Below are 72,089 nucleotides of genomic sequence, written 5' to 3' on the forward strand. Positions count from 1 at the left end.
CTAGTATAATGGGCACGCGCGATGCGCCCGTTCGTTCCATAAGTGCGGCACTTTTCTTGCCTTTTTGTTTCGGTACTCTCATTATCTGAACACGCTGAGTTATGGCAGGGTTCTTGCCTCTTTCTTTCTCAATATCAACTGATTCACCCAGCTCAAGCTGCTCAATAATTCTGGGACTTCGGCGGGGAATGTATATTGCATTGCCCCTAACTACTGTGTTACCGTGAGGATTTATGGCAGTAGATTCTTCGTTTGCTGCATAAGAAAGAAAATTATCAAGCAAAGTTATAATTAGATGCACTGAAACAGTAAACTCCTATAGCAAGAAAACATTTTCCGCTGATTAGGGTAATGCAAACATTTAACAGGGAAAATGCGCAGAACAGAATTAGTTCCAAGCAGTAGCTCATTAGTGAAAATATGACATTCTGCACCATTCAATACCACCAATAAAACACTTCAAATAACACTGTTCAAGATCAATCAATCTATGAATATGATCTTGATAAGTAAATGACTCCCATAACGAAAAAAAAAATTTAAAATCAAAATTAATTGCAGAAAATCCAAATAGAGAATTTCTGACTCCTCATAGTGGGTAATTAAGTCTAATTCTATGTTCAGTAGTTTCTGTTAAAAGATTGTAACTTTGTTTTATTATTATTTATTTATTTTTGTGCGAATGAAGGTATCATTTTGGAGGATTAGTATCTTAAGGTGTCAATTCTAGAAAGAAGGCTAACTTTCTGTTTTATGTAATCCTAGTTTTTCCGTAAGAAATGAATACAGAACAGGCTTCCGATGGACCTAGATTTAGTGGAGAAATCCATCAATGTCTTGGAACAGATAGATGTCTATTAATATTCAGAGCAATCTCACCAGTTTTGTTGTGAGGAGGTAAAAAGTAGACAACTTTGTCAAATAGGATTATATCAGAAGTAGAAAAAAGTCTAAATATATTTCCAGTCAAATACCTGAACCTCTCACGACTGCCAAAGCTGGTGTCAATGTAGAATGCAAACCTGTGAAGTCATCAAGCCCGGATTTACTTATGAAAACTCTGTCATCAAGTCGATAAAGTCCCCTACGTTGATAAGGATACCAAGTTATATATGTCTCCAAACTCATGTCAGGATTTACTACTGGGTATACATGAAACACATCATCAACATTCAAGATAAAACACATTAACGTGCATGACTACTCAATTTTTTTCCATAGTCAGTTTAAATTTGCATTTTCATAGTCAGTTTACATATGCCTCATAATATGCTTAAAGAAGCTCATATTTACAATTATGTACATTTTCCAAAAAATCATAACACAGTTAATAAGGCAGATAAAAACAGTTGCATAATTCGTGTTGGTGCAGTAAATATACGAAGGCAATAAGTAAAAAAGTAGCTTCTTGGTTACAACCTGAGACCATAATCCAAAAATGCACCTTTTGAAAAATCTGCATCTTAATTAACATCTTGTTTTATGATGAGGTGGAAAGAACCTGTAGACTAAGTAATATTCCTAATTAGCTAACTTCCTCATTGGTATCCATGAACGACAACTGCATAAAAGTCCATTCATTAAAATGACTAGGGCTGCACAACGGGTAGAGTGGGTAGGATATGGCATATACCCGCCACCCTACCCGTTTACTGGCGGGTAAGAAAATTTTTACCCGCCACCCTACCCGCCATTAAACGGGTAAGATTCTACCCAACCCATTCTCTGGCGGGTCGGGTAGGGTAGGGTGGCGGGTATAACCGTCTATATCACCTGCAATACACAGCAACAGAACCTGCTCCTGCCATCTCAACAGAGCCTCAACCACAAGTATAAACATGTAAAGAAGACCATGAACACTACTACGAAGTAAGCAAAATCTTCCGTACGATCATCATTCAATTCAATCATAGGACGATCACTACGACACTGTCGAGTATATACTTCGAGCATAGTACGACTCCAGTAAGGCTTTTACAACATAGTACGACTCCAGTAAGGCACATACCAATACAAGGAACCATTTGTTTGAACATTAATTCCATGTCCATCGAGTGGAATCAGTGGTACCTTATCAATAGTTCTCCATGTATCGTCTCGTGGTGTTAACGACTGTAACTGGGCGCCTGTCTTGAAATAAGTCCGCTGTCAACAAAACCAATTCATATTGACCAAAAGCTCTTCATATTGACCTTCTTCTTCAATCATCATCTACGATGATGGAATAAGTACTAAGATCACCAAATAAATCTGCATACAAGTTATCTCTTGTTAGATTCAGTCATAATAGTGAACGATTTGATTCAAAGTTCAGTCATAATACCAACATCAAGTAAGAGATATCACAACATCCTACTATGGAATACAATATCACAACAAGTTCAGACTTTTGGTTCAGTCACAATATCAAGTAATATCACAATATCAAGTGTTGTTTTAAAGATATTTATAAGTATACACATGCATAAGTTTTCCAAATTTTAGTGAAATATCACATTGCTGCTCTCGACAATTTCTGATATCATAAAATCTAAAATTTAGGTACTCATTCAACATATATAATCACTAATCAGGTTGCCAGATGTGAGTAACAATACTAATCTGGAGCTGGCAAAATTAGACTTCAACACATGCCAAGAACAGCATCAGCTCGAGTGGCTCAACGTACAAAAGTAAGCAACTAAAGTTGTGACAAATTATCAACTGAGCACGGTAGCGTGTTTCCGTTTAACATGCAAGTTCCTTGACTAGAAATGGAAAGTTCTAAACAACATTCAAACTTCCACCAGTACTTCCCATAAAGAAGCACAAATGGATACAGACAGATAAAGAAAATGCCAACTAAGTCGTTTCGCAAACATAGTGAAGACAGATTAAGAAAAGCAAACAAAAGAGTAAGGAAACCCAAATGTAGGAATGTTGTATACCTGATTCTAAGACGTCATCCTCCTTCTCTTCAGCTCCAAATGTAGATGGATCCATATCAATCGGTGTCCTTAACCAGTTTTGTAGGAGAATCAATGCTTCCACAGTTTGGGGTTTTAAAGAACTTCGGAAATGACCAAGTATTCGCTTTCCAGTACTGAAAGCAGATTCACTTGCAACTGAAGAGACGGGAATAGCAAGTATATCTCTTGTTATAAGTGATAGAATATCAAATCTTGCAGCATTGATTTTCCACCAAGTGAGTATATCAAACTTCGAACCATTTTTGTTGTCTTTTGTTGGTGAGTAAATCTGTTCCGATAAGTATCTGTCCACCTCTGATTTGTCAACATCCTCCGTTATAGATAACTGTGTTTTACGTTCTTCTCTATGGGCCTTATGTCTTCTCTTTCTATGTGACGTAGAACTACAACTCTCTTGACTAGGACTACCACCAGTATCACCTACAGACTCCGACGAGGCTAACACACTTCCTACACCTATATATTCTGCCTTATAAGCTGTGAATAATTCATTAAAATCCTTTTTCACTTCATCTAACCAATTGTTTACCAATCTTTGTTCGTCCAAGGAATATCATGCACAATCAGGTCTTCTAGTATTACTTGCAGTCCACGTTCTTTTTCTCTTGGGTCAAGAAGCACAGCAATAAACAATAAAGGATTCATGTTCTTATGCTCACCCCAATACTTGTTGTATTTAAGTAACATCTTCTCACCCATATGGCTTAAGTGAGGATCATGATGAGAATTTTGCCATTCTTTTAACTCTCCACGTACATCACAAATTTCCCCCAAAAATGTATGCGAAGTGACATACGTAGAACCAGAAAACTCAACAGTGGCTTCAAAAAATACCTGTAGAAACAGTTTTAATTGTTATTGAAACTTCATATACAGATCATATTAACTCGTAAGCAAAGACCAAAACATCTAGACAACCACATATTATTGCAAGACCAAGAAAAGCAGTTCATCCGAGTGAAAGAATTACCAAGAACATAAACAGCAATGAGTACATATTATTGCAAGACCAAGAAAAGCAGTTGATATAACAGCCTTCTTTACACTATAGAACAAAAGAATCGCCCAAAAAAACTCATGAAGAAGAAACCTATGCGTGTTACTTAGCTGTAGAATACATGAGCACGAAACAAAAACGAATTTGAGATCACTCTGCCTGTAATGACATCTAGTTATTATAAACCCCTTCCATTTGTAACTAACCAAAATAGAGAAAATAGTCCAACCAATACTGTGAACTATAACCTTGTTTCTGTTTTTTAAATGTTTCTGAAGCCAAACTAATTTTATCATGCCAAACTCCATGCATCCATTTTTTGTAAAGGTTTGTGTCATTTGATATCCAAGAACTAAAACATAAACCTAACAAACATAACAGCGTCCAATGTTTGTTCTTACAGTCTATATCAGCAAGGTAAAATTGTAAATAAATTTTTGCTCAGATATTCTTATGGATCATTGAGACCTGACATCTGGCAAATACTTACTCCTCATTGCAACAAATCCGTAGAATTAATGGCAAATAGACATCACAGATATGAAACGAAATAATTGAATTCCAGCAAAGAAATTTTAAGGCATTCTTAGAATGAATAAAATTGGGGTGTCGGAACGATTCATATAGAGGAGATGATAGAAATGCTCCACAATCTTCATCACATCAGTTGTTAGAGGTTTCGAGAGGAGCTCAAAATCTAAACCATATGATTGATTCATGGTCAAATGGGAGCATTATGAATGGGCAGCATTCATATGATATTGCAAGAGAAGCTTCGAAATATAAACTACTGATAAACTAACCAAAGAACGAAATATAAACTACTGATAAAATCTTTAAAATACCTGTAGAAACTGAACTAGGACTCGAGCATTAGCCCAGTCATACTTTTCAGGAGCATGCACGCGAGGCTTTTTCTTCTTGGCTTTTCTTCGACCAGATAAGGGAACTTCATCAGCATCAGAATCAGAAGAACTGGATTCATCAAGAAAATCAGTACTGTCAATATCATCAACATTAACACCCATTACTGATTCATCGGGAATATCGAAGATAAACCTCTCATAAAATGATTTATCAGATCGTCCTAGCCTTATAAAGACTTTTTCGTATTTTTCTGCTGCATCCAACATCAAGCAAATGGAGTTCCATCTTGTTTTCACGTCTAACACTAATCCCTTTTTGTATTCCATTCTTTCAATAAATAAGGCATCTAAGAATTTCTTCATTCTAGCAGGAGAGGCCGTGACGTATTTAACCACCGACATGATTCTGCTCACTGAAGTATGATATTTCTTCAACCCATCCTTAACAACTAAAGCTAATGCGTGGGCAGCACACCTTACATGTAAATGTTTACCTCCTACAATTGACGATCCCCAACTTACAACTTTCTCTTGGACATATTCAATTGCTTTTTTATTTGCAGATGCATTATCGAGCGTGATGGTGAACACTCTCTCAAGACCCCACTCTATCAAACATTTCTCCAATGCTCTTCCAATATGCTCACCTCCATGACTAGTAATTTGACAGAAACATATTATTCTTTTGTGTAACTTCCAGTGGTCATCGATGAAGTGGGAAGTAACCACCATGTAGTTGTAGTTCTGAATGGATGTCCATGTATCGGTTGTGAGACAAACTCTAACCTTGTTCGACTTGAAATAGTTCACCAAATTGGCTTTTTCACTCAAAAACAGTCCACAGATATCACGATAGATGGTCATCCGCGATGGAAGTTTGAACCTCGGCTCAAGATATCTACAAAATGCTATAAATCCTTCTCCTTCAACCATTCGGAAAGACTGTTCATCTGTGATGATGAACTTTATCAAGGCTCTCCTACATCCATCTTGACAGAACGTAACCCCAACTGTTTGTTGCTGATCTCCTAGATTGCTAGGCTGACCGAGAGAGTCCAACTGCGCAGCTTCTAGTGACTCCAAATACTTCCGACACTTGGTCAAATGCCAGTTCAAATTTGATGTGCCATACTTCTTACCACCAGTCCTATATTTACCACCTTCACAGTAGTTACATTTCCCCCATTTAATACCAGCTTCATCAACACTCTTTTGGAAATGCTCCCACACCGAAGATGTTCTTTTCCGCTTCATACTTTCCCTGACCTCAGGTTGAGAAGATGGTGGAGGTGGAGGTGGCGGAGATATAACAACCCTGACCCTTTGTTGCACGGATTGAGATGCATCTTGAGAGGGAATAGGAGGTCTCGTTGACATCAATTCTGTAATCTCAACCATGCTTCCTCACTAGAAAGAACAAGTGATATGAATAGAAAGCAAAAAAAGTTAACAGGCTTCAAAGGGTCCTAATAACAGCACTGAAATCTAGAGAACAACACTGAAATCTAGAATTAGACAGTAGTTATATCCGTCTGTTGGTTAAGATACCCTTGGAGAATTAGAGGGTTCTATTGGTATCGATGATAGTGCTATTCTGCGTTGTATTGACTTGGAATAAGGAATTTGAGACTCATGTATAGATATTTATTGGGAAAGTGGCATTCGAGATATTCTGCAGACATACAAGCATTGTGGAGACAAGTTATTTGCGAGAAAACATATATACTGGACTCCAGTGTCAACTGTCTATTTAAACTACAAAACAAATCTCTCCTTTTCTCACCCACCTAGCAAAGGTCTTAAATGTACTCACTCACCTGACATGATGCTAATGTTCAATCAAACCAATGATTTTCATTAATACTACTATTACTGTGAGCGGAATCTAAAGCTAATTCAATTACTTTAGATAAACCTTTAAAGACATGGGTGTCACATAATCAAAATCTCACTGAAATTGTTTGAAATATTGATAATCTAAACATTTAAAGACATGGGTTTTAGATAGAAATCATGAAGAGAAAATTTATCAATCAGTTTACATATGAGTTTAGATAGCAATACAACATATAAAAGAAAAACCCATTCAAATTATTAAAAAAATTATTCAAATTTTCACCTGAAAATTAGTTTGGATTTCAAATTAGGAGGAAGAACCACTCTCTAAACCCTTCATTAGCTTTCCAAACTCAGATTCCTCATATCCAGCAACATGCATGAAACATTGAAACCTTATGATTTTTGAATCAATTTAACACAAAAAAAATGAAACAAAATGAACTTTGAAGTTAGATCTTACCTTGAATCAACCTATTAAAAGGTTCTAAACGAGATCTGATAACAGATTTGAAGTTCTAAACGAGATGTGAGAGGTACTGGTAAACGAGATTTGAAGTTCTAAACGAGAGTTTCTCTGCAGAGATAAAACGAAAACTGAATCCAGTTTTTAGTTTTTTAGTTTTTAGTGTTGTAGGAAAATATAAAGCAACGGCAGAGATCAATAGTTGAAAGATCAACGGCAGAGATTAAACGAGAACCAACGGCAGAGATCAATAGTATAAACAGGCGGGTAGGGTAGGATAATTTCGAGCTTTACCCGCCACCCTACCCATCTAGCGGCGGTTAAGAAATTTTTTACCCGCCACCCTACCCGCCAAATAGTGGATAGGGTAGGATACGGTTAAAAAACTGACGGGTAGGGTATGATTGGCGGGTATGAGTAGGGTATGTGCACCCCTAAAAATGACGATTTGTGCTGCTATGGTGCGCCATGTGAAACATTGTTCCCAATAGGAGGCCTAAGGAGGGTGAGGGATGCTACACTCCAAATCACCAACTAACGTAGTGAAAATTGATATAAGAGCACTACAACTTAAGAAAGTAAAAAACAGCTTTCATTTCTACTTTGGTTCACCTGGTTATCTGTTGTAAAGCTGATCGCAAGAAACAACCTATGCAATAAAATTCTCATTTATCAGGAATGAAAATGCAAACAACTCAAGAAAACTGAGTAAAAACAGAAGCGATTCATGAAAACTCAGTAAACAACTAAGAAATCTTCATGGGAATTTCACGTATTGCAAAGGGCAAAAGGAACAAAAATGATGGGTTACTGATAGGCACATTTTTGTGTCTTATATAATCTCAATTGTATATATTATTAGTGCTCGATTTTATATTTATTATGACTTTTTATGTCCCTGTAGGTATTTTTGGAGAAATAAGCTTTTACGGCGAAATTGGCTAAAAAAGTGGTTTTTGCGCTCGTGAGAGAAAATTACTATACGGACTCTCACTTTGGATAAGGGGTAACCTAATTACTAAGGAGTGACCCATTTCCAGGCATCTGCTAAAGGGAGACCAGCCACAGATAAGGGGGAGGTCACTTTCTTCCCAAATTCAAATAAAAAAATTGGCGGGAAAATTTTGTTCACGTCTGCATGATTTTTGGGTGATGACTCGATCGAGTTCCAGAGCGATTAAATGGCTGAAATTGATTGGGTTTACTCCCTAGGCCTAAAAAGGCCTGGTGAAGTCTTTTGTTTAAACCCAAATTGGCTAGAATAACCGGAAAAAGAAATAGAAGTCAAGTTATACACGGTTTGCTGTTGGACTTATTTTTGGAATTCCAGGAAGACTAAAGGCAAGAAACTCTTCCCAAAGATACATATCTATCTAAGGAAGAGTTTGAGATAAGTTGGAAAGCTCAGAAACACGTGAAACAATTTTGGGAAGAGATTATTGTCGTAACTGCCAAGGAAGGAAAGAAGATATTTCGAAGAGTTTGGGGGAGATTAAATCGCTCTGTTGGCTATATATAAGTTGTTGGGAGGTCAATGAAGGGTTTCGAACAGTTTGGGGAAAGTTTAGAACACCACAGAGTCGAGAAATCGAAGTTGCAGGAAGTCGAGTTCTGCTGCTACTGAAGAACACGAAGAACATTAGACCCTTCAGAGCAGTCTTTTATTTAACAACATATATTTTCTATCGTTCCTGTAACAGTCTGCAACAATTATTACTGTTAGTATTTCTCTGTAACAGTTCTTTCTGTGACAGTGCGTTTTGTAACAATTACAACTGTTACAAACACGCTGCTTCATACGTTTTTCATCTTTTAATCAACTTTTGAACCATAAACAAATATTTTGAGCAAGTGATTAATATGAGGAGCTAAACCCCATTGCTGACGCGATAGAGGAAGCTATTTTTCCAACAAGAAGTGGTATATTCTATTTTATTTATTTATTTGCAATTATTTTATGATTATTTGCTTGGTTGAAAATTGTTTGAATGATTCTTGTTAAGCAATTGTTATTTCTTTTGATAGAGCATACTTAGACCCAGGTTTTTGATGTTCTATGCTTCGGATTTAGACTTGTTATTTTGAGAATCTACTTGTTGCAATAGTTAGAATCAAATTAAACGAGAAAATTGCATAAATATAAATGTTGGGATTAAATCACTTTGAACTTGGAAAATAGTGGAATCTTAGCCTCAGTGTTCTTTTAATATTGATATCATCTTTGGTTGAGTTTGTGACAATTTTTAGTTTGTTTCTATTTTAGTTTTAGAATTTAAGTCTATATCTTATCCTTCGCAAGTCTGAGAATCGAACCACTTTTACCACTATCTACAAATTACATCAGTTACCTCAACACCCAAATCTGATAACTGTGGTACTTTGAATGCTCTCTGCAACCAATAAGTTCAAATGGTTAATTAGAATTTCGGAAACACTCAATGAATACATCAACTAAAACAACAACGGCATAAATCAAAATTTTCTGGAGTACACAAAAAAAAATCAAAGAAGATCATTACTGAATAAATAACAAAACCCACACAAAAACACCTAATCTTTTTACAGGGAAGTGACTTGATGAAGAGATTGGTTTATCAAATCAGGAAAAATTATATGAAACCATAAACCCTAATTTCACATACAAAAAATATAATAAATTGGGGGATTTATAATTAAAATCATACCCTTTAAAAAATCAAAAGCAGTCTTCATTTTGAATCGATATTCATGCGTCTCACTTCATCTTGTTCTTCGAGAAACCAAAAATTTAAAACCTAGGCTTTTTTCAAGTTGCAGGAGAACATTTGTATATGGTTTTTTCAAGCTGCAGAGAATAAAGAGAGTTCTTTGATCACAAATCACAATTTTTCTTACTATCGCCTCTTTTAGAATTTAAGTTTTGGTTTTCCATTAATTTTTACGGAGAACAACATGAACGAAATGGAGAAATTGGAAACTAAATTCGAAGGAGAGAAAAGAAAAAAAAAAAGAAATGTGAAATCGCACAATTGAGTGCAGTGAGGTTTGACCCTGGATTCTGTAGTTGCTATTTTACAGATATAGCCTTCCTAACTTCTACGTGCCAGTATACTTATTCGAGGGATAATTTGGATATTTCCATGGTGTGACACCAAAACACCCAAAAATATCTCTTTTCTTTATATTAGTATAAGATAATACAGTAGAAGAATAAATATTGATTTGCATTGCATTATAAAACAAAACTGGAAGAATAAATGACGTGCCACTGAATATTCAAGGCGCTGCGAGTGGTATGAATTAACTACCTTTTCCACATCTTCTTCCAAAGGCTCGAATGCTTGATCAGTTCGAGTTAGTACTTGCTTGCGAATTAAATTTGACGCCAGTTGCGAGCAAAAGAAGTGCTGATCCACGAATTTCACCAACATATCCACTAAGCACAGTTGAATAATTCCCTTTCCATCGTTGCGTCCTCACGTCCCATTGAAATACATTCAGTTCAGACACATTAAAAGATTCCCTCTACAATTCAAGTTAATAATAGATTAAGTATATGAACTGAGTCAATCGAAATGTAATCGGCAATTTTCAGTATATAAATGAGTTTAAATGCCTCTCTTTTCATCAGAAGTTCTGCAAACAACAACTTGTTAGATATTTTTAGTTTCTTCCTTGCCTCCATTGTTCATCATGGCACGACTCTCGGTCTCTCTAGCTTATGCTTTAGCCTTCGTTTTTGTAATCAATGTTGCATTGGCTGAGTACGAGCCATATACTTCCAATTACAAAGAAACTTCCTACGAGAAACCAATTGCAAATGCCAATGTATATCATCCTAAACCAGCTTACGTCACTCCCCCATATGTAGCTCCAAAAGTCTACCCATCACCAGCTTACGTTGTTCCAAAAGTTTATCCATCACCAGCTTATGTAGCTCCCAAATATGTTGCTCCCAAAGTCTACCCATCACCGGCTTACGTTGCTCCCAAAGTCTACCCATCACCGGCTTACGTTGCTCCAAAATATGTTGCTCCCAAAGTTTATCCATCACCAGCTTACGTCTCTCCCAAATACGTTGCTCCCAAAGTTTACCCATCACCAGCTTACGTCGCTCCCAAAGTTTACCCATCACCAGCTTACGTTGTTCCCAAAGTGTACCCATCTCCAGCTTATGTAGCTCCTAAATATGTATACCCACCACCACCACCACCTTATGTCGCTCCAAAATATGTTGCTCCCAAAGTTTATCCAGCACCAGCTTACGTCTCTCCCAAATACGTCGCTCCCAAAGTTTACCCATCACCAGCTTATGTCACTCCCAAAGTGTACCCATCTCCATCTTACATAGCTCCCAAATATGCGTACTCATTACCATCACCACCAGTGTACGTACCTCCTAAATATGTATACCCATCACCACCACCACCCGTTTACGTCGCTCCCAAAGTTTATCCATCACCAGCTTACGTCGCTCCCAAAGTTTATCCATCACCAGCTTACGTCGCTCCCAAATATGTGTACTCATCACCGCCGCCACCAGTTTATGTTGCTCCCAAAGATGTCGCTCCAAAAGTATACCCATCATCAGCTTATGTCGCTCACAAAGTATACCCATCACCAGCTTACGTAGCTCCCAAATATGTGTACCCATCACCACCACCACCGGCCTACGTTGCTCCCAAATATGTTGCTCCCACGGTTTACCCATCACCCGCTTACATTACTCCTAAAGTATACCCATCACCGGCTTACATCATTCCTAAAGTCTACCCATCACCGGCTTATATAGCTCCCAAATATGTTTATCCATCACCACCACCACCTGTTTACGTAGCTCCAAAATACGTATACCCAGAACTACCACCAACTACTTACGTCGCACCCAAATATGTCTATCCATCTCCACCACCACCAGCATACTACTACAAGTCTCCCAAACCATCAAAATATACTCCATCAGCACATTACCATAGACCCCTACCAGCACCTGCAGCTAAACCCCGTTACCCCAAGTACAACTACTAATCTCCACCACCGCAGCATTTTACCAAATACCTCCATTGTCACCTCCTTCACGTGCCCAGCCAGCAGATGTTCTCAAGGACGCAAATGCACCTACTGGTCTCCACCAACAATTACCTTTTCTAACTAGCAGCTCATTCTGTTACATCTTGTGTAACATGCATTTACCACTTTCCCCATTCACCGTTTGTTTTTAAAGTTTTGTTGCAGTTTTTATGTTTTACGGGAGTCACATTTCCAACTTCTAAAGTGAAGGTTGATTGGTTGTAGATCAACAGTCAGGGGATTAATTCCTTTTGATTTGTATTTGCTCTATGTACTAGAAATCCAACGTATATGTGTCATGACTCATGAGATTGGTTCATATATACGAGTGAATGATTTCTTGGGCGTAATAAATTTGTTATCACATTTTTCATTTCATCTATATATCTCTGCTTAATTCTTACAAGTTCTTTTTATCACCTCTGTTTTCTTGTATCATAGAATTTCCTTTCTTGGGATTTACTTTGACTCTCAAGTCTCAGCTGAGCCACCTGAAATTACTAAACCAGCGAAACCTATAGTTGAACTTGCAAGTATTTCTATAAGCAAGCCAACGGATCTGGATTCTTCAATGTTAGTCCAAGGCTATATAGTTCAGCCCATAATGTCATTTAAAATTTAGGAAACCAGATTTTTTCCGAGATATATGGAGAAAAGGAAAAGATGCAAAACTATAAATACACACTGTCTGTTTCCATTGCTGTATCAAATTCTACTTCTTTCTTCTCTCTACTCTACATACATTCCAATTCTACCACGAACCCTGTTTCTCATCAAACCTTCAGATAAATTTTGCCGCACTTGATCATCACGTCTTCGTTTGATAATGGAAAGAGAGTTTGTTGACAGAGCTTTTCAGGAATGTGGTAATGATTTGGATACGTTAATCAACAGGATAACACAACTAGACATCGGATCATCACAATCCGTTGTTCCCCAGCTACCATCATCATCATCTCAACAAGTAGCTATTTCATCTTCTCAAGATTCTATGCACCCTCCTCATCCAAGAACCGGCTCAGAATGGGTTGAACTATTTGTGCGTGAGATAACGACCGCTTCTTGCATGAATGAAGCTAAAGAACGTACCTCCAGGTTGCTGGAGGTTCTTGAAAAATCCATGAACGGGAGCGAGGCAGTAAAGATTCTTGAGAAAGAGAATTTGAAGTTGAAATATGACTTGGAGAAAGCGACTGGTACTAATATTATCTTGAAGAGGGTCGTGCTTACATTACTTGAACAACGCGGTGGCGTGAACAAAGAGTTGGAGAAATTGAGACAACTTGTGGCTCAGCAGGAGCAGAAGTCGAACGAGCTCGAGAAGAATAACTACGTGCTTAAGATGCATCTTAACCAGGCAATGATGGCGGCACAAAGCAAAAACATCCCAAGTAACTACCGCCCTGATTTGTATTAAACCCTAGCTAGGTCCGGAATGTAAATTTAATAAGAAATTCAACTGTTTTTCTTAATAGAACAAATTTGATTGTTTTTCATATCTGATCAAAGCACAACTCCTGCTGCAGACTGCAGCCTAGTTAGTAAGTTCGCGCGAATTTATCCGTATCACGAATTTTACCGTCTTATTCGCGTACGTTTGCAACTCCGAACCCAAATCGTGTATTATGTGGCATTCCCGGATTATTCGCGAATCGTTCACGAATTTTACGTATCCCGAATGATACGTCCGCTTAATTCGCCATAAATTCTTTAGCTTTTACTTTTCAAAGACTCCATTTTTTGGGCTTTACTGCCTCCCGAACATACACGACCGAATATTAGACGTGTTGTAATTTTTATGAAACAAAAACGACTGAAGAGATTTGAAGGTGAAGGTGAGAGAGATCTCAAACTCACTAACCAAGCATCTAAACCACCATACGACGTCCTCTTGGATAACTAATGTTGTATATATTATTAATATTATCATATTGAGTTTATTTTTTCCTTAAATAACTCACACATATGCATAAAAATTGGTATATGACCTTATAAATACAAATTATTTGTTATATATAGATACCGAATTTTCAGAGCCGAACTCACATTTATAAATCGAATTATACCGTACGTATGTCGTTCCGAATTAATGACGAATCACGTCCCGTTGACCGAATTTTGGACCGAATCTGGATTTTACAAAACCGTATAATACTCGTACGTTTGTCGTTCCGTACGTTTGCCGAATCCCGAATTGCTAACTAGGGACTGCAGTAGTAGTAAAAGAACGATTTTTTGGGGACCATGGTTTTTTTGGGAACCATGGTCCTATTAGGCCACCTACCCTATAATTATAAAGGGTATCCTAAAGCATTGAAATGACTAATCTACCCTTAATCTAATTTAATTTACAACCAAACCAATAACCACATATATATATATATAACCACCACCACCTCCCACCATCGCCGATTACCACCACCACCTCCTCCGATTATCACCACCACCAACCACCGATTACCACCACCACCACCGCCCACCACCGCCGATTACCACCACCACCACCTCCGATTATCACCACCACAAACCACTGATTACCGTACCACCTCCGATTACCACCACCACCACCACTATATATATATAGCTTAATTTAAAACATTAACAAAGATATTCTCACAAACCCATTACTTGTCATTCGTTTTTGGTTGAATAAATGAGAAGTTGAAAATGGAAGTTGCAGAGAGGTTTAATGGAGGGTTTTTTACAGAGAAAAGTTCGGTTATCAAGAATTAATTTTTTCTTAACCGAACTCAGAGTCCGATTGATATGCAAAAAAATACTTTTAACCAAACTCCTTGTATTAGAACAACACAAGTCCATAAGTTCGGTTCCTTCGCAAAATAAGGATATCACCGAACTTTAGTTTACGAAAATAATGAGAAGTCCACAAGTTCGGTTTGTTCGCAAAAATATTAAGTTTTCTTTATAACCGAACTCTACCTTTGAAACTTCGTAACCGAAGTCTACCTAATTCGCCAAGAAATAAATTTCGTAGTAACCGAACGTTTGCCTAATTGCATATACGCATATATAAGCCCAGTTCGGTTGATTCGCAAAATGCGTTGAAGTTTGCGAACCAACCGAACTTCTAACACCAGGTTACTTTTAACCTGCAGTTCGGTTGGGAATTTGGTTGCGTTGAAGTTTGCGAACTAACAGAACACACAAGATGTACCCAAATAAATTGTTAAGTTCAAAGTTCGGTTACCTACCATTTTATCCTAGGTAACCGAACATTACACTTTACGACCAAAACCTCCATCAACGAGCGAGTTCGGTAACCTGCGTGTTTGGAAAACGTAACCGAACTACACTTTCAGTTGTGTTCGGTTACATGTTCTTGACATATGGTAACTGACCTGGCCCAAATCTACATAAAAATTTTCATTTTTTTTGAAAGTTTGAAGCAATTCAACCAACATTATCTAAGTTTGAAGCCTACCTGGGTACCCAAATACCCTTCCTCCGGTTGTGGTTGGTAAAATCCATCGTTTTTCATGTTTTCCTTCTTCATCTTCTCTAACTTTACTCTCTCAATAATTCTACTTCTTTAAACAAAAAATCATCTGATATTTTAATCTCACTAATTATCTTTAACTTAATCATCTCACTAATCATTACACTAACTATTATTAACACTAACTAATCATCACCCAAAATTAATCAGGAGGGTAATTTAGGTATTAATATAAATATCTAGATAAGAGGTGACCTAGATTTACTTCTAATGTCTTTACCCAAAATAAAACCATGGTCCCCAAAATATCTTTCTAGTAAAATATTCTATTCATCTCTGTAAAAGCCCAAGTTTCTGTACACACAGGATCCAATTCCTGTAAAAAGTTAAGCCCCAAAAAGCCAAAATTCCTAAAACAAATAGAGAGAAATACTTCTGAAAAGATAACTGAGCCTTTTATGATGAGTAGGGTTTTAACAGGAAAAGGATTTTAGATGTGTTTTCAAGGCATTACCGAAGGAACTTTCACTGTTCAATTTTTTTTTTCCCGGCAATAGATTGTTTGTACTCTAACAAAACATGGATGAGTAACTGAAATTGATCCTAAAAAGAAGTATGTGCAAAATGATTTCAAAAGGACTCCAAACTTCTTACCTAATATGGAATACTTGAGATATTGCATCAGTAAGAAGGATTGCCGCTTCTTTTGTCTGGCCTGTTTTCCAGACCCTAAAATCAGATCCAAACCAACCCCTGCTTTTCCACCCTTTGAGCAAACTCATTGAGAACGGTCCTTGAACTTTATCAGCTTGGTCTATATAATACCATATCGAACTTTCAGGGTTATCAAGTATTAGGTTTCCACAAGCATCGCCGTCGTCGTCGTCATCATCTAAATCAATCACCACAATATTTCCTTTCTTATCCTGATTTTTGTTGTTTGTTTCATTGTTACACTGCTTGTCATCCTCTATTGACGCTTGTTGTTTCGCATTGCCACCGGAATGAAGTTGATTCTTCTCTTCCTTAACAACGAAGATTTCCTCATCAGAAACATATGCTGCAGCTATCATCACAAACAAAGAAGAAGAAAAGAAACCATTAGTTAAATCCTGTCAATAACTCCAAGCAGACATAATCCTGTCAATATCTCCAAGCAGACATAGGCGTCAAAAAGCAAATAAGAAAATGAATCAATCCAAGTCTTGTGTTTCAAAATAGAGCGTCATTTTCGAGATCCTTTCTGATTCATTTCCAGGAGACGTTCACTTCTAACTTGTCATCTGGTAGAATCTAACATAGAATCTCTCATTCAAATGGAAATCAATGTGGATGATTTAAATAAAGGTTTACAAATAAGTCGGCTACGCAATAAATTCACTAACCTTCTACGTTCTCAGAGGATCCGCCATTAACAATTTCCCGGTTTCTATCTCTATTCCCCGTGTTTAGTTGAGCCACAGCATAGGCAGCACTGCTACTTATGCCATCTCGACCTAAAAGATGAGAATGGCATATAAATATAAATAAAGATATACACGAAAATACTATAGAAGCCCATGTTGCAACTGATATTGACCTTCCTGCTCAAAAGAAATCGACAGTTGACCAAAGTTTGCACACAAGTTGAATGTCAAATGTAGTTAGATCAAATTCATTACCTTGTAAATTATTAGACACTCCAGCAGCAACATTTCCCCCATTTGGAACTTCATTCGTAATTAGATCTGATTGAGCAACTGCATAAGCAACACCATTGCTTTTGCAATTGGGACCTGGATCAAGAAAAGAACGACAAAATAGTAAGCAAGAGTAAGTGTGAAAATACTGATGGTACAATATTTCTAGTAATGGAGTTGTCTGACTTGCAAAATTACAGTCTCCATGTTGAAGACATTAATGGTAATAAAACAGGAAGACGGCCTTTCAATCTATAATAAATTTCTCAATAGCAGCTTCCACATCAAGAAAGAAATTTAATCATAGCAGAAACTTGCCCTAGATGCACATCTGTAGCTGACTTTAGCTCTGATATGTTTTGTGTTCAATATAAAACAAAGCTAAGTTTCCAACATAAGCATTTATGTGCATATCAACAAGTATTCAAGATCTCATCACTAGAGAAAGTGCTGATGTAGCATTAACAAAATCGTGTGGTGGTGATTTTAAAAAAAAAGTACGGTTACAAAACTCTACTTCACTAGTCTGGCATGTATAGGTGACTATATGTAAAGAATGTCCATATGTATTGTCTGTGAATTCCCAAGGTTTACTCATTAAGAAAAATGAGATGGAAGAATCACTTCTTTGTAGGACCGAACAGGATAATACCTTTATTAAATTAAGTAATAGAGACAAACATCCAGACCTTCTAAAACTACAAGAAAATAAAATGACAAATAGCTAAGCAATCATATACCTGCATGCAAACTTTCTCCATCTTTGGGACTAGATGAGGTTTCTTTTTTGGACTCGTCTTCAGGAGATCTTGAATCCCTATAAGTGATTGATCTAGGTGAATATTTGGTTTTAAAGTTTTCATCTCCAGGCAACTCAGCAGGAGGCTCGGCCTCAATTTCGTCAGCAATTACTAGTGGAACTTCTTGTATCAATTTCTCCTTTTCAGATGATGACTCAAGTAACACCCTCCTCTCAAGGTACTCAAAACGCGTAGGATCCCCAGCAAGTCAAGGGTAACGTTACAAGAATACTTGAAAAGAAAATCACAAAAATTATAAAATGCTGCCCAGCTAAAAAGATGACAGTCAGCGAGGAAAATACTAATGGGTGAGAGATGAGGGATCTCTCTCATGAATAGACATGAATAGGTATATAAGCTATAATGGTGGAAGAACCTTATTAAGTGCCCTGAAAAAGGAGGGAAGGGGAGTAAGAGCACAATTGTAGTCATGCTGTGGTAAGCTTTTACAATTTCATGTATTATTAAAGAAAGACTGTCATGAAGGATATTCTCTTTGCCATCCCTTCTCACTTGCTCGGTCAATCAGATTTTGTAACAGGGCAAGCTCTCTTTCAATCCACTGAAAACAATTTGTAAATTAAGATAGGCAACAACCAGAATAGCATAAGCAATACAAAATAAAAGTTTCAAGAAAATGTTAAAATCTACAATGCGCGGCTATATATGAGAAATTTAAAAGTGGATACTGCCACAAACGGATTTTATTCATCAACAGTTAAAGACCTCTTACAAAACCTTTTTGAATTTAAAATGATACTCCTGTCCAGCAGGTTTTTCTTTTGCGTTTTTTATTTGGATTCTGCCGTTCATTTTAGGAATCCTCTAGTATACTACTGTCATATCATATAATCAAGAAAAAGGAAACCTCACACAATTGAGTCCTGAAACCAAAATGGAGAAAGTTACCACCATACTTCAAAATTTTTACCAAGGTTCAAGAAGCTTACATGACATGTGATATCCTGGTGCAGAACTCTGGCCTTCCCTTCAACATACAACTGCCGAAAGGCAAATAGGGAGAAAACTGTAAGTATCTGATCAACAGACATTTAACAGAATACATGAAAACGAAAAGTTTTGTGATATCCCAAGTCAGTTAGCAGTTTCACGACGAGCACTATTTTTATACCACAGAATTATATGGCTCATGTATTACATAATAGCAATCCGATGAAAATAGTTGGGATATAATCTAGCCAAGGACGAGAATTTTCTAAGGTAATCAATGGAGTTTCACACAACTGGTTTACTATTGTTTAGTTGCAACAATAACAGAGACAATATACTAATATGATTACTTCGTTAGGATCTGTTTAAGAAACCGTGACTTCATGATTAGGAGATTAGAATGATGAATTACTATTTTGGAATTTCATATAACATTTGCAAGTAACTATAACAGGAGACAAGGAAAGTTAAAACTTACAGTAGTGAGCCTCTTCATCTGACCGTCTTTCACACGCTGGCGTAGGTCCTCACACTCTTCCTGCAAACAACACAAAAGCAGGTTGACATAACAATTCAGATTATTATTGATGGGATCCCTAGGAACTAGAAATCTAGAACTTGCATCAGCTCAATTCAATAATCAATAAGATCGAACGAGAAATAATCTCTTCATGAGGCGAGAAAAACATCCAAGGGCATCTCACACGCTATCTTTTTGGATCATTATATTACCTTGAGTTTTTCTTTTCTTGGTCCAACTTGATAAGTCCATAAGCAGGGTTTCTCTGAGAACATTAATTAGGGATAACTCTAAGTCGACCAAAATTCTAAATAATTCTGTATGACTCTGGACAGTAAAATTCTATATACTGAAAAGTTAAGCAATCTCTTGGATAATAGGTCTACAATCAGTAAAACATGAGCTTCAACCAACCTGAAATCTAACAACAATGTAAATGACATAAACACAGCATTTGTTCTGTACTGTCATCTGGCTCAGCAGAGTCAGTACAGTTGTTAACTTAATGTGGAAGAAAAAGCAGTTATACCTCAGTAAAATCATCATCTGACAGCATGCGTATCTGGACACCGTCACTCATATTTGAGAGTTGCAATATAATTCCTGTACAGCTGTCACCCGCCTCTGAATCCTTCTGTATCCCTGAGGTACAGCAAATAATATATCAACATTATATATCCCTGAGGTACAGCAAATAATATATCAACATTATCATATGCATGGGCACATATGCAGATTTGTTCACCATGGAATGTATAATTCCAAGAGGGGGTTGTTGTCTAGCAGTTGAAAGTTTAATCCAGTCATCCAGCAGAACATCTACTTAATTACATTGTAATACTGCCTAACCATTATGTCACTACTGGAACAACCTTCGGATTTCCATAAAGCATCTCAGGTGTACCCACAGTATGTCCCATATTTGAAACTTACTGTGTGACCAAAATATCGGGAAGGGCACCCTAACCTCTCACCTGTTCTTTACAAAATCATGACATTTACTGAATACACAGTGTGGAGATATCATGCGCTGATGAGATTTAATATGTGCCACAGTGGTGGCAGAATTTAACTTCATTTAACATAGAACATACCCTTCATATTTGAGATGCAATTGGTGTGGGCATAATGTCAGCAGAAGAAGAGTGAACGAATTTATAGATAAAATCATTCTAATCAACAAATACATCAACCTACCAGTAACTTGCAGAAGCTGGTGCGAAATTTTCTGGAGATAGTCATTAGGGTCACTTTTGACCCTCACAAAGCTCCCAACTACTTTGTCATCAAAGGTATCAAGATCTTCTGACAGCTTCTGAACCAAGCTCCTTTTCAAGTAAACCAACTTGATGTTTTGAGTTACTACAGAAGCAAAACAGCTACGTGGAGCCACCTTAATTCCCATTGTCCCATTTGTCTTGTCCAGTCCCCTCCTTCTTTTTCTTTTGCGAGAATTTGAAGCACCTTCACTCTCTTCCGAGTTATCGCTCAGCTCATCCTCTGATGACGAATCTTGCGAAGCAAGTAAATGAGGTTCCAACAAGTCATGAATTTTATTCTTGTGCACTATCCTCTTCCCTAAAAGAGAATAAAGTCTTTCATCACATGTAACCCTCTTCTTTTTTTCTCGACCAATGAGATTGTTTCTGGTTATATATTCGCTGATGATGCTGTTCAAATCATATATATCACGAGCCTGGCTTGGATCCTTGCCAATGGATATAAGAAATTCTATGAGAGATGCTGACCCCCACCCAATAAACTCCCTATTATTTCTTATTGTTCTTTTCATAGACGTCAGTGCAGGATGTGGAACCCCATTGCATAGATCCATTGACGGTGATGGTAGATCCCCCATATATCTTCAAATCTGGATACAAAATGTTCATCCACTTCAAAAAGTTTGTCTGAATCAAACGTTTTCCATAGCCCTCTTTTTTATTGCTGTTGTAGCCAACTTTTTGATTGCCAACTTGCTCCTTGTCTGTAAAATGGAGATCTTGTAAAGTAACGCCTTCCACGTCCTTTATTAGATCCCGGTAGTCCTTAAACAGTCTCTCGTATGTTTCCCTGTCCTTAAAATTTATCTTGCCCTGCAAGATAATAATTAATGATACCTGCGGATAAGGTGATACAGGGTACAGAAGTCAGTATACTGAGAGATATTACAGTTTTGTCTAAATATGATCAAAGCACGCTTAGGAAACAACCATACCCCATCAGAGTCAAATCAACATTTTTATTAATATAAGAAGCTTTAAGCATTGACCACAGAAGCTCTGTTTCTCTCTGAACTTCACAAACTCCGCACACTTAACACAACGTTTGCATACAGCTTTTCCGACAGCCAACAGAATGAAATTCTGGACCTCCACCACAATTGAAGCAGCAATGCGACTCTACCAGATTTAAATCGACACTTTAGAATAACGCGAAGTATGAAACATGAAAAAGTTGTGGTGTTACTTATTAGGTAGGCAGGAAAACCATCTGAGTTTTTGTGTATGACAGTACAAACAGAACTAACTTAGCATAGATGATATTCTAGATACAGATTAGATCAACCTTCTAAATTTATATAGGTCTACCAACAAATCCTAGCATTGACTTATCTCGCTGTTTTAAAATATTATATTTCTTACAACTGCCAAGAGGAATTACACATCTGCATCTTTTGGAAACATAAAATGGATATTTTCAGGATCCCATCATCGATGAGACCCAGAAAATGACAACCTTGGAGAATCCGGGTTACATATTTATACAATACAATATGTTGAATGCTTGTGTACATAAAACATAAATACTGTAAGTACCATGCTACATGTCTGTATGTGTATGTACAGAACATGAACAAAAACATAACAGAAGAGAGGTGGTGATATGCTTACTACAAATCCAGGGCTCCACAGTTCGCAAATTGAGGAACCTTTCCAACACAATCAGGGTGATAAAGCTTTACGACAGTCCCTGTAAAACAGTCACAAAGGAACTAAGTCAGGTATAAGTATCAGTTGCTAACTATAACATACTACTTTGTACATGAGAAATATTTGATGCCTATATTTAGTCATTCAGCTTAGTTTGGGATTTCTAGCTTTTTACACAGGGTGCTTGATACACTATGGCTTCTAACCACACTAATATAACATAACAAAGATCTCTACATTCCAATAATGAAATAGAAACAGCACTTTTAACATAGCTTTCAAAGACTACATAAAAGTAATCTTTTATGCTCGTAATCCTTCTAGTAGCAAACTTTAACACAAAACTTAATCTATTTGAGTTCATTCATGATAACTGAACCCAAACTGGAAAATACAAACTGACAGTAACACCAGTATATCAACAACAACACCAGCATTTTGAAAAACCCATTTCTTTAACAGTAAATCACACAAACACCTATTGCGCAACTCAACCAAAAACACCAAAACAACATACCCATTAAAAAAACTTAAGCTCATTCAACAACAAATATAACAGGAAAATTCTTAGCCTTCAAATGTTTACAAAAAAAAATTAAATTGAAACAAAATTCTACCTTTTTAAGAGACAAAAGAAGAAAATCTTCCTCCTGACAACTCAGCGAATCCCTATAAATACTAACACTAAAATCTATATGATCACTATAAAAAAATGCAGCATCACACACTAATAAAAATTAGGTTTTTAGGGTTTTGGAAGAATAATTTTCGTCCGAAATATCACACAGAGTCAGAGCAATTGTTTGCTCCGTGTGTGTTATGTTTATGGGAAAATATAATTTATTGGCATTAACCAAAAATATTCTTCGTCGTTTCAGGAAGGAATTAATATAATAACAAAAATACCCCTTCTGGAAGATGTACAAATTTTGAGACCTGAATGCCCTTTTGACCATTTAGCATGTAGACGAAATTCGATGGTTGTGATTTTGATCGATGATTTTGTTGACTCATTTCTTTAGGTGAGTTGGGAAAAAAACATAATCTCAGCTATTAGGATTTATTCAGTCAAAGAGGGAGAATCGTTGATGTGCATTTGGTTGATTTCCACCTCTTATCAGGTGGGTTAGATTGCTCTTTCACCGTAAAAGCACTTTGTAACAAACATTCAAAATTTGCTTTCCCCATGGATTTGATTATTTTTCATAATAAATAAGTGGGTCCACTCATAAGTTACGTTAGGCATGGGTGAAAGACGCTCTTTAGACAGCACCAAGCCACCCACTACTTTGAAAATATCCTAGTTGGAAAATGAATTTCGTCCTTTTAAATTTTTGGGTTGAATTTATAATTACGTAGTTCTAGTATTTAAAAATCAAATATTTTTAAAAGCAAATTGTCTAAATGCACAATTTTCCTGAAATTTTATTCAAAAACCAGAATCCATATATGTGCACCCGCGTTTAATCGGAGTGCGCGTTCCTTCCCTTCTAATTAGCTGAAAAATTTATAATGTTATCTATTATTTTTTTATTTTTATAATTTTATTTTCTTTAACAAATTAGGAAACATGTATATATGGAATTATCAATCTCATAACTACGCACATCTCTCTAGAAGGCAACTCTATTAACTTCAGTAATTGGAGGATCTGAAGATTCTGTTTCATTTATACATGTTCAACAAAAATGAAGATGAGAGTTTAGTAGTTGATGCCTCTGCAACTGCGAAGACAAAAGCTCTTGAAGTTGTTTCATTAACTCTTGTACTGCAGTCTATCTGCTTTGTCTTCAAGTTGAAACAACAATCAGTGCAAGTTAAGGGTCTGAATTACAAACAAAACTTTGCTAAGAAAAGTATAAGGTAGGGTGTCAACGGGTCCGGGTCCTCCCGGGTATCACTAGACCCGGACCCTACTTATAAAGGTCGGGTCCGATTCCTAAATTTGTGGACCCAGAACCGGACCCGTTTAAATATCCGGGTACCCGTCGGTTCCGGGTACCCATTGGGTCTAAAGAAAACTATTTAAAAAATCTCAAAAACTTAATATATTTCTCTTTTTAGCTTGGATTTAAGTAATTTTTATAAAAAATTATTATTATTTCTTATGAATGTACTAAATAAAGATTAAATATAAGAGAAAAAATTTAAATGAGTAAAATATCAAAGCTAAAAGTAGAAAAAATACTTATAATTTTGCTAAAAACATGAATAAAAGAATGAATAAACGGGTACCCGATACCCGCGGGTACCCAATGGGTATTACCCGTTTGGACCCGTTTAAATTCGGGTCCACTCGGGTAATTACCCGTCGGGTCCTAAGTAGCTAATGGGTCCAACTTTAGGACCCGGTACCGGACCCTAATATACCGGGTCCGGTTCCGGATCCGGGTAATGGGTACCCATTGACAGCCCTAATATAAGGTGAAACTGAAATATTCCTACAAATTTTGAGCCACACATGAATTACAAAAGACTAAAATAAGAAAGCAAATAGTCGCGAGCAGAAAAAAGAAGAAACACGATTGGAACCCTCTAACTATTATCAATCATATCTTGTATGCCTTCCTGTTTCTTTTTCTCGTCTTCCTGTTTCCTTTTCTTGTGATTTCGCGTGTCGTGACCTTCTCTTTGGCATGTTCTGCAGATTTTAGATTTTTGTTTTGCCGTAAAGACTTATGCACCAACATTGTAAAGATAACTGTGTGCACCAACGACCATAGAATTTTGTAAGCATGTTGTCTATTCATAGTTCATAGCAACAGTGACAGTTAGCTACATTTTAGTATAGTCACAACCTACATATGGTTCATTTCTAATTTATGCAAGTTGATATAGACCTGCAGAGTCAAAAGAGAGTCATTTTGTGGTAGTGCCCTTTGTTGTGCCAACACAAAATTATATATTGGATCACTACAGACTGGTGGGGGATAAACGACTTGTGGATACGTCGACTGCAACTGTTTTACAGCATTACATGAGTGTAGCATGGATTTTTCTTATGAATAATATGTAGAAAATATTGAAACTAAAAATTATGTATAACCTGTACTGGTTGGTGTATACTTGACGTTCCTGTTTCAGTCACGGTGATCACTTGTTTGTTTGTTTGTTTGCAGCTGACTCGGCGTTTGAATCTGAGTCAACCCCTGACTCGGACCGAGTCAACAGTCAGACCGTTTGTTTTCCATTTTGAGTCAGATCTGACTCGACCTATGACTCAGACATAACCCCTGACTCGGATTCATTTGAGTCAGGTAACAAAATACCCCTGAGTCATGGGACCAAACCACTAACTCACTTATTTCCGAATCAGATGAGTCAGATCTGACTCAAAACAAACATATTGACTCAGATCCAGATGAGTCAGGTGATTTCACTCAGATCCAGATGATTCAGATCCAGACGACTCAGATGAGTCAGGAGTAAACAAACGTGGTGTTAGTTTGCATTACCACCTGAAATCAAAAGTATGATAATATTAATGTTCCAGAAAAAACAAGGATAGATATATCACATTCAAAGTATGTACGAGAGATGGACTAACCTTTTTTATCCGAACTTTTAGATGATATGTCCAGCGAGCACTTTAACCTTTTGCTCGACTGGCGGCGAGAATCTCTTTTTTGTGGGTCTCGCAATACTACCTCTTCAGTCACAGTAGGTACCATGTTTGAATTTGTGGTAGATGTACTTTTGTGAACCATGTATTCTTGTTCTTCCACTGAACGAATATATGTCTCCATATCTTGCTCCGTTTTTAACATTAGTGACTTGGTCAGAGCAAACAACTAATTTGATTTTGAACAACACTTGGTCACAATCTTTTGCGAAATATGTGACAATTCACTGTAGCATTCTGTAGCGGATGGATCCGTCATCAGGGATTAAATCGCCACGAAAGTCGAAAACAACTTCATTTGTAGCTTCTCTAGACCATCTCTTTAAATAGTACCTAGACGGTAAATTCTTGTACTGTAAATCATGAAATACTTTAAGCACACGGTCGTAAAGAATTCAACTAAATTCAAACTTCCTACAAGAGCATGAAACTGAATTCTCTGTACTATTAAGTGTAAGTGTTCGAGTCATTCTGAAGACACCTATATCTTTTTCCTTGTATATACGAATCACTCTGTCTTCTCTTTCAGTTTCCAGTAACATCCCAATAGTTAACTGAAGCTCTTCTTGTTAAACATTAAAAATCTTTCTAGTGTAGAATTTTGCTGCTTCACATTCTACATACCACGGAGAAATCAGATTAGGAAATGTTTACTGTATACCAATTTCTTCTGCTATTTCACTTTCACGTCGATCAGTCATGGCCATAGAGTATTGATCAACAAATTTTCGAAAGAAGAATTTTACCATCGCTAAAATAGCCTTTTAGAAACTTATTAATGATCTCACTCCTTTGTGTTGTGGTTATGCCAGCACAAAAATACGAACGACTATAAGCCTGAGCCCACTTCTCTCACAAATCATATATTCCCTGTAACCACTAATTTTTTGTAAGCTTATATTATACAAGCAACTTTTTCCAACTTTTTTCAAACTCTTCAATTGTTTCTGGATTATATATGCAGGACTTGAGATCTGGTGCGAAAGATTTAAAGTTGGTAAATATCTTACTTAAGTGCTTAGCCGCGTTTTGATATGTATGCCATAAGCATAATCCATGGTGAGTATCTGGAAATACTTCTTCCACAGCTTTTAGAATTACTTTAGCTTGATCTGTAAAGATACTTGTAGGCCTCTATCCTCCCATGCCCTCCAAAAAAATATTAAACAACCATTGAGCTGCATCAGCTGATTCATCATCTATTAATCCACATCAAAAAAGGGTTGTTTGCCCATGGTTATTTATTCCAACAATAGGTGCACAAAGCATGTTGTAATTGTTTGTCTTGAAGGTTGTGTTGAAACATACTGCATCTCCAAATAATGCATAATCTCTTCGCGACTTTGCGTCACAAAAAAAAAAACACCATGTATCACTCCATTTGTATTGGTTCGAAAAGAGTAAAAGAAATGTTTGTTTTCTTGTTTCTTTTGCTTGATATAGTCAAGAAGACATTGTGCATCAACCTTCTTAAAGAACTCAGCTCGTTTCTTCTGTATCAAATTGTCAGAATCCTTTTTTGTAAAGTTAAGGCTTTTGGCTCCTACAGAATTTTCACGCATGTAAGAATAAATTTGTGATGGTTTTATTCCTGACAAATACATAATATCAATAATTTCTTCTTGAACATACTCAATTTTCCTTTAGGACTTCAATCGATGTGAACCCCATTGTGGAACTAGTTTGTGTGTATGATCCGCACGAAAGGCTATTACTATATATGTATCAACATAATTAAGTTTATATTCAAGCAACGCTTCACATCCAAATCTCCTTTCAGCTCTTTTCTTTATCAGTGTCCTAACTTTTCTATACCAACCTTGGCATGCACAAACTAGTTGTTGTCGATTAACTTTACTAGAATCATCCATGTTCTTATTTTTTTTCTCTGAATCCATACACTAAATCCTATATTTCTTGCGTAGCTATTATAAAAATCATAAGCTTTCTGTGTTGTTTCAAATATCATTCCAACCTTTGGTTCTCCTTCATTCCAAAATTCAGTTATCTTACAAAAAATTATTTCTCCCGACTCGGGATTTTCTGCATTATCACAACATTGATCATCTATTTCACAATTTTCTTCATCACTTGCAGAACCCAAACTATGAACTACAGAATCTTTATAACAATAATCTTCAATGGGATCTTCGTGCTCAACAATATTTTTAGAGCACTGCTCGGTCGAACTCGCAAGCGTTTCTATCTCAAGCTTGTTTGTCAATGTTAGTGATCAAAACTATAAGTCTTGATTTCTAGTCTACTTATAGTGATGTCTCGGACTATGATAGTTGTGTAGTTAAGCACTAGACTTCACGGCGTTCATCAAATGAAAAACGAAGAACTATTAAGGAGAGTTAGTGGAACTTCATCAACAAAAGGTATGTGGAGACTAAAACTCATCTATCACTTGGAAAGTCTATTTATACCCTATCTCCTATATTGAGACATAAGTCGTATTACAATATAGTTGTCGATTATACACATTTGAGATTTCGAGCTGAGATTAACTCGCTTACATATTTCTCGAAATATGTGTTGTTAAGCTTTCGCTTAAACCAAGTTCATCATATATTCTTGACGAAAGTCAAAAGATGATCATGTGAAAATCACCGAGTAACATCTTACATGGTTTGTGTGATACAATCATTTGGTGTAGACTTGGAATGTTTCGTTATGATTATTTCAATAACTTGAAAATTTCTTTGATGCTAATAGTGTGTGAAAACGGCTATTGTCATCCTCTAAGAAAGTTTCAATGATTGAAATAAGAGTTTAGAACACTTAACCAACATTGGATTATAAACATGTTGTGCACTCTTGCATATATGTGATCCATGTCCATGAACCATAGTATGCATACCCGTATGCGTACCTGTTGGTTTGAGAAGTCAGGGAACCTAAATGCGCGTACGCGTACGCATGCTGGCGTAGGTTTGTGACTGGAATTTTCTGCTGTTGTTGATGGTGGTTTTTAGTTCAGGGTTAAAATTGTAAAAACTCGTGCCGTCATTCTGCAAAGAAACTGAGCCATGAAAAGTGATGAGTGTCCAACCTCTTCACTGGTGCATTTATTGAGCAATTCAATATATTTACATGAAATTTATCCATAATGGTGCATGTAGCAACAATCCCAAATATTCTGTAAATTTCGGCACCCTGCCTATATTATTCAATTAATATAAGTTTCTTTGAAATGCTTTCTGTGCTATGTTCCCCCGGCTGAACCCTTAATGTTGATATGACATGACAATTTGAGTTCACTCGCAACAGAGTAGCATGAATTTCCAAGTATCAAGGTTAAGGTCCTTGCATAAAAGTACTCAATCGGAAAGCATACTGCTCTATGACAATAAAACTTAAAGAACTCTTTGTCAACACATATAATTCAATCAATTTTGTGATAATTCACAAGATTCAGATATTACCCTGACTAATTTGCAAAAATTAGGGTTTTGCGCCCTGCGCAGTATATTAGACCTCGCCTGTCGAAATTAAGCCTAGAAGAACTAGGAAATTAATCCGCCATGGATTAATTAGTAGGTGCAAAATCCTACCCACAATCAGAAAACAAGGAATAAAAGGAGTCGTGGAATAGGAGCAGCAACAAAGGGAGGAGTGGCCACGCCATAGGCCAGCCGGCGCCACTTGCAAGTGGCCACACCCCATGCTGCTCGACCGACCCCAATTTTACGTCGACCAATCAGGTCGCCTTAAACCCGCCACACGCACATGAGTTGTGGATGGGCCCATACTTGCCGGCCCTATTTCCCATCGACCAATCAGGTCGTTTTAAATCCGCCACACACACTGGAAGTGTGGCCACGCCCATGCTTGGCCGGCCCCTCTTTTTAATCTACCAATCAGATCGCTCTAAACCTGCCACGGTATTAAAAGAGGCAAAGTTGCGCCAGATGGTCACAATGCCAAATTGGCTTTACAAAAGCCGCGCCAACATGCTAATTGGCATGCCAAACGTGCCATTCCACTCCGGCATGCTAGTGACGTGATGAACATGTCGTGCCGCGCCAATACACTAAATGGCATGTAAAACATGCCAAACGTGCCACTTTGCCGCAGTAGCATGTCGAACATGCCAAACATGCCAAACGTGCCACTTTGCCACAGTAGCATGCCGATCGTGTCAACATGCCATAAATAGCGTGCCAAATGCCATAACATATTTCAATTAGGGTATTCTAAATGGCTCTGCCTTAGTGGCATTAGTCGAAACCCTAATTTCCAGTCATGGCCCAATTACGCTATTTTGGCCCTACAACATGCCACGAGCCATGTGGGACCCGCCAAACCCTAAAACCGATGTTATTCTATAATCACCCGAGGCCATCCTTGCGCCTGTGGTTATTCTCATATTATGGCCTACCATAGGTCCTTTAATGTGGACATGGCACCGATTGCATAAGGCGCCACCGTGTCGCGGCCATGTCGTACGCGCTAATTAGGGCTTCGATAAGCCAAACCCTAATTTAGCTAAAGTTGTCATGCCAACTAAGTCAAGTAATTCTCCTAAGGCCTTAAGTTTGTTATAGCAACAGGGCCAATGTGGCCAGAGCCATATTTGGGTCTAATACCAATATGCAAAAATAGCTGCCATGGCTACGCCAGGCACCACTATGTCGTTGGCATGCCGCTATATGCCACAACACCATTGGTATGTTCCAATGACTCCACTGTGCTACCATCAGGCGCCAACAGAAATATGGTCATAATCAATGGCCACCCTTTCTCATGAGTTACGATCTCACCCTTCCAAATTCTCCACAGAATTGACAGGCCTGTGGCAAGTTTTGGGCGACCAACTAAGACAAGCCAAATAGCATCACGTGCTATTCTCCTGTGGCAAGTCTCCTGACTTTGACTTGCCACACATAGCAACCTGCTACATGTTTTCCATGAAAAAATCGAGACATCAAACATGTCACAAACTGGGGGATGCTCATCAGGGTATTGGTCTGGCGGTTTACAACGTGCGGCGTGCAACACGCTCATTATAAGAAAGTGTCAGAAAGCAGGGCAGTTACTGGCGGTAAGAAGTAGTGGGTGTAAACTAACCAGTTTCCTCCATGGTGGGAACGTGGTCTCTGCCATTTACACATAATCCCACTTCTCCATTACTCAATCACTCCCACTTTCTACGAGATCAGGGTGCGTTCAATATGACTTGTATAAATAGGTTTTACCTATTTCGACCAAACAACAGGTTTTGGTTAGAACGACAACACATTATCCAGAAAAATACCAAAGAACTGATAACTTTCATTCCGCAAGCCAGTTCCAAATTCTGATACAAGTCATAAAATAGCCACACCTTCAGAATTAACCATTCTGGTCTCAAAACCTTCTTCGCTTCCCTCTCTAAGACCAACCCTTCTCCTTCACTTTGTGACCGAAGCAAGATTGGAACGACCATTTCTTGGTTTAGGCCCGGATTGTACAGATTGATCTCTCGAATCTAAAGTACTCCCGTGCAGTGCATTTGTTTTAGGTTTAGATTTATTTCTCATCCACACACCCAAATTTACCAAAACCAACAGAAACAGTTTTTACCCATAAACAATTGGCGATCACAGTGGGAGATTAATCTCTCGGTTGCAAAATCAATTTTCAATTTCATTTTTTCAATCCCAATTTCAAGATGGTAGAGCTCAGATCCGGGTCAGCAACAAACCCTGAGGCCACCGACGCTGAAAACGCCATTGGTACCAACGTTCCTTCCAGTGACACCAATGTACCACCTGTCAGCATGATCAGCACCAGCGGTACAGGAAGCATTCCCTCAGCCGTTACACCTCCGATCACCAGGGACAGAGCCGCTGCCGCCACCCCCAATATTTACTCAAGCGTGACGCCCCTAGTTGTCACCAGAGCCGCCGCCACTCCACTATCGGGACGAGAGACTGGAGGAACCAAAGGAGGCCAACCCCTTATCACCATTACTGATTTGATGGAAAGACAGGAAGTTGTTGCTAAGGCTCAGAAGGACATGGCTTCAACTCAGAAGGAGGTGGTTACTTTCATCAAGACACTAACGGAGCGGTTAATGCAGGAACCACGCCGACCAGAGCCAATGAGGAGCACTTTTAATACCCCTGGCACCAGTACCTCAGCAGGGCGCACCCTTATAGATGAAGAGGCCCGCCCATTGGAGAGGAATCAGCCATCCAATTCATAATTAGGATTACGGTTTTCATTATAAGTATCTTTCTTTCAAAAAATAAGTTTTCCTGAATCTCAAAGGGAAAAGCGCCAAGTAAATCGAAACCCTCACAAAGCCATTACCCATCAATTCGAAACCAGAAAAAAATCAAACCCTACAAGAAATATCTTATTCAAAAAGTACTGAAAAAGGGAATATACAAGGAAGAAGATCAACAAGTGGCGGCATAAGAACATCTGGCTTCAACTTTCGCCTGACGAGGTTTCTCTACTTCTCGCGACGTGTTTCCCAGCTTGTGGCAGCTCACATACTCAAGCGGCACGCCACAAACATCATGTGTTTCCCAGCTTGTGGCAGCTCACATACTCAGGCGGCATGCCACAGACATCCTGTGTTTCCCAGCTTGTGGCAACTCACATTACTCATGCGGCATGCCACGAACACCCTGTGTAATTTGCAAGGGAAAATCCGATAAAAGGTTGGTCAAACCCTTAACTATTGTTACTATTTCCCATGTTTTGAGTTATGGTTGCCAATGACATGCAGAGGCGTTATTGTGGAAGTAGCCAAACGGGATGTGATGCGCCAGCTAGCATTATTGATGCTCTATTTATGCATTTTGACTTCCATCCGCTGAATCGCTCTGGAAGAATGAAAGAACTTATTTTTCGCAAAAAAGGGTTTTGGAATTCTTTCGGAGATTTTATTCATTCATCCAATTAAAGATATGAAATTATCAAAACATCATAAATGAAAGAATATTACTCGGTGAAGCATGGCTCCAGTCACATGAACAAAAAAAAAACTGAAGTATCAAAAACATCTACAAGCTACGAAAACATTGTTTTTCTACGAAAAGAAATAATGAAATGGTAAACTAGTTGTCAAATATCAACGCCAAGGTCAGCGGCGCCTCCACTAGAGTTCTCTCCAGCGACTGCCTCAGCATCCTCTCCAGCGACTGCCTCAGCATCCTTTTCAGCAGTAGTTTCGGCATTCTTCTCAGAAGCTTCTCCAACAGTCTCTTGAGGATACTCTGGTTCAGATATTACCCTGACTAATTTGCAAAAATTAGGGTTTTGCACCCTGCGCAGTATATTAGACCTCGCATGTCAAAATTAAGCCTAGACGAACTAGGCAATTAATCTGCCATGGATTAATTAGTAGGTGCAAAATCCTACCCACAATCAGAAAACAAGGAATAAAAGAAGTCGTAGAATAGTAGCAGCAACAAATGGAGGAGTGGCCACGCCATAGGCCAGCCGGCGCCACTTGCAAGTGGCCACACCCCATGCTGCTCGACCGACCCCTATTTCCCGTCGACCAATCAGGTCGCCTTAAACCCGCCACACGCACATGAGTTGTGGATGGGCCCATACTTGCCGGCCCTATTTCCCATCGACCAATCAGGTCGTTTTAAATCCGCCACATGCATATTGGAAGTGTGGCCACGCCCATGCTTGGCCGGCCCCTCTTTTTAATCGACCAATCAGGTCGCTCTAAACCTGCCACAGTATTAAAAGTGGAAAAGTTGCGCCAGATGGACAAAATGCCAAATTGGCTTTCCAAAAGCCGCGCCACCATGCTAATTGGCATGCCAAACGTGCCATTCCACTCCGGCATGCTAGTGACGTGTTGAACATGCCATGCCGCGCCAATACGCTAATTGGCATGCCAAACATGCCAAACGTGCCACTTTGCTGCAGTAGCATGCCGAACATGCCAAACGTGCCACTTTGTCGCAATAACATGTCGATCGTGTCAACATGCCATAAATAGCGCGCCAAACGTGCTAACCCACTTCTTGTTCATGTCCAAACGCAAACGGCTCTGTCTTAGTGGCATTAGTCGAAACCCTAATTTTCAGTCATGGCCCAATTACGCTATTTTGGCCCTACAACATGCCACGAGCCATGTGGGACCCGCCAAACCCTAAAAACGACGCCATTCTATAATCACCCGCGGCCATCCTTGCGCCTGTGGTTATTCTCATATTATGGCCTGACATAGTTCCTTTAATGTGGCCATGGCACTGATTGCATAAAGCTCCACCGTACCGCGGCCATGCCGTACGCGCTAATTAGGGTTTCAATATGCCAAACCCTAATTTAGTTAAAGTTGCCACGCCAGCTAAGTCAAGTAATTCTCCTAAGGCCTTAAGTTTGTTATAGCAACAGGGCCGATGTGGCCAGAGCCATATTTGGGTCTAATACCAATATGCCAAAATAGCTGCCATGGCTACGCAGGCGCCACTATGTCGTTGGCATGCCGCTATATGCCACTACACCATTGGCATGTGCCAATGGCGCCATTGTGCTACCGTTAGGCGCCAACAGAAATGTGGCCATAATCAATGGCCACCCTTTCTCATGAGTTACGATCTCAGCCGTCCAAATTCGCCACAAAATTGACAGGCCTGTGGCAAGTTTTGGGTGACCAACTAAGACAAGCCAAATAGCATCACGTGTTAATCTCCTGTGGCAAGTCTCCTGACTTTGACTTGCCACACATAGCAACCTGCTACATGTTTTCCATGAAAACACTCGAGACAGCAAACATGTCACAAACTGTGGGATGCTCATCAGGGTATTGGTCTGGCGGTTTACAGTGTGCGGCGTGCAACACGCCCATTATAAGAAAGTGTCAGAAAGCAGGGCAGTTAGTGGCGGTAAGAAGTAGTGGGTGTAAACTAACCAGTTTCCTCCATGGTGGGAACGTGGTCTCTGGCATTTACACATAATCCCACTTTTCCATTACTCAATCACTCCCACTTTCTACGAGATCAGGGTACGTTCAATATGACTTGTATAAATAGGTTTTACCTATTTCGATCAAACAACAGGTTTTGGTTAGAACAACACATTATCTAGAAAAATACCAAAGAACTGATAGCTTTCATTCCGCAAGCCAGTTCCAAAATTCTGATACAAGTCATAAAATAGCCACAACTTCAGAATTAACCATTCTGGTCTCAATACCTTCTTCGCTTCCCTCCCTAAGACCAAACCTTCTCCTTCACTTTGTGACCGAAGCAAGACTGGAACAACCATTTCTTGGTTTAGGCCAGGATTGTAAAGATTGATCTCTTGAATCTAAAGTACTCCCGTGCAGTGCATTTGTTTTAGGTTTAGATTTCTTTCTCATCCACACACCCAAATTTACTAAAACCAGCAGAAACAACTTTTACCCATAAAAAGCTGGGTTTGGAGGTATGCGTACGTGTTCGCATACTGGCGAAAACCAAACTTGGTCCGGCTATTCAAGTATGCATACCCGTTTGCATACTTGAATGGTTAAAGTTCTAAAATCGGTTTTATTATGAACAAGTACATTTATATAATAAGGAATGCGTTCTTTGCAAACTGTGGCTATGATGTTCATGATTGATTCGAGTGAATTAAACCGATTTTGCTTCAATTTTGTTCTTGTATACTTCCATGAGAATATAGCAATTGAACAACTCTTTAACTAGTTCCATTTGAGTCATTTGAACTAGTCATGGTTAAGATGAATAAGGTTGATATGAGAGTGTTCATATAGCTAACCTCGGTTAACTACGGTTGAGCCAATATGGTGTACACGTTTAGGTACGGTTACACATAAACCTAAATGAGGGTACATTTCATTTGTGTATAACAAGCTAAGTTCGATCTAATGGTTGAAAGATATTAGCTTGAATCTAATCAGGTTTTCATCTAACGGTGAATATTGAATGCTTTGTTACCAAGGTAACTTAGATTGCAAACCCTGATTTGAAAACTGTATAAAGGAGAACTCTAGCAACTGGGAAACCTAATCCCCACACCTCCTGTGTGATACTAATTGTATAAGCTAGAGTCGATTCTTCTTTAACCTTAGGTTTTTCACGAAACCCTGTAGGTTAACGACTTGAAGACTTTATTGGGATTGTGAACCAGACCATGTAGTTGTGTGTTCTGATTTTGATGTTTCTATCATGTTGAGTACTATCTTCTCTAAGATTTGCTCGAGATTTAATCTCCGATAGGCAAGATAAAAAGTAGTCACAAACATCTTCGTCTCATCGTTTGTGATTCCACGATATCTTGTTTCACCATACGATTAAGATTATTATGAGGTGATTGATATTTCTAGGCTGTTCTTCGGGAATATAAGTTTGGTATATCAATTGGTTCATGTTCACCTTGATTTATCAAAATACGAAACAAAACTCATAGGTATTTCTGTGGGAGATAGATTTATCTATTCCAATATATTTTTCTGTGTGAGACATATTTGTTTATCAGTCTTCGACTTTGGGTCGTAGCAACTCTTGGTTGTGGGTGAGATCATCTAAGGGAATCAAGTGCGTAGTATCCTGCTGGGATCAGAGACGTAAGGAGCGTAATTGTACCTTGAATCAGTGTGAGATTGATTAGGTTAAACTACAGTCCAGTCCGAAGTTCATTGGTAGTAGGCTAGTGTCTGTAGCGGCTTAATACAGTGCGATGTTCAAATCTGGACTAGGTCCCGAGGTTTTTCTGCATTTACGGTTTCCTCGTTAACAAAACTTCTGGTGTCTGTGTTATTTCTTTTCCGCGTTATATTTTGTTATATAATTGAAATATCACAAGTTGTGCGTTGAATCGACCAATTGGTAAATCCAACCTTTGGTTGTTGATTGTAATTGATTGATCCTTGAACATTGGTCTTTGGTACCGTTGAAGTTATTTCTCTTATATTCAATCGGGCTCGCAAATTTCTATTTGCTGATTGTAGATTGAATTGAGAGATAGAGATACAAAACTCTTTGATATACTTTTCTCAAGATTGAGTCTAACTCTTTAGTTGATTCTCTTGAAAGTATATTGGAGTTTGTCTATTCAGATTGCCAAACGAAATATTGGATGTGGTTGTTAGACCCCCGCTTTTTCAAATCTCATTGTTTCAAGGCTCAGGTTCCTCCATATTTGTATCTTTAGAAGCTTGAAGAAAGAAAAATACCTTGAAAAAGCGGGGGTCTAACAACCACACCCAATAATTCGTTTGGAAATCTGAATGGACTAAATCCAATATACTTTCAAGAGAATCAACTAGACAGTTAGACTCAATCTTAATGAAAGTATATCAAAGAGTTATATCTCAATTTCTTAATTCAATCTGCAATCAAACAAATAGGAATTTGCGAGCCCAATTGAATATAAGAAATAACTTGGACGGTATCAAAAACTAATATCCAAGTGTCAACCAATTTAATCAACAACCCAAAGGTCGGATTCACAATTGATTGAACTTACGCACAACCTGTGATATTTCAATTATATAAACAAATATAATGCGGAAAAGAAATAACACAAACACTATAAATTTTGTTAACGAGGAAACCGCAAATGCAGAAAAACCCCGGGACCTAGTCCAAAATAAACACACACTGATTATAAGATGTCACACCAATTTCCTACTACCTATTCAGACTAGATGTAATACTTCCTTCAGTTGTATTCAAGCACTTATGGAACTCCTAGCAGAACACCGATTCTCATTAGGAATTCTTCTCGTAAATCTTCTAGCGGAACCCAAGGCTCTCTTTAGAATATACAACAATACGGTTGATATTTTTTGATCTTTTGTTTTCACAAAATACCGAATCGATTTCCCTTTAGATGTAAATCAAGGTTTTGGAAATCTTGTGTTTGTTTTGAGAAAAACAATTACTAGGTAAAAGTAAAATCAAAACAAACTTGTAGTGGGGTTTTAACTTACAATCAGTATGGGTACAGACAAGGAGTCCGTGAACCTGATTTTCGTAAGTGAACTTGGGCGATTTCAAAGATCAATTTCCAAGTTAAGAAAACCCTAATAATCCTACAACAAGAACAACTAGAATAAATCTAGAGATATCTTGTTTAAAACTTCTTAAGGATTTTTACGAGATACCTTAATCAAAGTTTTCTTTCTAGCTTCCGATTTCGACTAACAAGTGTTGGTATACGATCGGAAACTGAAATCTATCAAAACCTAGGGTTTATGATCAACAACTCTTGAATGGTTTTATATCAAAAGAGAAAACCTTAGAATAGACAAGAGGTGAAAAACCTAGATTACAAGTTGTATAATCAATCACGAAGATTAATCCAACTCGGCTTTCTGATCCCCAATACAAAGACTTTTATCTCAATCTTGTACACGAAGAACAAGAGACATGGAAAACAACCTTATGAAGCTTACACCAATTTTCCAAAGGGGATGAAAACGTGAGCACTCATGAACCCTTTATTTATAGTGAACAATAACTTGGAAGCTACGCAAAGCTATTTTCCTTTTTCAAGACTCTCCTAATTTTGTGAGTCTTTCATAAGTTACAAACTCTTGCCAAATAATTAAATAAATAATTCATTAGCAAATATTGTATTTATGTAAATAAATCACATTTTAACTTAGGCAGGAATTAAAAGTTATCACAAACACTTTAATATGGTAATCAAATATGTTTGGATTAATAGCCATCTTGCCTAGATAAGGAAACATCACCAATTTGACTAAAAAAAAACTTCTAGTCACGTAATTGGTCCCAAGTACGTGAACCGTTACAAACAGTCCATGGATTGTTTCCTACTAACAAAATGTAACAATTATAGCAACACTTATAACTGTTACTTCAATAAAGTAGGAAATACCAATAGGTCCTACAAATAATATATTAGGATGAGTTTAGTCCAGTTGACACAGTCAACTGTTTGTTTGGTCCTTTTTGGAAATATAAATTATATTTTGGTCCTAGAAATTATTGTTTGGTCCTAGGGTGTACAATACCCACACGGGATGACGTCATGGATGATGTAATTTTCTTCTGGGAGTGACAGAAATAGTCTTTTAGATCCATATATTTAGGATTTATTAGCAAAAAAAGAAATCATTTTTAGATTTCGTTTCTCTCTCCTAGATTTTCAGATCTAGTTTTTCTTGTTCTTTATTTTTTTTCTCTGAAGATGAAGATGAAGATGACGATGGTGTTGAAGATGAAAGATGATGATGAAACGATGAAGATTTGTATGTTCTTTTTCTTTTGTATTGATGTTGTTGCTGTTGAAGATGGTGGAGACGATGAAAACGAATTTGTGATGAACTTTTTTTGAATATTTTTGTCTCTGATGCTGTTGATGATGAAGAATATGAAGATGATGATGAGACGATGATGATTTTTCGTTTTTTCGTCATTTTTTGCTGCTGCTGCTGTTGAAGATGATGAAAAAGATGAAGATTTGCTGCTGCTGCTGTCAAAGAAGATGAAGATTAAAACGAAGATGATGAAGACGATTTTTGATGTTGCTGCTGCTGTTGAAGACGACGAAGATGATGAAGATGATGATGTTGCAGTTCATTCCATAAATGAACTCTGTTTTTTTAGGTTTTTATATGGAGTTCATTTCTGGAATGAACTCTGTTTTTTTAGGTTTTTATATGGAGTTCATTTCTGGAATGAACTCTGTTTTTTAGGTTTTTATATGGAGTTCATTTTCTGGAATGAACTCTGTTTTTTTAGGTTTTTATATGGAGTTCATTTCTGGAATGAACTCTGTTTTTTTAGGTTTTTATATGAAGTTTATTTCTGGAATGAACTCTGGTTTATATAGATGATTTCTGAAAAAAATAAGTAGAAATTAACACAGAATGATACTTTTGTCCACTTAATATTTTTAAATAATTATGGACCAAACAGTAAAGTCGTTTTACCAAAGGACCAAACTGACTTGGGACCACTTAAAAAAGGACCAAACAATATTTTTTCCTTTAATAAATCACTCATAACTTCATCGTTATAACTCGGAATTGAGTGATTCTTGGCTCGTTGAATTCGTAAGCTCATTCACTATAACATGAGAACCTTTCCATGGATAAGGGTTATTGCCACCAAGGTCATGAATCAAATAACCTCAAGTATATATACATAAATGTATATTTACCGTCATAGGAATTGTTCCATAGAGTGAGCATTTATCTCGATAGATTAGAAAGGTAGAATTGAACAAGAATCCAAATGAAATCAATCACATACCTTTGTTGATGAAGTACTTGTTGATGTCATCTTGTAGTCTTCAATCTTCATCCTTTAAGGATAGCTTCGATTCAACTTCTTAAACCTAATCTAGTCCGAAACTATCTTTAGTATGCTAAATCAAGAATGCATTTTGACAACTAAAATTGATAACTAACTTGACATACCAACGCTAGTGGGTTCAACCAAGCAGTGCTCTAACATACCTTCCATCTTCTTTGTTTTGTTCAATAACTAAGTAGACCTCCTATCTTCTGTGTTGTTCATACGAGAGAAGAAAAAGAAAAATCACAATTAATGGAGTTTCCTTGTAGAGAGATGTTCGCAGTTATGAAATTGATAATTCCCGATGTTAGAGCATAGCTCGGTCGACCTCGCATGCGTTGCTATCTCAAGAATGTTTGTCAATGTTAGTGATCAAAACTATGAGTCTTGATTTCTAGTCTACATAGATAAGTCTCAAAATAGGATAGAAAAGTGTAGTTGAGCTCAAGGACTTCATGGTGATTCATCATACAACGACGAAGATCTACTCAAGGAACCGTGGAACTTCATCAACAGAAAGTTATGTGGAGACTTGAAATTATCCATCACTCAAAAGTCTATCTCGTCTATCTCCTACTTCTTATGAGACAAAAGTCGTATGCTATATAGACTGGATCAGAGGCTAAGGGAATCAAGTGCGCAGTATTCTGCTGGGATCAGAGGCGTAGGAGTACAACTGCACCTTGAATTAGTGGGAGACTGATTGGGGTTCAACTATATTCCAGTCCGAAGTTAGCTTGGAGTAGGCTAGTGTCTGTAACGGCTTAATACAGTGTGTATTCAATCTGCACTAGGTCCCGGGGTTTTTCTGCATTTGCGGTTTCCTCGTTAACAAAATTTCTGGTGTCTGTGTTATTTCATTTTCCGCATTATATTGTTTATCTTTATAATTGAAATAATACATGTTGTGCGTTAAAGGTTAATCGATTAGAGATCCGACATTGTGGTTGTTGATTTCATTGATTAACACTTGGACATTGGTTTTTGGCACCGTCCAAGTTATTCCTTGTATTTGATAAAGACTCGCTATTGTTTTTGGCTTGAGTAGAAATCAAATCAAGAGAGAGATATTAACTTCTTGAGATACTTTTATCTAGATTGAATCTGACTGTCTAGTTGATTCTCTAGCAAAGTATTTAGGAGTTAGTCCATACAGATTTCTAAGAGAAATATTGGGTGGTGTTGTTAGACCCCCGCTTTTTCAATTGGTATCAGAGAAGGCAAACACGTTAAAGACCTTATAAGTATGTGTTTGTATCGATCTGATTATGGACGAGTCTATCTCTAATAACATACCAGTTCAGAAATTACCAGATGAATATAAAAGCTTGGATTCACCTGAGAGAACTGTCACATCTAAGTCAATACCTAAACATTCTCTTGATGTAAAAACTGTTGATTGGGAAACTCTCCTAGAAGAACAGTTGGATGAACTTTCTAATGAAGGTGATTCAGATATTGATAGAGATGTTGATGAGGAAGTATCAGAGTATGTTAAGTTTTTGGATTCATGGAAAATGAAGAAGATTACAACTTCTCATGTCTCACCTCTTCTGATTCCTCTCTGTCGAGAAAACAAGAAATTGAGAAGATGTTACGCAGGTGTTTATTTTTCGAATCGTTCTTGCGAATCAATCCTCAAGGATTCTGAGGAAAACCTACTTATGAAGTCACTTGAATGTGATAATCTTTATCAAAAGTAATTTTTGTTGGAAGAGAAATTTGCAGAATCTGAAGCAAGGTTTAACTCCCAACAAACAAGTTTTGACGACAGAGAAAGCGCTCGAGAAAAACGCCTTGAGGCTGATTTAGCTGCTGCTCTTGATAAAGTCAAGATGTTGGAAGATGACTTGAAAAAGTTCAATACTAGTTCAATCAAATTAACCACTATGCTAGGAGCAAGTAAAAATCATCGTGATACACGAGGATTGGGCTATAAGGGAATAGATGCTCCAAGTATTAGCAAAGAGGTAAAATTTGTCAAGGCTAGTGATACTTCTCAACAAAAGGTTTCCACTGATGGTAAAGTGAAATACCTTCACCGGCAGTTAAGGATCGAAAGAGAAAAGTATATCAACCTCCAAAGTCAACACATACAGATCGAGGTAAGAACATTCCTTATGTTTGCCACTACTGCGGAAATAAAGGTCAGTCGTTTCCGTATAAGGAATGAGAAACTTCATGATGTTCTTGTTTGGGCATCACAAGAAGTTGTGAAACCAAGATCATACACTAAGACTAATCCTCTTAACGTTAGAGGTTGTAACTGTCCAACCCTTAGGCAAAGGAATCAGTGCTGTGATAAGCCTATATTTTCCTATAAACATCATGCGAATCCTTTTCAAAATTGTAACGGTTATCAAAAGGATAACTTTGTAAAGACGAAGACAAGATTTGGTGCTCCCAATTGGAGAAAGACTAACTTGCATAAGAATAGTCAATCCAATTCTCTTCCGGAAAATCTTGAAGAGAGCAATGGGAAGAAGGTTTCGGTCGTTCCTAAACGCACTCAAAAGTGGATACCAAGGAAAGACAATGATGTTTTGAGTGTGAAAAGGAATGATTTTCCAGAAAACTCCATGACTATGGATAAGGCAGTATCCATGATATTGGAACTTAACAAGTTGTTTGGAAAAATGGAATTGGATGTGAAAGGTTCTAAAAGTGATATCTTTCATGATAATCCAAAGGTCACTTGTGGTGAGAAAGACTTTGTTCACCCCAACGCAACTTTATTGTGTTGGAAGTGCATCCTCACCAAGGAATGCCCTGCTTTGTATATGGTGAGGGAAGCACAAGAATTGGGGGGCACAAATTATGTTTGGTAAGGCCGTATAATTCAACTGGATTCATCCAAAAAAAAAGGTATGTCTATAAACTTGAGCAAGATTTGTGCTTTTATTTTCTTAGAGAACTTATAATGATTCACATACCTTTCTTATCGTTCTTTTCTACCTAACTTGATATGTGTTTAAGGTGCTTAAATGTTCAGGTTTGAAAATAATAGTTCGGGATGTTTGGACTTCATGGTACACCTACCAGGTATGCATAGCTTATTTTAAAATCAAAATCCAGGGGTTTAAGTTCGCGGACTTGAAAATTCGTTTGCAAACCCGTATGCATACTTGACGTCGATATTCGGTAAACTTGTTTTGGCCGTATCTTCTTCGTCCGAACTCGGAATGAACTCATTCTTTTTGCACTCTCTTCCTATTTAAATTTTATTCAAAATGGAGATGAGAAACTTTGAATTTGGATAAGTTAAGGTTGGTATTTTTCCTGTCTCTTGTTTTTGAGTGTTTTGCTCCGCTTTGTTGCACTTGTTCCACTTCTTGGACTTGGGAAATTGGATTCTTGGAGTACTACTCTTTTAAGCTAATTCTTAGCTTTTAAAAGAATATTATTGGTGAATCACAAAGAAGGAAGTTCAAGAATGGGAAGTAGTACGCATTGCTATGGAATTCTTGAATGTTTACATTCATCCTTTGTGAACTATGGTGCATGGTCGTTAATGACTTTGTATGTTCTTATTTATTTAGAAAATCTTTTTATATGCCTTTGGTAGCTATTCTTGGTGTAAATCCGGGCGAGAAAGATTGATTCTACCTTCTAAGGACAGGTCATCTTATATGTGCATTACGAGTCTGTCTTGATGCCTAGGAAACTTCTTATGAGAATTTATTCTTGTTTTTGAGAAGGATTACTAGAGTTTGGAATAGCCATTATTGTGATTACACATAGCTATGTCCAAATTTTTCATCTTCATGTTTTTAGATTTATTTGTTTAAATTCTAAAAATATTTGGAGGATGATGGTTTGCATTATTAATCTTTATGATTTTGTGATATTGCAATATTTTTATGGGATATGTATTGTTTGCGTCCGTGCACTTGAAGGTCCCATATGTTGTCAAAAGTAAAGTCGTTCATGAATTGGTTTTCGTATTGATGAAAGGACGAATGGACTTTTGACAAATACAAAAGTTATGCCTATGCAGTCATTTATTTGATGAAAAATAGGATAAAATCTTTTGCGTGACAAGGATAAAGTCTATTATGTCATTATGCATATAGTGATGGAAATATAGAATAAATCCTTGTATGTATTCCATGGTATTGATCTTCATTGATCCATTCTTTTTGTATTACCGTGAAGGCTCCATTGTGTGTCTTATGTTGAGCACGATACAACTAAGTCGATTATTCTTATTGGCTTTGTTGGTTGTTCCATAATATGCTATATGTTGAGCATTATGAACTAAATTAATCATCTTGGTTGGTTATTTAGTTATTTGCTCTGAAAGTCTTCTTTTTTCGAGCAAAACTTTTGACAATTAAATTGATTACCTTCGTGATTAGTTTGGTTGTTTGTATTCTAATTATATTAATTATGGGTTCTCTTGAAATTAGTCTAGTTGAGTTTTCATATATTCCACAAGTTCTTGTGTTGAGTATATGAACGGCTATACTAACTATGTTCTATTGGTTGATGTAGTCGTATATTCCGTAAGGTTTTCCTTATGTTGAGTATGTGAACGATTAAGTTAGTCATCTCCGTGTGATTACCTTAGTTGTAGCTCCGTAAGTTTACTTATGTTGAGCACAATCAATTAAATTGATCACTTTTGTGGTTTGATTTAGTTGCGTATTCCAATTAAATTAATCATGGGTTTACTTGTGATTAATTTGATTGAGTTTTGGATATAGAAAATCATTTTCTTATGGTTTTTGGTGTCCAATTAAAAATCCTTCTTTTCTTTTGAAATTAAGGTCGCTCTTGTTGTTCTCTCGGGAATGACATAAAATGGGGTAGAGTTCTTTTGAACTTGTGCTTAATGGTAATATCTTGAGGGGTGTGCAACTGTGGAATTTTATAGGGGTTATCTTGTATCTTAAAACTCCTTGATGAATGCATTTATCTTCATCTTTATGATTGCATCTAAATTAACTTGGTATGTATTTCTTCTTTTACTCTATGAAACGTCTCTTCTTGGAAATTTCATTAGGAACCCGTTCTTGTAGCTTTGCCAATTTTATTGACAAAAAGGGGGAGAATTAATGTGTAGTTCTACTACATATACGTATGGTTTTCGGATCATTGTGTAAGGGGGAGTGGTTTCCATGTGAGATGGAGTATTGACTAAGGGGGAGTGATACATATCACCGTAGTATTATTTTTAAAGTCGTGATGCAATTGGACTTTGATGTTACATAATAATATTATGTCACTGTATAATGATGATCGAGAATCTCGATTTCTCTCATTGTTATAACTACGGATCTTCAACAACGGTGATGATAAACTTACAACCTTTGGGATCATTGGAGTACTTGGAAGGACGAAGATTTCAGGGAACGTTGAAGATTAGACTATGGAATAGGAGCCACTAAAGTTTATCTTTTTTGTATTCCATATGTATTAATAGTTTTGTCACTAAAATTGACAAAGGGGGAGATTGTTAGAGCATAGCTCGGTCGACCTCGCATGCGTTGCTATCTCAAGCATGTTTGTAAATGTTAGTGATCAAAACTATGAGTCTTGATTTCTAGTCTACATAGCTAAGTCTCGGACTAGGATAGAAAAGTGTAGTTGAGCTCAAGAACTTCATGGCGATTCATCATACGACAACGAATATCTACTCAAGGAACCGTGGAACTTCATCAACAAAAAGGTATGTGGAGACTTGAACTTATCTATCACTCAAAAGTCTATCTCTTCTATCTCCTACTTATTATGAGACAAAAGTCGTATGCTATATAGACTGGATCATACACATTTGATATTTTGAGCCGAGTATATCTCGCCTATCTATATCTCGAAATCATGTGTTGGTAAAGCGTTTCGCTTTGATGGGTTTATCTTCACCTAATAACGAAAGTCATATTGTTTCAATCACTTTGAATATCGCTTTGACGAGAAATAGTGTAACAACTATATAACGTAACGTCCTCTAAGAATGTTTCAATGATTGGAATGAGAGTTTAGGTCTATATAACCAATGATGGATATAAGCATTTTGTGGAAACACATATGTGCATAAGTCTTATTCCTTAATCTGAAGTTTGCGAACTTTGTTGATTGAGAGAAACCGTAGGAATTGGCTTTGCCAAGTCCGCGAACTCAGTTTGCGAACTCAGTCCGCGAACTGACGGAAGTTCTCTTGCCGAGAATTTCTGCTGGGATTTTCGAAAAACTCATTTGCGTGTTTAGGCTGCGAATTCAGTCCGCGAACCTAGTCCGCGAACTGGTGGAAGTCTCCTTGCCGAGATTTTCTGCTAAGTTTGGCAAACTCTGCCGGTTGTCTTAAGTCCGCGAACTTGTTTGCGTACTTGAGTGGGTTATGATCTAAAGATGTGCTCTGAACATGAAACTTAAATTACTAACGAATGCAGTATGCAAACCGTGGCCATAAAGTTCATGAGCCGATTCAATCGAATCAAATCATCTTTGTTTCAATTGTGTCTTGTGTAGTTACATAAGATCTCATAGCAATTGAACAACTCTCTAACTAGTTCATTTGAGTCAATTGAACTAGATAGTTATGGTGAAGAAGAACAAGGTTAATATGAAATGCTCATATGGTTGACCTTTTGGGTTACTATGTTGAACCAACATACACGTACATGTTTGGGCACGGTTTTCACAAACCCTGTAAACGTATATCTCAAGTGTGTGTGACAAGCTAAGTTTTCGATCTAACGGTTGAGAAATATTAGCTTGAATCTAAATCAGGTTTTCATCTAACGGTGAATATTGATTGCTTTGTAACTAAGGAAAAACCCTGATTTGAAGACTATATATAGGAGACATCTAGCATTGGGCAAAACTAATCCCCACACGTCTGTGTAATACTAGTGCGCTCGCTAGAGTCGATTCTCCTCTAACCTTTGGTTTTCTTCTCTAAAACCAGGTTAACGACTTAAAGACTTCATTGGGATTGTGAAGCCAGACCGATACTACTTTTATCGTAGTTGTGTGATCTGATCTTGCATCTTCTATCGTACGAGTACAATCTTTGATTGGCTTGAGATCGTGAGAGTTCTCCAATAGGCAAGATAAAGAAGTCACAAACATCTTCGTCTCACTGTTTGTGATTCATCTTGTGTATTCAAGTAAGATTGTTGAGAGGTGATTGATTAATCTAGGCTGTTCTTCGGGAATATAAGACCGGATTATCAATTGGTTCCTGTTCACCTTGATTTCATATCTTAAGACGGAACAAAAACCTAGGGTTTTTCTGTGGGAGACAGATTTATCCTTTGATAGACTTTTCTGTGTGAGACAGATTTGTTTATTATCAAGTCTGCGATTTTGGGTTGCAGCAATTCTTGGTTGTGGGTGAGATCAGCTAAGGGAATCAAGTGCGCAGTATTCTGCTGGGATCAGAGGCGTAGGAGTACAACTACACCTTGAATTAGTGGGAGACTGATTGGGGTTCAACTATAGTCCAGTCCAAAGTTAGCTTGGAGTAGGCTAGTGTCTGTAGCGGCTTAATACAGTGTGTATTCAATCTGGACTAGGTCCCGGGGTTTTTCTGCATTTGCGGTTTCCTCGTTAACAAAATTTCTAGTGTCTGTGTTATTTTATTTTCCGCATTATATTGTTTATCTTTATAATTGAAATAATACATGATGTGCGTTAAAGGTTAATCGATTAGAGATCCGACATTGTGGTTGTTGATTTCATTGATTAACACTTGGACATTGATCTTTGACACCGTCCAAGTTATTCCTTGTATTTGATAAAGACTCGCTATTGTTTTTGGCTTGAGTAAAAATCAAATCAAGAGAGAGATATTAACTCCTTGAGATACTTTTATCTAGATTGAGTCTGACTGTCTAGTTGATTCTCTAGCAAAGTATTTCAGAGTTAGTCCATACAGATTGCTAATAGAAATATTGGGTGGTGTTGTTAGACCCTCGCTTTTTCAATTGGTATCAGAGCAGGCAAACACGTTAAAGACCTTATAAGTTTGTGTTTGTATCGATCTGATTATGGACGAGTCTATCTCTAATAACGTACCAGTTCAGAAATTACCAGATGATTCTAAAAGCTTGGATTCACCTGAGAGAACTGTCACATCTAAGTCAATATCTAAACATTCTCTTGATGTAAAAACTGTTGATTGGGAAACTCTCCTATTTCGGAGTTAGTCCATATAGATTGCTAAAACGCGGGCGCACATAGGTGGACTCCAAAAACCATTATGATGTTTGGAAAATATGCTTTTACTATTTTCAGATAAATTTTGTTTTATAAAATTAATTTTCCAAAGTGGAATAAGGAAAAAAATAATGAAAAAGGATAAATTTGATTAAAAAAATTAACTAAAGAGACAAGGCTTGGATAAATATAGGTTGTTTATGGATTCTCACTTCTTTAATCCAATCGATAATAGTTTGAAATCATTCGGTTTTGCAACCTGATTGTTCTTTTGATTATGAAAAAAATTGAACGTTATCAATATAACTATTCTTCTACACATCCTGTCCATGCTATAATGAAGAAAAAAATGTGTTTGCTTTTTTGTTTCCCTACTTTATTAGTTCTTTTTTGTGAGAGTTTAAGACCAGTATAAGGGGGGAAGAAAAATAATTGTGCTTTGAAAACAAGGAGAAAGAAGGTTAGAATTCTCATTGAATTTGCATCGCATCAGATGTGGTTGAATCCACGATATGAAAATGGATATTTCCTTGGTTTCTGTTTAATCCCTTTAAATGTTGGTAGTTCCTTTGTTGTCTGCACACTTAGTAATTCAGGTATGAAACCACAACTACTAGGTATAAGAGATTTGATATGATTGTAAGTGTTAAATTTTTCTTACAGATATCCTTCAATACACAATAACAATATGGTAAACCACCTTCTCAATCTGACCTCAATACCAACTCATTCATGCCAATTCGAGACAACGTAATAACAGTTAATTGATTTTGTAGCTAGGTGACATTGGGAGATGGATATTATTCGTTTAACCTAGGGCTCAATCCGTGTCGTAACGGCATGGGCATATTTTCTATTTAGTTATGCATTTTCCATCATATGAATATTAAAAATAATAATTATTAATATCAAGTTTACTCTTCTTGTCATTACAAAAGTAAAGGAAAACCTGATAGATATTTTTATTTTTCATTCCACAAATCCTTTCTAGCATTTCCCTCCTTGACATTCTCCAATACTATGCCTCTCCTTTCTCGAGTTGTATCCTCAAGCCATCCATGATATTATATCGGAAATAATTTTTACATATTTTGTCCCAAAAAAATTAATTATTTGATATGTTTTTTAGTTTACAAAGATATCTTATCGATCATTTGAAACAGTGTTACCTTTCTGCATCTTCCTTAGTGAACGATGTTAGGATCTTCATGGACCATCGGAACCTATTATGTGCCTGACCATATTAGCACGATGTTGTACCTACTTGACCACCTTGGGTTAAGAGGTGTGCGGTTTTAATGTAAAAGGCCTCGGTGCTACATAAGGAGATGCCCAAGCTTATTAAGCTCCATATGTACTCCTCTTTCTTCCATGTGGGACTATCCCTAGATATACATATGTGGTTTATCGCGCCACATACTCCAACAATCTCCACCTTGGCGATATTAAACCACTTCACCAGTCCAATCAGACTCCACCATATGATTACCATCTATATATGCTACCCATCGATCATGATTATTGTCACTATGCGCCCTGAAATCCTACTCCACCTTGAGTTAATGAGAAGGAAAGCACTAACTCCACCTTGAGCGTTAGTTCAATATTGAACATTGCCCTACCAATCTGTAACCCTGCTCCACCTGAGTTAATGGGTGAGACACTAACTCCACCTTGAGCGCCAGTTCAACTTTGGGCCTTGCATTCTCCAACTTGAGTCTAACTCCACTTGCGCCCTAAACCGTGTGACATCCAAAACCACTTCTATTTTCGGACAGTATCCCCAACCATGTGCTCTGTTACCAATTCTTAGGATCTTCACGGACCATCAGACACTATTCGGGGCCCGCCATTTGACCCCGAACCCCACTTGACCACCTTGGGATAAGAGGTGTGGGGTTTTTAACTAAAGGACTCAGTTCTATGTATGGAGATGAACAATCTTATTAATCTCCACATGTATTCCTCTTTATTCCACGAGGGACTATCTCTAGCTATAATATGTCGTTTATCGCGCCACATACTCCAACAACCGAGCGGAACCAAAATATTAAACTATGTAAGCTGTAACAAAATTACAACACTTGAACTCATTCGTCTCAAGAATAATTGTATAGATATTAACAGTGTTCGGATCCTTGTTGTTTTTTCCCCTTTAAGAATAATATGAAAAGAGTAAAACTCAGAATCGACTCAACAGTACATATCGTATTGTATGTTATTACTATCTCAATGACATAATGAAAATTTAATTCATTAACTTAAGCTATTATATTTTAAAATGTCAAGTCATTTCCGATGTTAAGTGTTGATGCCCATGCTATTAGACACCTTCTCTTTTCTGATGACTGTATGATTTTCTTTAAAGCTAACATGGAGGAATGCATCAATCTTATCAAGGTGTTTCAGGATTTCAGTCAATCTTCTAGGAAAATGATAAATTCTACTAAGTATGATATCTTTTTTAGTGAAAACACTGCTCCTGACATTGCTGATAGCATAAGCCATCTCATGAAAGTTCAGAATATTGATATCAAGGATAAAAATCTGGGCTCCCCTCACTTCACCAATAAAAGCAAAGTGCAGGCCTTCAAACCTTACATAGTTTAATTAAAATTTAAACCAGATGGATGGAAAGCTACTCTATCAACTGCTGGGAAAGTTACTATGATCCAATCTGTTACCTCTACTTCAAGTATCTACCAAATGAACGGCTTCAAGCTTCCAAAGGCTACTTGTAAGGAGATAAATGTTATTCAAAGAGACTTTTTTTGGAATAAGGATTAAGATAAACCTAAAGGTCTATACTACATATCTTGGAATGTTGTTAACAAACCAAAAGAACTTGGATGCTTGGGTTTCAAGAATATGGAATATTTCAATAATGTCATGATCACCAAAACAGCATGGAGACTAATCACTGAACCTTATTCATTATAGAGTTGATCTATGAAGGTTGCTCATTTCCCAAACCATGAAGTCATAAGAATGAATACCAAACCTAAACCTTCTGATTCTTGGATATGGAAAGGTATTCTTGAAGGCATTACTAATATCCAAAAGTACTACATTTGGAAGATTGGGAATGGTAATCTAATTCACATTTGGGAGGACAGATGGTTTAATGGTCAAATTGACACCCTTCCAAAACCACCCAACTTCCCTTCTAACCTTAACATTGTCCATCAACTACTCAACACCAATGGTGATTGGGATCTTGATATTTTAGCTTTATGGTTCACCCGGGATGTTCAACAGTCTATTCAACTTACTCAACACAACATTAATACTGAAAACAAAATAACCTGGAGACTTTCCAACAAAGGGGTTTTCTCTGTGAAGTCTCTATATGATAAGCAGATTGCTGATAAGTATGCCAATGATGTTCTCACTTCTCCTTGGGATAAAATCAGGAAATTTGATACTTCTCCAGCTATTCAGTTATTCATATGGAAATGTGCTCACGGGATTCTTCCAACCAATGCTAAGAATGCCAGTATTCTGACATATATTGATCCAATCTGTAATATACGCAAGAGTGCTCAGCAACATATTACTCATGTCCTCCTCTCCTTCCCTGCTGCTTCTGACGTCTGGGGAAAATTGTTTGGGAATATTCATCAGCTATTCAATAACTTCTGTTATTTCCATGGGATTAACAACTGGCTCACTACTTACAACCCTAGTACCAGGCTACCAGCTGGAATGCAGCTTTTTCTACTATTTGCTGGTTCATATGGAAAGCCAGATGTGATCTGGTTTTCAGGAACATTACCCCTTTTACAGATAGTACTGCCTTGAAAATAACTCAGCATATTTGCTTTTTTAATAGAGTGATAAATAATCCAGGGCACATTCTGAACAATATGTACTACCAGGATACCAACAATGAACACCTTGCAAGAAATGCTAGGCTTATAAGCCATCATAAGGAAAAATTTGGAATCACTGTTAGCATAAGTATTTTGGAAGTAAATACTAACAATGCTAATGGTGATTTACCTCCTTATACTAACTTTGCTTTAATTGCTATGTCCTTTTCAGGCCAATGTGTGGGAGCAAGGAACTACAAGGACACAACAATGAGACTCAACAGAGCAGTCAGAACAGACAGAGGAGCTCATATAACACTGGAATGGGGCAAAGATATGCATAAATCCAACATAGACTTTGCAGCTGAAGATGATGAAACTTTACGGGCCATTAAGAAGTGTTACCGAATGGAGGTTCAAGAAAGATTCCAAGTAGGATTCAACCAGACTCATGGAGGCAATTTTGAAGCTATTGATTTTTTCTTATGCACCTTAATTAAAGTATCTCTTCATCGGAACCTCTCGGCGATTAGATTAGCAAAAATTTCCATTCAGTCAAACATATATTACATAATTTAAATTGGAAAGGTTTTAACCTCCAACAATTTTTTGATACTCTCCAATCAGTTCATGTTTCGACTGCTGAGACGAATATTTATAACTCTCAACCAATTATGGTCGTTCAGAATGATACTAATCTTAGCTTATCTTAACACCGTTATGTATCTTAGAGTTAGTTGCTCTTTTTGGGCACTCTCTCGGTTAAAAAAAAAGCTACATAGCAAGCCATGAGATAATAGTTGATAATTAGAAGACCAAGCATAAAAACTTTTAGACTTTTAGGCAAATGGCCGGTCAAAAAGTTTATTTGTCTTGCATTTAAGTCCCTGTTTGTTTGGCGACATTACCTTCTCTAGGTTTTTAGGTAATAAAACAGAAATGATCAGACATTTCAAACGAAAAAAGACAAATCTCTGGATACTGAGCACTGCACAGACGAGCTCTTGCTAACAAAAAGGAAATGGTGGGAAAAAGCAGCAAAAATGGGTTTCAGTTTTTCCACCAAAAACCTTTCATACACCACACCAGTAGAGACCAGAGAGTACTAGTGAAGGGAAGGATAGTGAGAGACTCTAGAGAGATTGAAAATGGAAGGAGGGTTGGAAACCAGAGAAATTATCAACATGAAAGAGAGAGTAGACGAAGATGAAGAAGAAGAGGAAGAGCAGATTTGCAGGATTTGTTATGGCCCTGGTGATTCTGAAAACCCACTTCAGTACCCTTGTGCTTGTTCCGGGAGTATGAAATTTGTTCACCCAAAATGTTTCCTCCGCTGGATGAAGCAACGCATCACTCCTAAATGCGAGGTTCACTCTTTCTCTATCTCAATCAATTTGTTACTTAGGGTTTTATACTTTTATTTTAGTCCGACTAAAAAACACACACAAAACTGAATAGAGCAATTTGATGAAACAAGGGATTTTGCCTTGTATTTTTTTTATGTAGATTGTAGACTAATGTTGTTAGCATGATTTTTTACAGGTGTGCAAACATAAATATTCTGTATATCGTGTTTATGCTGAGAATACTCCAACAAGACTACCTCTCAGAGAGTTTGTGGGTGGGATTGCAATGAAAGCATGCCATGTTCCGCACTTCTGTCTGCGGTTTTGTTTTTCAAGTTCTCAGCAACTCCTTGTGGCTCCCTTAATTGCATTTTGGACATGGCGTTTGAGTTTAGTAAGGAGCCTTTCTGAAATTCAGGGATTAGTTCATAGTCATATGTCTCCTTCAACAGTTATGATGGACTGGTTGTATGGATCTGTAATCAATGTCTTCTATATGATCTGGATGTGTGTCTTTGCTTTAATAATGGGATTAGATAATGAGATTCATATTGCTCATGAAATTGGTGAAGGTGCTGGGGAACCGCAAGCTATTGCTGGTGTAAGAAATGAGGATCATGTCGCACCGGGGTTAAGATTGTTGGTAGCTCCTCTTCTTCGGGGTTTTCGAAGAGTGGTGGTGATTGCTATCTCCACGTTTGATGTTCCTCTACGACGTACTGGTATTTTTCTGGTCAAGATTATCTTATTTGTAAGTTCCATTCCCTTTTTACCATTCTATATATTTACATTAGTGGTGGAATGTCAGCTTTAATTGGTAATATATGAGTTGCTTCCTAGTGGTTCAACATAAATGCTGAACCAAACAATTATTGAACCAGATTGTAAACTTTTACCTCACTGGAAAAGTTCAAAAAATTTCATGATAATTTAGTAATTTAGGCATATGACATATAGTACAAAGATAGATATATCAAGTTCTAATATGGTGAATGATACTGTTATATGTTTAAGATCACTTCCAGTTATAACAATTACAAAGAAGAAGTATTCGACTATCTCAAACCATTGCTGGTTTATTATGTGAGCTTCTATTATCTTTGTTGGACCAGACATTGAGCTCGACATGTTTTTCGCAGTTATCTAAGTCTTGTAAGTTGTATCATTGTGACCTAAGTCTCACTTTCCGTTTCTTTTTCGCTTATTTCAGTATGAACCTTTTTTTGCATCCATCAAGTATACCTATGTGCAATTCTGTGACTGTTCACAAATCTTTTGTCTGAGGATTTCATACATTATATTACTATAATTATACTCTCCCTTTCTCTCTTTGCAGTATCTGATTACCAACGGTGTGCTGATATTGGTGCCGTTCTCGTTAGGACGAATTATTCTGCATTGTCTTTCATGGCTTTTCTTTGTGGCTTCGTCGATTTTCATGCTATTTATAGAGTCAGCACTCTATATAGGAAATAACTCAGTGAAGAATGCATCACATGCCGTTACAAATTTGTCTGCTGAAATTCAGAATGATTGCCTGCGTTCATGTGCTATAGAAGTGGTTGTTGAAACCCTGGCTGCAAACAGTACTGGACCAGGAGAAGCCTCAAGCAGCGTATGCAAGCCACTTTCAGTGTACCGAAGCTCAGGCCTATATGATGGTATTACTCTTGCAACTGGATATACGATTGTTGTGTCTTTGGTCTTCGTTTGCTCTGGTATCCCTATGAGAACTGTTGCATCAAAGATACGCTACTATGTGAGGGTATTCCTGAGAATTTTAAAATATCCATTCTTTCTGATAATTCATCTTGGAGTCATTCCTTCGGTGTATGGTTGGTGGCTGGATGTTTGTACCATTACGATGCTTGGGAACTCATTTTCTGATAGGGTAGAATTCTTTTCGAAATTCCCTTTATTAAGTTCTTCGATGCATTGGGCGGTAGGAATCATATACATGTTCCAGATACACATCTCTACTAGCCTTTTTCAAAGGGTATTATTCTTTAGCCTATTTGATGAAGTTGACTTCGTTACTGTATAATCACCAGTTTCTTGTGTAGTAATTTTTGATGATATATTACCTTTAACTAATTGTTCAGGTTTTGCGTAAAGAAGTTCTAGAGTTTCTTCAGAATTTAGCAGATCCAATCAGCATCATTTTACATGGACTTACCAATGAGGTGTGTTTGCAAGCTAGTCGATTCCTGTTCTCCATTGCCGTTAATGGCATTTTGATGATATATCTAGTATATTTACCAGTTACACTGGCCATTCTGTTAGCACCAACCATCATCCCTCTGCATATTTCGTAAGTTGCCACCTACTACTTGTGAACCACATTTCTACTTCTTATTTTGTGTTTGCTGCGACTGGTAACACTGAACCAGGTTCTTTCCAAATTGCAGTGTATCTGAGCCATTCACAGAGATTCCTGTAGTCATGCTTCTGCTCCAGTTATGCTTACCTTATGCAATTGAACTGCGGGAAACAGTTGCCGATCTAATCCATCAGTGGGTTACCTCAGTTTGCTGTGTACTTGGCTTAAGTGATTTCTTGTGTTCAAGACCTGGGCACATTGGCGGGCAGTACAATGTGAAAGTGGAAAGGGAGCAGGACGAAGCGCATGATGGAATTGCTGCTCAAGATCCAAAAGAAAATACTTTCACCTCACAGAATTTTGATGGTGTTGAAAACTGTGCAAGTGATCCGAGTGATAATGGGTAAGTGATTTAACTGTGTAATCTTTGTTTATGATTTTGAGTAGCAGGAAAAAAACAACTAGTTTTATCATATTCACGTGCGGAATACGATATGCCAAAATATATTCATAGTGAAATATCTAAGATGTTCAGTAATTTCTTTTGAAATGTCAAATTTGGTGACATTATTTTCAAGCACCTGGTACTGTATCTTGTCTTCGATACCAAATTTAAGCTTAAATCTTCTACTGGATCTCTCAACTATTTGCAGCTATGCTTTGGTACTTCATGTTGTGTTGTTGGTCGTACTGGCATGGATAACGTGGCTCCTCTTCAGTTCATCTTTGATTATCGTATCCCTACCACTAGGACATGTACTGTTCAGTTTCATTTCTAATCTCCCAATAACTCATGGCATCGAGTGCAACGGTAATGTAATTGTAGAGATTGTAGTTTCTGCTCAGTTCCATGCTTCTTAGGTGAATACTGTTATTAACTAAACTTCTGACTTCTTTCCTTAGATCTGTATGCCTTCTTTATTGCAAATATTTCCATCTGGACTTCTTTCACTGGAGCAAGATACTTCATCAGGCACTTTAAACTTAAAGCAGGGATAACGCATTTACGGTTCAGGGATTTCTGCAAGTTGTTTTGTAATATCGTTGAGAGTCGTGTTATATTATCACTTTGGGTATGGGACTGATTCGACAGATATTTTCTGTTTCTCTCTGAGCATTCTATTTAAAATCTGACTTTTAATGTTGATACTTGTCTTTTGGTTTCAGATCATTGTTATTCCAGTGTTAATAGGACTTTTATTTGAGTTTTCATTCATGGTGCCAGTTCGAGCATTGGTGGTTAAAGCCCCACCTTTACTCTTGTGTCAGGATTGGGCAGTGGGGTTCTTCTTCTTTAAGCTGTGGAGGACATTGGTATTTGCTGTAACTCTTTACTGCGTGTATCACTTTTGAAGTATCACTTTTGAAGTATCACTTTTGAATAGCATCTAGTAATGGACCCTTAGGATGGAGGTGCACATAGTGTCACGGCAAAAATGTGATCGACATATTCCATGAGTGGGACAAACTGAGGTTGATGTCTAATTGATTCATCAAAGAAGCGTCTCGAGCACGAAACTCTAGAATTTGCCTACATAGAGATATACACAGCTCTTAGAAGCCTCCCTGAATATTAAAAAAACTTATAAAGTCTGAGAATACTAATTCAGAGACAAGTTTTCGCTGGGTTCAAAATTTGCTTTCGCTTTAAGTTACTTGAATTTTGGTAAGGAACTGTTATCTTCTAACATTTGTATCAACTGTTTTCGTTATACAGGTGTTGCTGAACCATAAAATTGTTCTGGCAGATGAAAGCTGGCGGACTAAGTTGGAAAGGGTGAGACATCATGATTTCTTGAAGCTTCCAGGGAGTTGGATGCTGCAGGAGATATTGATCCCAATCGTTATGAATCTGCTAATGTCTCTCTGTCTTCCCTACGTTTTCGCAAGATGGATAATCCCCTCGTTTGGTTTTTCGCTAACAGTATGCTCAACTGTCAATCGGTTTACTTGGATAGCCTATCTGACCATAATTGTACTGTTTTCCTGTGCCAAAAGATTTCCAGTTTGGATCACCAGCCTTCACAATCCAGTGCGAGATGACCTTTATTCCAGTTTGGGGCTACAAAATTTTGGTGAAGCAGCAATGGAGTGCAAAATTGAGATTGGTAAGTTGGTGAGATGGATATCACAGTCTCAAGAACGCTAATGTGCGGGATACACTTAGATTTGATGTAACCTAGGAAGTATCTTAAAACTCAAAAGTGAGCTGTTTAGCTGTTATGTTCTTTTGTTTTCTTGGCAGAGCATTCTTTTGTTACTGGGAGCAACTTTGAGAGAGAATCAAGTGATTCAATTGCCTTAAACTGTGAAATAAGCTCCAGTGTTGCTTGTAAATACTCGGAAGAGGGGCTTCGCTTAGCGAGTAGGATTTTCTTTACTACTACAGAAAGGAAGGTTTCGGTTCATATTTTAAAGTTTTATCTAATAACATGTCGTACTAGAGTACTGCAAAACGCAATTTAGACATGAATTCTAGTCTATTATGCAATCTTCAGTCTCTGGCATGTCTGCTGGGGAGCCACTGATTCTGATGCGATATTATGTATAGCTTGGATTGGGTGTTGGACTTGGTTTTTTTGTGCATTTCTTTATTAATGGCATATTTTTCAGACAATTGGTCATTTGCTGTAGATATTGTCTGGTCATGCTAATATTGTATATCTAAGAATCGATTTGGAGGAATTTTTCCTTGATCAAGTTCCTTATATCCACAATCCAGCCAGAATGAAATAATCGGTTTAGATGATTGGTTCCAAACTTCAAATAAGGTCTGCAAATGTGTATTGTGTTGGTTCTGTTGTCGCATTGGATCCTAATACCGTCCTCGCCACATATTTGTAAGCAGTAAGTTCTTGCATCCCAACTAAAACTAGAAACAGCTTGAATTGGATGCTAGATCATTCCGTTACTCGCATATTCAGCCACTTTGGCTTGTCTTGCTATAAAAATACCCCATCTGAAAGAGACACAAAAATTGTGGGATTTAAATGCCCTTTTGACCATTTAGCGTATAAACAAAATTTGATGGTTACACTTCCAATGGATGATTTTGTTGACTTCTTTAGGGTGAGTTAGCAAAACACATAATCTTACCTATTGGTGGGGCAAAACAATACAGTCTCCAGGAGATTTTATCCTAAAGCATGGACTAGCCTCTGCAAACGTACGGCTGCACAACGGGTAGGGTGGGTAGGACATGGCTTATACCCGCCACCCTACCCGTTTACTAGCGGTTAAGAAAATCTTTACCCGCCACCCTACCCGCCAAATAATGGATAGGGTAGGATACGGTTAAAAAGCTGGCGGGTAGGGTAGGATTGGTGGGTATGAGTAGGGTATGTGCACCCCTAGGTAGGGTGGGTAGGATATGGCCTACACCTGCCACCCTACCCGTTTACTGGCGGTTAAGAAAATCTTTACCCGCCACCCTACCCGCCAAATAGTGGATAGGGTAGGATACGGTTAAAAAACTGGCGGGTAGGGTAGGGTTGGTGGGTATGGGTAGGGTATGTGCACCCTATGCAAACCTATGCAATCAGGAGGCTTGTGTTTGAGAGATGCTAGAAAATTTAACTTAGCAATGATTACGAAGACAACATGGAGACTAGTTCACGAACCCAATTCACTGTGGGGAAAAACTTTGACACCAGTTTATTTTAGAAAGAAAAGTCACTTAAAAGTAGGATCTTGGACTTGGAAGTGTTTATGTTGAGGTCTAGAGCTTATTAACAAATATATGGGAAGTGAGGAATGGTTTAGATATCAATGTTTGGGAAGACAACTAGATCGCGGGCATAAGTGGTAACCTAATGCAATATAGTAATCAAAGTAATGAATCTATAACATTTGTGACAGATCTCATTGATCCTGTCATTAAAAAGTGAAAATTTTCTCTCATAAACCCTCTCTTTCGTTCAGACATAACATCCTTGATCTGTAGAATCTATCTGTTTCTAGACAAATCAAATAAACAAAAACATGACAAGCTTAGATGAACTCTAACAAAATCAGAAAATTATACAGTTAAATCAATGTTTGATTAGCTTAATGGAAAAGGTTTAGAAGTGGTTAGTCTTCTCTTCAAGAAACTTTCTGGAAAGCTTTATGGAAACTAAACATATCTCAAAGAATAAGAGTTTTCTTCTGGAAATGCATCTAAAATGCTCTAGTCACCAATACAAAATTATATGGAAAAGTAAAATACATTGATCCTTCTTGTCCAATGTGTGGAGAAGAACTAGAAACAACAAAACATCTACTCCTTCTAAATAGATATGCAAAATCTGTTTGGGAAAAAGAACCTAATCCAATTAGAATTCAATTTGATCCAACAGTCAGTATTCTCTACTTATGTAAACAATGGTTTCATAACATATGATGAAGTTGTTGGGATTAAAGGGCGAACAAACACTGCACCACTTGTTGGTTAAATCCATATAGAATTATCCCCTCAAGAAACTAGATCTTTGGATCGACGTAGAATGAAAGATAATAAGATACAAACAAAAGAAGCAATAAGTAAAGCACACAAGATTTAACGTGGTTCGGAAATATGCCTACGTCCACAACTGGCTAAGACTTCTTTTAGATTATTAGGAACCACCAAACAGAGAATTACACACTTAACGACTGACAAAGCAATCAACAAGCTATGGTCCAACAAAATTGATCATAAACCCTAAAAAAACTCTCATGAACAAATGTTCCATAACTACGAACAATGTCTTCAACCAACCTGAGATAATACCTATCTCATAACTGAGGTGATCTCCTTTCTAACTGATGTCTCCAACTCCGACGATGTATACTCACTTAACTGGACAGAGGGTATATACCAACGAGGATCCTTTCCTGAACGAAGGCCTCCTCCGAAACGACGATCTCCCCCTGAAACGAACACCTCCTTGTAAACGAACAAGACAATCTTCTCGTCACCCGAAAATGCCTTACACACCTTCGTAACAAATACTTCTTCAACGAACTATTCTTCCTCATACCTAACGGTGTACTCTCTCAACACCAACAGTGTATCTTTCAACACCAGAGAATGGTCTCTCTCTCACTAAACTCCACACCAAGAGGTGAGATGGATTCCATCAAAACCTTATAAAACTACATTGTGTATCCTCTTTTTCTCTCTTGAAAACCATACATTTCCATCACCATATAATCCCCTTATATAGTCGTCACAAACTTGGCCTCTAAGTAAACTTAGCTTCCAAGTATCTTCTTAAAGATGAAAAACATGAATAATCTTTCCTAATTAAATTGGGAGACTGATTAAGAAACACTTACTCAACAAGAAATTCCTCAACGGGCTACGGAACTTTCCAGACCCAAAGGCGGGCTTCATAATTTTCCAGACTTTTCTAGAAACTTCGATAATACTTCAACAATTCTCCACCTTGTCGATGTTTCAACAAATCTCCACCTCGGTAAAGATCTCACAAATCTGAACCGATCTTCTAACCACGAGAACCGCCTCAGCATCCAAAAGGACTTCAACGATGAGAAAACTGGATCAAGTACCAACTTAACCCCAAAGCAACCGAAGTCACCCACGTCCAAACTTTTGCTTAAGTTTTTCTTAGTAGAACCATGATCCTTTATCTCAAAACACTAACCTTAATTATTCTTCGAACACTGAGTTTCTCTTTGCCACGAGCATACCTATGATCACGAACATACCTCCAAAAATGAGCATATCTTCGAAAACGAATAAAGAGATACGAAGAAACCAACCATGTATAGATTCAAAATCACTAACTTAGTGAACAAAAAACCAGAGGCTCCACAAGATGACATACCAAAACTTCCAAACAAACCAGCAACATCAAATCAAACGGGCTGTGACAAATTAATGTCCACTACCAAATTTCCAGGTAAGAATGCAGCTTCGACTTCGTCGACTAAGTCAAACCGCTACACTAGAACTAACAGGACTCGGATAGACATGCGATTAACCACGGAGAAAAAAATTCATAACAATCGCTATGTGTCTTGTGCATATCCTTTAGTCAACCTTACCTCAAACATGTATCATTGTTTGAAAAATCATCCTTCATACTATACGAAGGCCCAAAACACACTCAGGCATCTTCTTAACCTTAGGCAGCTCCGCTGAGTCTTAAGCAATTATCCAAGACGCCATTGTGCTTCTTCATTGTCTTCTTACTCTTAGGCAACCGTAATAGTTCCTGAGTAACTATCTAAGACAATAGAAATACCTTCTCACACTAAGATGATAAGCAAAGGATGATAAAACTAAATCGTTGCTGAATAGACTTCTCAAGAGAAATCTATGACCTCATCTTCTACCGCCTTTGTAACTATTGAAACTGCAATCTCAATATTGTAGTAGATAAGGAAGGGAACACACTGCTCCACCTAAACCAGAACCTCTAAGAAACATCATCACTGCTATACATAAGTCTCCACCAAGAGTTACAAACTGATCAAGAATTACAAGAACAACTTCTGGAACAACGAAGAAAGAACACCTTCTGGAACAACGAAGAAAGAACACCTTCTTGAACCTTAACACCAAATATTATTTCCTCTTGCAAGAAATAAACTTGGCAACCAAAACTTAATCATCATCCAGAAGTATTTCACCAAACAAATATACATGATAAAAGGTTCACGAGATAGCACACCGAAACTCCATCCTAAAAAACTGTCCAAGAAATTTGAACAACATGCACTGTGCTTTTCTCCATGTAGTATGCGACAATATCGTTATTTACCACTAACAGTAGAATTGTACCTCATTATTATAAAGTGCCCATACAATACTTTGTTCCCCACAAATGGGTCTTCATATCCAAATTGGAACGTATCCACAACACCAAAATACCAAACCTGTTTCTCAAAATAGTCTTGCACTTTAAACCACTTCGATGATCCCTGATACACTGCCTCCACAAAAACACCATCGAAACTAAGGTCACAATCTACTCAGCTTCTCCCTCAGAAACAGTAAGAGAGATGCCCCAGACATCCTAATGGACGTCAATGAAGGTATCAAATGTAAGAAGTACATTAACCTTTTGAACGTGCGGCCACATTGCTCTCCGAAGGTACACGCCCTTTACGAAGCTACAACGTTCGCAGGAGTATAAACTTACATAACCAAGTAAGTTCGCAAACTCAACACAACTAGCTAACCCTTTCTCAACCATATGTCTAAGATGCATATATGCCAAAGCCTGTGTTGACAAAAAATATTTCTCATTGAAGAATAAGAAACCATAGCTCCACTACAACTGAGATATCCCCACGTACGAAGCCCCGAAAAATATCACCTCTCATCAAACGACCATCACCTCAGTTTACTTGTAACTACAAGTAACAAGTACTCTGAACGAAATCAAACTCTTCGAAATCTTCAGTTCCTTCTACAATTGAAGATATAACATCTTCGAGTCTAACTTCCCCTTAACACCCTTCGACTTCTTAGGTCAAAAGATCAACAACATGATCCAACTGATGACGATTGATACCGGCGTACCGAAATAATCATAGGAATTTGACACGCTAATATTCCCCTATCTACTTCCACCAACATACAAACCAAAGATTGTATCTTAAACACAACGCCCTTGCTTTCCCAACGCGTGTCTTTCTCAGCAGACACACCCTAGATGAAAACTAACCACTTGCAGGTCTTCGAAAACAGGAACATCTTCGTACGAGACAAAGTCTACAATCAACTCGTAGGCCTTCGGTAAACAAACACATCCTCGCATGAAACAGAAGTAAAGTATGCGATCAACTAACCATATAATATGGTTACATGAATACTTACCCAAAGCTATGTGGAATGCATAGGGCTATACGCTTCAAGAAGTATTGGTACGTATTGATCTCTATACCTTGGAAGCTATTACTATAAAGGCGGAATTCAGAATAACAATAGACGAAAAACTTAGAAAATAGAACACAACGTAGTAATTCGAAGAAAAATATATTTTATAGCTTATGAACAAGAAAACGATTAAAATTTCCTCTTTGTTACGCTCACAATCTCTCTAAATAGTGGATCAACCTTAAAATGTTTGATAGCTTGCACAAGTATTGTTCCAAGCCTAGGTTTTCTCCATGTTTAGTTAACAACCAAACCTCTCTATTTATAGACTTCATCGTACTCAGCCGACTAGGTCTTTTATTAGGAATCTATTTCCTAAACTAAAAGTGTTCCTAAAACAACTCTTTCCTAACTAGGAATTCTGCCCAGTTAAGGTTTCCTTCCGAATATAGGTTTCTTCCCTCAATCGCTTGAGGTTTACTGAGTTCCTAAGAGGAGTAGGGATACACCTGTATCATGGGTCCCCCTTTTAAGAACTTGAACTCATTTGAAAGTCAAAAAATGAATGTTAGGGAACTCAAAATCCCCTTTTTCCTTATTAAACCACTTGGCTTTTCTGGGAACTTGACCTTGACATCCAATTAGAAAATCTTGTTTCTATCCTTGTCTTGTTTTGGTCACTCTTCGCACTAATATGCAGTCTTCCTTGAGTGGTTCCTCTCTACCAAACCATAAGTCTTCTACTCGTGGTATGATCATAGTGTCGTCACCGTCTCATCTAGTAATGGTGGTTCAAACAACTTCAATTATTCGGCATTTATAGCCGAGTACATTCCTAGATAAGGTTGTAAATCCAGACGAAAGGCATTGTCACCAATCTGATCGAGGATACGAAACGGTCCATATCTCAATGGCTTCAACTTCTTACCTCCCCACGTCAGTCGCTCCTTACCTAATTTTAACCATACCAAGTCACCAACACCGAAATTACAAGGAACAAGATACTTGTCATGTTTTGCTTTGTATTTGGCTTGTGACTTCTTTAATTGTGTCTCAACTTACAGTTGCGTGAATCTGAGATATCTTCTCCAAGAATTTTTGTACCTTTTGTCGTCACTTCCTTCCTTCCCCCCCCCCCCCCCCCCCCCCCCCCCCCTTTGAGGTGTCACTAGAAAATACTAGATCGAAAGGAATAGGTGGTAAGTAACCATAACACGTTTCGAAAGGAGATTTTCCCGAAGAACTGTGAACTGCTCTATTGAAAGCAAACTGTAGATATGGTAAACTCTCATCCCAAGTTTTAGGAGGCTTAGAATTATATCCCCTTAACATGTGAACCATAATCATGTTGACCACTTCTGTTTATCCCTATATTTGCGGATGAAAAGTTGTACTCTTCTTCAACCTAGTGTCCATCATCTTCCATAAAGAATCCCAAAAATAACTAAGGAATCGACTATCCCTATCAAAAATAATCGAAGTAGGTAAACCAAAATGCTTCCACACGTGCTCAAAGAAGAGCTTTGATGTACCGGCTCCCGTTACCGACTTTGTACATGGAATTAATGCAATCATCTTGCTGAATCGGTCGACCGCAATGAAAAAGTAATCATAACCAGACTTGGTCTTAGGTAATCCACCAAGAAAATCCACATAAATATTATCCCAAGGCCTTGATGGTACTGGTAATGGTAGATATAACCCACGTTTCCTTTTGGAAGGTTTAGATGTGCTACACAACTTACACGCTCTAACCAACTTAGCCACATCATCTTGCGTCTTTGCCCAAAAGACATAAGAACGAAGGTTAAGAAGAGTTTTATTCATCCCAAAGTCTTCAGGAAATAAAGGGCTTGATAAGCTCTTTTATAGCGTGCAAACACTTCCAAGTCCAAGAACACTTACAAGTGCACTTGGCATTTAAGAAATCAATTTTTGGAAAATATTTAGCCTTAAGGACAGTAGCTAGCATGCAAGTGGGATTTTCTAAGATTCTCCAAGTATTTCTAGCTAGCATAGCTAGGTTGTTTAGCTCAGCCTTTCTAAAGCCAAGACCTCCTTCAGCCTTAGGGGAACACAGAATGTCCCATCCTAAAAGATGTAGTTTCCTGTCTTTAGGATCTAAGGTTTCTCCCCACCAGAATTTACAAAGATGGGAATCCATCTGTTTACACAGATGTTTAGGAATAAGAAAGGCTCACATTTGAAAAATGGGATAGCCTGGCCAATGTGTTTAATCAAAGTAGTTCTAGCAGCTTGAGACATGAGCTTGTGTAGCCAGATAGTGATTCTGGAATCCTCAACTTTGGGAATACCCATATAGGTTTGGATTTTAGAAGCTTGAAACACAGTAGGAGTGCCAAGATATTTTTCTCCCAAGTCTCTGTTACTAATCTGTAGAATGTTATCCAAAAGAGCTTTCCTATGTTTAGGAATTTTCCTACTAAATAAGATACCAGATTTATCAAAGTTTATTTCTTACCCAGAAGCTAAGCAGTACTTTTGAAGATAATCTTTGATAATTTGAAAATTTTGGATAGTGGCTTTAGAAAAGAGAAAGGAATCATCAGCAAACAACAGGTGTGTCATTTCAGAAGCATCTTTACAAATTTGATGCCTTCTAAGATTCCTTTCTTTTAAGAGGAAAGAGATTCAGAGCAGATGATGTAGAGATAGGGGGAAAGAGGGTCCCCCTGTCTAAGGCCTCTTTCAGGTTGAAAGTAACCTGTTGGGCTACCATTGAGAAGAACAGAATAGGAAACTGTAGAAACACACTGATGTATGATCTTGATCCAATGGTTAGAGAGACCCATTCTAGTCAGAACACGTTAAAGAAAAGACCATTCTAGCTTATCATAAGCTTTAGACATATCAAGTTTAATGGCAGCTATGCCTTCAATTTTTTCACAGTGGTTGACAGCAAATATAGCCTCATTATCTAGCAGAATATTATCAGAAATACTCTTCTTGGAAATAAAGGCACTTTGGTTTTGAGAAATAATGTTATTCATAAAGGATTTGAGTCTATTAGCCAGATTTTTAGAAACAATTTTGTAGATGAAATTATAAATCCCAATTTGCCTGTATTGGGACAGAAGTTCAGCAAGAGGAACTTTAGGAATGAGAGCAATATTTGTATGATTAAAAACTTTAGCAACCTAAAACAAGTTTGAGTCATATCTATGACTGCCTCACCAACAATATCCCAATTATTTTGGTAAAAAAAACCAATAAAACCATCAGAACCTGGAGCCTTCCCCTCCATTTGAAAGACAACATTCTTTATTTCCTCTGCAGTAAGAGGTAAGTTTAGAAGGGAATTGTTTTCAGAAGAAAACTTAATGGGGAGGTAAGCCATAATTTCATCTGGAAATTGTTGAGAGTGAGAATAATATAGATTTTTGAATAATTTATAAAAGAAGTTCCAATACTATCTCTATCAGTTAGAATAGTATTAGTAGAATCTTTTATTCAGCTAATAACATTTCTTTTTCTCCTAAAGAATGTAACTCTATGAAAATAGGGTGAGTTTCTGTCACCTTCCATGAGCCAAACCTCCCTGGACTTATCCTTCCAATAAAGTTCCTCTAAGCTATACAGGTATTCCAACCTAGCTTTGAGTCCAGAGGTAGTACTAGTATCAGTAGGATTAGAGACCTCCCCTGCCTAGTAGCACACAGACGTGTGGGGATTAGTTTTGCACAATGCTAGATGTCTCCTTTATATAGCCTTCAAATCAGGGTTTTGCCTTAGTTACAAAGCAATCCCTATTCACCGTTAGATGAAAACCTGATTTAGATTCAAGCTAATATTTCTCAACCGTTAGATCGAAAACTTAGCTTGTCACACACACTTGGGTAGACGTTTACTGGTTTCGTGAAAACCATGCCCAAACGTGTACGTGTATGTTGGTTCAACATAGTAAACCAAAAGGTTAACCATATGAGCATTTCATATTAAGCTTGTTCTTCTTCACCATAACTAGTTCAATTGACTCAAATGAACTAGTTAAAGAGTTGTTCAATTGCTATGAGATCTTATGTAACTACACAAGACACAATTGAAACAAAGATGATTCGATTCGATTCGATTGAGTCGACTCATGAACATTATATCCACGGTTTGCATAAAGCATTCCTTAGTAATTTAATGTTTCATGTTCAGAGCACATCTTTAGATCATAACCTCTTAAGTTCACAAACAAGTTCGCGGACTTAAGTTAATCGGTTGAGTTTTCTAAACTCAGCAGAAATTCTCGGAAAGAGAACTTCGCCAGTTCGCGGACTTAGCACACAAATGAGTTTTGGAAAATCCAGCAGAAATTCTCGGCCGAGAACTTCCGACAGTTCGCGGACTGAGTCTGCGGACTGGGTTCGCGGACTTAGCAAGCCAATTCCACAATCCTACCGATTTCTCTTGATCAACAAAGTTCGAAAACTTCGGTTTAAGGAATACATGGTTATGTAATCTAAACTCTCATTTCAATCATTGAGACATTCTCAGAGGACGCTATGTAGCCGTTATTCACAGACCGATTCACATCAGAGCAATTCTCAAAGTGATTGAAACTTTTCATGACTTTCGTCACTAGGTGAGGATAAACTTGATCAAAGCGAAACGCTTTACCAACACACGATTTCGAGATAAAAGATAAGCAATGAATGCTCAGCTCGAAATATCAAATGTGTATGATCTAGTCTATATAGCATACGACTTTTGTCTCATAAGAAGTAGAAGATAGAAGAGATAGAATTTTGAGTGATAGATAAGTTCAAGTCTCCACATACCTTTTTGTTGATGAAGTTCCACGGTTCCTTGTATAGATCTTCGTCGTTGTATGATGAATATCCATGAAGTCCTTGAGCTCAACTACACTTTTCTATCCTAGTCCGAGACTTAGCTATGTAGGCTAGAATCAAGACTTATAGTTTTGATCACTAACATTGACACACATGCTTGAGATAACAACGCATGCGAGGTTGACCGAGCTATGCTACTAAAGGCAACTTCGTATAGGTTAGCCTGAAAGTATTAGGATATGAGACATTACAAGTATTACGTGAAGACTTGAAGAAGTGAAGAAGTAAGGAGATACAACGACAACATCATCCTTCCGCTTGAGGTTAGTGATATTTGAATTGAACTGTTTCATTCCCTAACGTATCTTTCAAGTCATGCATATTGAAAACATAACTGCGAAGCATGAATGATTATGCTCTAGTTAGACATAGTATTAAGGAATACAATACGAGTTTTATTGCTTAACCATTAAACTTTGTATATAAGACATCGACATAATCGTTTGAATGCTATTGTGATTATGTATGGGTATGAGGTGAAGATTTCATCCTAGGAAACAATGTTTTACATTCGTTTAAAGAAAGTAAATTCATGAGCTTGTTTCGTGAATAGAAAGGGAAATCGCTAGGCTTATTGATATTTTTATTCATTGCATATATTTTGAACTACCAATATGTGTGATTAGTATAACCGCCCATGACTTGTTTATGTTCTTGGTAAAACTATTCACCAGTCCTGACTTTTGTATTGGTATGTCTTTTATTAGTGAAACCGATCTTAAGTAATCACCTGAGATGGTATGATCGATTTGTTGTAATTGGTATGACCAACTCTAGGAAAAGGGGAACCGATTCTAGTAATAGGTGCAACCGATCATAAGAGGGGAATCGATACTTGTATGAGGTGCAACAAGTTTCTAGATATTGGGAACCGATCCTATGAACATGTGCAGCACGTTTTTAGATATTGGGAACTGATCCTATGGACATGTGCAATAAATACAATTTAGATACCATATATATGTGTGGGAACCGATCCTAGTACCTAGTCAATCGAATTTTGGAAAGATAGTGTGACTAATTCCAGTACCCACATGGAGGTAGAACCGAAACTTGTTTTGGTAGAACCGTGAAACCCATGTTTGGTGATTGAGTGTTCTTAATCAATCATGAAAAAATGGGGTACAACAACCACACCCAATATTTCTCTTAGCAATCTGTATGGAAAAACTCCAATATACTTTCTAGAGAATCAACTAGACAGTCAGACTCAATCTAGATAAAAAGTATATCAAAGAGTTTATATCTCAATCTCTCCATTTGATATATACTCAAGCAAATAGAAATCTGTGAGTCTTTATCAAATACTAGAGAGATAACTTGGATGGTACCAAAGACCAATATCCAAGTATCAATCAATTTAAATCAACAACCAAAAAGTCGGATATTCTAATTTATTGAACAATGCACAACCTGTGATATTTCAATTATATAACAAAATATAATGCGGAAAAGAAATAACACAGACACCAGAATTTTGTTAACGAGGAAACCGCAATTGCAGAAAAACCCCGGGACCTAGTCCAGATTGAACACACACTGTATTAAGACGCTATAGACACTAGCCTACTCCAAATTAACTTCGGTCCGGACTGTAGTTGAACCCCATTCAATCTCACACTTTTCCAAGGTACAATGATTCTCTTATGTCTCTGATCCCAGCAGGATGCCACGTACTTGATTCCCTTAGCTGATCTCACCCACAACCAAGAGTTGCTACGACCCAAAGTCGAAGACTTTAATAAACAAATCTGTATCACATAGAAAAGTCTACGGTAATAGATAAATCCGTCTCCCACGAATATACCTACGAGTTTTGTTCCGTCTTTTGATAAATCAAGGTGAACAGGAACTAATTGATAAACCGGACTTATATTCCCTAAGAACATCCTAGTATTATCAATCACCTCACAATAATCCTAATCGACGCAGCGAAAAAAAATATTTTGGAATCACAAACGATGAGACGAAGTGTTTGTGATTTCTTTTATATCTTTCCTATCGGAGATATCAATCTCAAGCCAATTATTACAATTGTACTCGTACGATAGAAGATGCAAGATCAGATCACACAACTACGATAAAGTAGTATCGGTCTGGCTTCACAATCACAATGAAGTCTTTAAGTCGTTAACCTGGTTTAGAAGAAGAAACCAAAGGTTAAAGGAGAATCGACTCTAGCTTAGCACAACTAGTATCACGCAGAAGGTGTGGGGATTAGGTTTCCCAGTTGCTAAAGTTCTCCCTTATATAATCTTTCAAATCAGGATTTGCAATCAATGTTTGCTTGGAAACAAAGCATTCAATATTCACTGTTGGATGAAAACCTGATTAGATTCAAGCTAATATCTTTCAACCGTTAGATCGAAAACTAGCTTGTTACACACAAATGAAATGCACGTTTCTAGGCTTGTGTAACCGTACCCAAACTTGTACATTTTTTGGTTCAACAATAGTCAACCAAATGGTTAGCCATATGATCACTTTCACATCAACCATTTTCTTCCTCACCATAACTAGTTCAAGTGACTCAAATGAACTAGTTAGAGAGTTGTTCAATTGCAAGGAAATCTTATGTAACTACACAAGACACAATCGAAGCAACAACAATTTGATTCACTCGAATCGGTTCCTGAACTATATAGCCACGGTTTGCATTTGCATTCCTTAGTTTATATAAGAATAAGTTCACAAACATCGTTTTTAGATATAACCTACTCAAGCTCTCGGACTTCAGTTCCCGGACGGAGTTCACAAACTCCAGCAGAAATTCTCAGGTTTGAGAACTTCGCCAGTTCGCGGACTTAGCTCATGCACTACTCCGGTTCACTTGATCAACAAAGTTCGCAAACTTAGGTTCAAGGAATAAGTACTTATACATATATGTGTTTCTACAACAATTCTTATATCCTCCAATGGTTATATAATCTAAACTCTCATTTCAATCATTGGAACATTCTTAGAGGACGTTGATATTCTATAGTTGTTATTCACAAACTATTTTTCGTCAAAGTAAGCAATTTCCAAAGTGATTGAACTTGTCATGACTTTCGTCACTAGCTAAAGATGAACTTGGTTAAAGCGAAAGCTTACAGACACATATTTCGAGGAATAGATAGGCGAGATAAACTCGGCTCCAAATAACAAATGTGTATAATCTAAGTCTATATAGCAAAACGACTTTTGTCTCAAGATAATAGATAAATAGACGTTTGAGTGATAGATAAGTTCAAGTGTCCACATACCTTTTAGTCGATGAAGATCCACTGGTTCCTTAAGTATTCATTCGTCTTGTATGATGATTTCCATGGAGTTCTTGAGCTCAACTACACTTTCTATCCTAGTCTGAGACCTTAGCTATAGTAGACTAGAAATCAAGACTTATAGTTTTGATCACTAA

General features: G+C 37.5%; 4 protein-coding genes and 1 long non-coding RNA gene across 7 annotated transcripts; 3 read left to right on the top strand and 2 right to left on the bottom strand.

Annotated features, from left to right (window-relative positions):
* Positions 1-986: 986 nt before the first annotated feature.
* LOC113330736 lies at positions 987-9,832 on the bottom strand. Its single transcript, XR_003350463.1, has 3 exons — positions 9,819-9,832; positions 9,483-9,524; positions 987-1,084 (listed from the first exon to the last, which is right to left on the bottom strand). It is a non-coding gene; the product is annotated as an uncharacterized LOC113330736 (long non-coding RNA).
* A 974-nt stretch (positions 9,833-10,806) lies between these two features.
* LOC113346145 (extensin-2-like) lies at positions 10,807-12,141 on the top strand. The gene has a single exon (XM_026589756.1). The coding sequence runs from the start codon at positions 10,807-10,809 to the stop codon at positions 12,139-12,141; it is 1,335 nt and encodes a 444-aa protein (XP_026445541.1).
* Positions 12,142-13,009: 868 nt separating this feature from the next.
* LOC113346232 lies at positions 13,010-13,600 on the top strand. The gene has a single exon (XM_026589810.1). It carries the CDS (start codon positions 13,010-13,012, stop codon positions 13,598-13,600), a length of 591 nt encoding a protein of 196 aa, XP_026445595.1.
* A 2,473-nt stretch (positions 13,601-16,073) lies between these two features.
* On the bottom strand, positions 16,074-23,362 carry LOC113292416 (uncharacterized protein At5g08430-like). Of its 2 annotated transcripts, none has more exons than XM_026541448.1 (12): positions 23,138-23,362; positions 22,482-22,560; positions 21,806-21,989; positions 20,788-21,707; positions 20,120-20,232; positions 19,549-19,608; positions 19,070-19,120; positions 18,611-18,681; positions 18,060-18,310; positions 17,302-17,415; positions 17,026-17,136; positions 16,074-16,700 (listed from the first exon to the last, which is right to left on the bottom strand). In XM_026541448.1, the coding sequence occupies exons 4-12, from the start codon at positions 21,446-21,448 to the stop codon at positions 16,291-16,293; spliced, it is 1,842 nt and encodes a 613-aa protein (XP_026397233.1). In that variant the 5' UTR covers positions 21,449-21,707; positions 21,806-21,989; positions 22,482-22,560; positions 23,138-23,362; the 3' UTR covers positions 16,074-16,290. The 2 variants fall into 2 exon arrangements, with proteins under 2 accessions (XP_026397233.1, XP_026397232.1); XM_026541447.1 differs by having other exon boundaries at positions 16,074-16,706.
* Positions 23,363-53,350: 29,988 nt separating this feature from the next.
* LOC113292442 (probable E3 ubiquitin ligase SUD1) lies at positions 53,351-58,614 on the top strand. 2 transcript variants are annotated; one of them, XM_026541449.1, is made up of 9 exons: positions 53,351-53,721; positions 53,897-54,451; positions 55,037-55,696; positions 55,803-56,011; positions 56,109-56,423; positions 56,674-56,831; positions 56,924-57,093; positions 57,188-57,343; positions 57,738-58,614. In XM_026541449.1, the coding sequence occupies exons 1-9, from the start codon at positions 53,503-53,505 to the stop codon at positions 58,167-58,169; spliced, it is 2,874 nt and encodes a 957-aa protein (XP_026397234.1). In that variant the 5' UTR covers positions 53,351-53,502; the 3' UTR covers positions 58,170-58,614. The 2 variants fall into 2 exon arrangements, with proteins under 2 accessions (XP_026397234.1, XP_026397235.1); XM_026541450.1 differs by having other exon boundaries at positions 57,188-57,334.
* Positions 58,615-72,089: the final 13,475 nt, after the last annotated feature.

This window comes from Papaver somniferum, chromosome 1 (assembly GCF_003573695.1).
Source record: "Papaver somniferum cultivar HN1 chromosome 1, ASM357369v1, whole genome shotgun sequence".
NCBI lineage: Eukaryota > Viridiplantae > Streptophyta > Magnoliopsida > Ranunculales > Papaveraceae > Papaver > Papaver somniferum.

What these genes read in the sequence shown, in the direction of transcription:
- LOC113346145 (XM_026589756.1), top strand. Translation starts at nt 10,807, where the DNA reads ATGGCACGACTCTCGGTCTCTCTAGCTTATGCTTTAGCCTTCGTTTTT.
- LOC113346232 (XM_026589810.1), top strand. Translation starts at nt 13,010, where the DNA reads ATGGAAAGAGAGTTTGTTGACAGAGCTTTTCAGGAATGTGGTAATGAT.
- LOC113292416 (XM_026541447.1), bottom strand. Translation starts at nt 21,448, where the DNA reads ATGGGGGATCTACCATCACCGTCAATGGATCTATGCAATGGGGTTCCA. An exon ending in CAGATGATGATTTTACTGAG is followed by an intron (nt 19,609 to 20,119) that starts GTATAACTGCTT and finishes TGTTGTTTGCAG; the next exon opens with GAAGAGTGTGAGGACCTACG. An exon ending in ATCCTCTGAGAACGTAGAAG is followed by an intron (nt 16,707 to 17,025) that starts GTTAGTGAATTT and finishes TTGTGATGATAG; the next exon opens with CTGCAGCATATGTTTCTGAT.
- LOC113292442 (XM_026541449.1), top strand. Translation starts at nt 53,503, where the DNA reads ATGGAAGGAGGGTTGGAAACCAGAGAAATTATCAACATGAAAGAGAGA. An exon ending in TGGTCAAGATTATCTTATTT is followed by an intron (nt 54,452 to 55,036) that starts GTAAGTTCCATT and finishes CTCTCTTTGCAG; the next exon opens with TATCTGATTACCAACGGTGT. An exon ending in GGAGGACATTGGTATTTGCT is followed by an intron (nt 57,344 to 57,737) that starts GTAACTCTTTAC and finishes TTCGTTATACAG; the next exon opens with GTGTTGCTGAACCATAAAAT.